General features: G+C 50.0%; 3 protein-coding genes across 4 annotated transcripts; 1 reads left to right on the top strand and 2 right to left on the bottom strand.

Moving 5' to 3' along the window:
- Positions 17957-35148, top strand: HNF1A (HNF1 homeobox A). The gene is given in 10 exon segments (XM_018061120.1): positions 17957-18489; positions 26162-26361; positions 28089-28275; positions 29079-29320; positions 30170-30321; positions 30432-30633; positions 31264-31455; positions 32172-32298; positions 32300-32526; positions 33858-35148. Coding segments are annotated over 10 exon segments (1983 nt in total). The 5' UTR covers positions 17957-18157; the 3' UTR covers positions 33980-35148.
- On the bottom strand, positions 35085-45319 carry C17H12orf43 (chromosome 17 C12orf43 homolog). Of its 2 annotated transcripts, none has more exons than XM_005691577.3 (6): positions 45154-45319; positions 41552-41594; positions 41259-41357; positions 37498-37571; positions 36859-36949; positions 35085-36361 (listed from the first exon to the last, which is right to left on the bottom strand). In XM_005691577.3, exons 1-6 carry the CDS (start codon positions 45275-45277, stop codon positions 36028-36030), a joined length of 765 nt encoding a protein of 254 aa, XP_005691634.2. In that variant the 5' UTR covers positions 45278-45319; the 3' UTR covers positions 35085-36027. The 2 variants fall into 2 exon arrangements, with proteins under 2 accessions (XP_005691634.2, XP_005691635.2); XM_005691578.3 differs by having other exon boundaries at positions 35085-36358; positions 45154-45315.
- On the bottom strand, positions 47026-63575 carry OASL (2'-5'-oligoadenylate synthetase like). The gene is given in 7 exon segments (XM_018061282.1): positions 47026-48031; positions 48624-48771; positions 52463-52711; positions 55713-55881; positions 56746-56979; positions 56982-57036; positions 63225-63575. Coding segments are annotated over 7 exon segments (1527 nt in total). The 5' UTR covers positions 63417-63575; the 3' UTR covers positions 47026-47551.

Below are 70690 nucleotides of genomic sequence, written 5' to 3'. Positions count from 1 at the left end.
GGAGAGCGAAAGAGTTGGCCTAAAGCTCAACATGCAGAAAACGAAGATCGTGACATCTGGTCTCATCACTTCATGGGAAATAGATAGGGAAACAGTGGAAACAGTGTCAGACTTTATTTTTTTGGGCTCTAAAATCACTGCAGATGGTGACTGCAGCCATGAAATTAAAAGACGCTTACTCCTTGGAAGGAAAGTTATGACCAACCCGGATAGCATATTCAAAAGCAGAGACATTACTTTGCTGACTAAGGTCCATTTAGTCAAGACTATAGTTTTTCCATTGGTCATGTATGGATGTGAAAGTTGGACTGTGAAGAAAGCTGAGCGCCGAAGAATTGATGCTTTTGAACTGTGGTGTTGAAGAAGACTCTTGAGAGTCCCTTGGACTGCAAGGAGACCCAACCAGTCCATCCTAAAGATTAGTCCTGGGTGTTCTTTGGAAGGAGTGATGCTAAAGCTGAAACTCCAGTACTTTGGCCACCTCATGCGAAGAGCTGACTCATTGGAAAAGACTCTGATGCTAGGAGGCATTGGGGGCAGGAGAAGGGGACGACAGAGGATGAGATGGCTGGATGGCATCACTGACTCGATGGACATGAGTTTGGGTGGACTCCGGGAGTTGGTGATGGACAGGGAGGCCTGGCGTGCTGTAGTCCATGGGGTCGCAAGGAGTCGGACACGACTGAGTGACTGAACTGAACTGAATTGATGTTGAGTTGCAACTAACGGACATTAGTCCAAGGCAGGTGGGCCAACAGCAACTGGCTTTAGCAAGACCCTAAGCCCTTCCTGGTAATTCAGGTGTCTAAGAGTCAGTCCGGGAAAACTCGTTAGGGTGAGGAATCCTGGCTGGCAGCCTATATTTGGCCCCTCAACTCATTTTTGGACTCCCTCACCTGAGTGGTCTACATTTCCCCAAAGAAACCAAGGGCAACTTTTCTTTTTTGGCTACCCTGGGTCTTGCAGGATTTCAGCTGTGACAGGGGTATGTGGGATTTAGCTCCCAGACCAGGGACCGAACCTGGGCCCCTGCATTGGAAGCCCAGAATCAACCACTACACCACCAGAGAAGTCCCAATTATTAGGATTCCTAAAGGATGTTTTAGTTTTGCTCCCATGGGGTCAGCTCCTCCTGGGGCTTGGAGCCACATTTATTGAATTCACATCCCAGATCTCCACCTCCTGGCTAGGAAACAGTGGGCCGGCTGCTTAACCTCTTTGTCTCAGTTTTCTTACCTGTGAAATAGGGAGAGAAATAGAACGTACCTCACAGGGCTGTTTCGAGGCTTAAAGGAGCAAATAAGGGACTTCCCTGGCTGTCCAGTGGGTAAGACTCTGTGAGTCCAAGGCAGGGGCACAGGTTCTATCTCTGGTGGTGGAACTAGATTCCACATTGTTGTTTTTCAGTCACTGAGTCATGTCAAACTCTTTGCAGCCCCATAGACTGCAGCACACCAGGCTTCCCTGTCCTTCACTATCTCCTGGAGTTTGCTCAAAATTATGTCCGTTGAGTCGATGATGCCATCCAACCATCTCATCCTCTGTCACCCTCTTTTCCTCTTGCCCTCAATCTTGCCCAGCACCAGGGTCTTTTCCAATGAGTCAGCTCCTTGCATCAGGTGGCCAAATATTGGAGCTTCAGCTTCAGCATCAGTCCTTCCAATGAATATTCAGGCTTGATTTCCCCTGAGTCAACCAGGGTTGATTGGCTGGTTTGATTTCCTGGCTGTTTAAGGGACTCTCCAGATCCCACATGCTGCATGGCAAAACAGAAAGGAGAAGATAAATGAACATCGTTTGAATGTAAAATGTGAAGCAGGGCTTGGCTGGTAGTAGGTGCTCAAAAATCAGCTAATTTTAGAAGGATGACAACTGACATTTAACCAAATGCCTGCTTGCTATATAAATACAATTGCTGTTTATCTCACTGAATTCTCATAGCAGTCTCTCAGGTCCACATCGTCCCTACTTTACAAATGAGGAAGTGAATGTAAAGATTATGGGAACGTTCCGATCAACAGATAGTACAAGACAAAGCCTGTAATAGCCCTCATAGTCAACAAAAGAGTACGAAATGCAGTACTTGAGTGCAGTCTCAAAAACAACAGAATGATCTCTGTTTGTTTCCAAGGCAAACCATTCAATATCACAGTAATCCAAGTCTATGCCCAAACCACTAATGCTGAAGAAGCTGAAGTCGAACAGTTCTATGAAGACCTATAAGACCTTCTAGAAATAACACCAAAAAAAAAGATGTCCTTTTCATCATAGGGGACTGGAATGTAAAAGTAGGAAGTCAAGAGATACCTAGAATAACAGGCGAGTTTGGCCTTGGGTACAAAATGAAGCAGGGCAAAGACAGAGTTTTGCCAACAGAATGCACTGGTCATAACAAACACCCTCTTCTAAAAACACAAGAGATGACTCTACACATGGACATCACCAGATGGTCAACACTGAATTCAGACTGATTATATTCTTGGCAGCCAAGGATGGAGAAGCTCTATACAGTCAGCAAAAACAAGACCGGGAGCTGACTGTGGTTCAAATCATGAACTCCTTGCAGAATTCAGACTTAAATTGAAGAAAATAGGGAAAACCACTAGACCATTCACATATGACCTAAATCAAATCCCTTACGATTATATAGTGAAAGTGACAAATAGATTCAAGGGATCAGATCTGATAGACAGAGTGCCTGAAGAACTATGGATGGAGGTTCGTGACATTGTACAGGAGGCAGTGATTAAAACCATCCCAAGTATAAGAAATGCAAAATGGTTGTCTGAGGAGGCCTTACAAATAGCTGAAAAAAGAAGAGAAGCTAAAGGCAAAGGGGAAAAGGAGAGATATCCATCTGAATTCAGAGTTCCAAAAAATAGCAAGGAGAGATAAGAAAGCCTTCCTCAGTGATCAATGCAAAGAAATAGAGGAAAACAAAAGAATGGGAAAGACTAGAGATCTCTTCAAGAAAATTAGAGACACCAAGGGAACATTTCATGCAAAGATGGGCTCAATAAAGGACAGAAATGGTATGGACCGAACAGAAGCAGAAGATATTAAGAAGAGGTGGCAAGAATACACAGAAGAACTAAACAAAAAAGATCTTCATGACCCAGATAACCACAATGGTGTGATCACTCACCTAGAGCCAGACATCCTGGAGTGCGAAGTCAAGTGGGCCTGAGGAAGCATCCCTAGGAACAAAGCTAGTGGAGGTGATGGAATTCCAGCTGAGCTATTTCAAATCCTGGAAGATGATGCTGTGAAAGTGCTGCACTCAATATGCCAGCAAATTTGGAAAATTCAGCAGTGGCCACAGGACTGGAAAAGGTCAGTTTTCATTCCAATCCCCAAAAGGGCAATGCCAAAAGATGTTCAATCTACTGCACAATTGCACTTATCCCACATGCTAGCAAAGTAATGCTCAAAATTCTCCAAGCCAGGCTTCAACAGTATGTGAACCAAGAACTTCCAGATATTCAAGGTGGATTTAGAAAAGGCAGAGGAATCAGAGATCAAATTGCCAACATCAGTTGGATCATAGAAAGCAAGAGAATTACAGAAAAACATCTACTTCTGCTTCATTGCGTATTCTAAAGCCTTTGACTGTGGATCACAACAAACTGTGGAAAATTCTTAGAGATGGGAATACCAGATCAGCTCACCTGCCTCCTGAGAAATCTGTATGCAGGTTAAGAAGCAACAGTTAAAACTGGACATGGAACAACGGACTAGTTCCAAATTGGGAAAGGAGTACATCAAGGCTGTATATTGTCATCCTGCTTATTTAACTTATATGCAGAGTACATCATGAGAAATCCTGGGCTGTATGAAGCACAAGCTGGAATCAAGATTGCCAGGAGAAATATCAATAACCTCAGATATGCAGATGACACCTCCCTAATGGCAGAAAGCAAAGAGAAACTAAAGAGCCCTTGATGAAAGTGAAAGGGGAGTATGAAAAGGCTGGCTTAAAGCTCAACATTCAAAAAACAAAGATCACGGCAGCCAGTCCCATCAGTTCATGGCAAATAGATAGGGAAACAATGAAAACAGTGACAGACTTTCTTTTCTTGGGCTCCAAAATCACTGCAGATGGTGAGTGCAACCATGAAATTAAAAGATGCTTGCTCCTTGGAAGAAAAGCTATGACAAACCTAGGCAGCATATTAAAAGGCAGAGACATTACCAACAAAGGTCCCTATAGTCAAAGCTATGGTTTTTCCATGTATGGATGTGAGAGTTGGATCATAAAGAAAGCTGAGCTGCAGAAGAATTGATGCTTTTGAACTGTGGTGTTGAAGAAGACTTGAGAGTCCCTTGGACTGCAAGGAGATCAAAGCAGTCAATCCTAAAGGAAATCAATATTGAATATTCATTAGAAGGACTGATGCTGAACCTGAAGCTCCAATATTTTGGCCACCGAATGCTAAGAACTGACTCATTGGAAAAGACCCTGATGCTGGGAAAGATTGAAGGTGGGAGGAGAAGGGGACAACAGAGGATGAGGTGGTTGGATGGCATCACTGACTGATGGACATGAGTTTGAGCAAGCTCTGGGAGCTGGTGATGAACAAGGAAGCCTGGTGTGCTTCAGTCCACAAGGTCACAATGAGTTGGACACAACTGAGCAACTGAACTGAACGGAAAGCTTGTAATAGCCTGCCCCCTGGGCAACGCCATCATGTAGCCCTGGGGCTGAAGTGTGACAACCTGGCTGAAGAATTTGTTTCCTTGTTTCGATTCACGCCACTGCAGGTCTCTCTGGGCTCTTTGCTTGTCGGAATCATGGTTAGTTACCTTGCAAACACCTGGAGGGCTATATGAAGAAAATGAAAATGGCTCAGTCCTGTCCCACTCTTTGCAGAATTCTCCAGGCCAGAATATTGGAGTGGGTAGCCATTCCTTTCTCCAGGGGATCTTCCCAACCCAGGGATTGAACCCAGGTTTCCCTCATTGCAGGCGGATTCACCGTCTGAGACATCAGGGAAGCCCAAGAATACAGGAGTGGGTAGCCTATGCCTTCTCCGGCAGATCTTCCGAATCCAGGAACCAAACCGGGGTCTCCTGCATTGCAGGTGATTCTTTACTGGCTGAGCTATCAGGGAGGTCCAGAAGGGCTGTGTGACAGTTTTTTGCACTTGCTTGATCCAGATAACAGTTTTTTGCACTTGCTTGATCCAGAGAAAATCTCCTGAGGTGTTTGTTCAAAGGAGGGATTCCCTGGCAGGCTTGCTAGCAAGTCTGATTCAGGAACAATGCGGGCGGGACCTTGGATTTCTGGGTCTTTTTTTTTTTTTGGCCCCCATGACCCGGAGTTCTAAAGAAAAGAGAGGGTTGGAAATTTCTGCTGTGTGGAATTAGAGCGCCCTCTGCTGTCGGTAAAGAGGATGACCGTAAAACGGACGCAGGCATTGAGGGGTTGTCGAGCCCCTTCCTTCAGCAGGTGTTTTTCCTGCCTTGATTTTTCTTCTACGCTTCAGGGTCACTATGTGCCTAGATCAGAGCTGGGCAGGGGCAAAGGCAGGTAAAAGGAAGGTCAAGGTTCCCCTTGTTCTTGCAGAATTTACAATCTAATTGAACTCATAAGACATCTGCATGAAATCATGAGAAGCTCATTTAGAAGCAGTGGACGGGGCTGCATCTGGCAATTATTTTCTTGAGCATTCGCTGTGTTTGGAGCTTCACGAATGTAGGTATCAGTACTTGGGAGCCCTTGGCATCCAGGAATAGACATACCATGGTTCTTATACCTGTAGCTTATAGCTTGGTGGGGGTCCAGGGACAGACACCTAAGATAGGGGACTGAACTCTGAGCATCACGTGAACCTGAGGTGGGATTTGGAGAGGAGGTACCACCCGAATAAAAGTGCCTTTATTGTTTTTCTATTTTGTATCTATGAAAATAAATATTCATGCTAAACTATTTGAATAATACAGAAAAGGATAAACAAGGAAGTAAAAATCACCTGAAGTTTAACCACCTAGCAATATTTCAAATGTACCTTTGAAGTCCATCTTTCCACCTGACTCACTGTGTTTTAGGGACTTCCCTGTAGCACAAACGGTAAAGAATCTGCCTGTGATGCAGGAGACCATCCCCTGGGTGGGGAAGTTCCTCTGGAGAAGGGAATAGCAATCCATTCCAGTATTCTTGCCTGGAGAATTCCATGAACAGAGAAGCCTGGTGGGCTACAGTCCATGGGTTTGCAGAGTCGGACACGACTAAGCAACTAACACACATGCCCACTGTGGTTTACACTGATGCACATATGTATATCCAGTCACTTTATTATACATGCAGTGTTTTATTCAGGCTTCTTTTCTTGTTTTATTAAGATCTTTATTGATATATAATTCATATATAGCTCATCACTTAAAATGTCAGTTCAGGGACTTCCCTGGCCATCCAGTGGTTAAGACTCCATGCTTCCAATGCAGGGGGCATGGGTTCGATCCCTGGTCGAGGAACTGAGATCCCCCATGTCCTACAGCCAAACAAAGTCAGTTTAATGGTTTTAGCATATAACCAGAGTTCTGCAACCATCATCATAATCTAATTTTTCCCAATTTTTAAAATTGAGATTTAGTTGACTTAGAACATCATATTAGTTCAAGGTGCAATGTGACGGCTTGATATATGTCCGTATATATTGTGAAATGACTACCACAGTAAGTTTAGTTAACATCAATTACCTTGCTGCTGCTGCTGCTAGTTACACATTCTTCTTCCTTTCTTTCAACATTTATTTCTCTTTCTCTCCTCCCACTGCTGTTTTTGGTTTTCTTTATGCATACTTCTGTGTTAAAGATGTTGACAGCTTGGATTATATCCTTTCTCATCTTTCCCAAACACACACATACAACCCCATTTATTGTTTTTTTTTTCTCCTCCCTCCCACCCTCCCTGTCTCTCTCCCCGTTTATTGTTGATTTGCAGAGAAGCATGATTCAGTTTTCTACCCTTTGATGCAAGGAGCACGCACACTTTGGGCTTTGCCCCAGATCTACTATATCAAACCCTTTGAGTGTGGAGTCAGGAATCTGAGCTTCTAATCCCCAACCCCAGGCTTTCTGTGGCTGCTGGTTCTGCTCCCTTGAGTTAGGGAAGGCTGGTTAGTGAAGGTTCATGTTGCTGTGGGCAGCAGCAGGAGTCAGGAGGAGACTCGGGAGGATCCTGAGGACAGGTTCACAGGTGAGGGTCTCCAGGTAAACATGTGTGCAAAAGCCACGGATGGAAGACAGTTACAGGTATGCTGTGGAGAGGACAAATTCTGTGACTGGATAGAGAGTGGGGTTGAGGTATTGATGGCCTTCAATACCAGAATCAGGGCTTAAGAATCAAATAAAGCAGGGAGCAGGGACTCTGATGTGGAGAACTTTTGCAAAAGAAGGAGAAGGGGAGGCAGAGGATGAGATGGTTAGATAGTATCACCAACTCAATGGAGATGAATTTGAGCAAACTCTGGGAGATGGTGAAGGAGAGCCTGGCGTGCTGCAATCCATGGGGTCGCAGAGAGACATGACTGAACGGCTGAACAGGCAGCAAACAGTGGGAGTGGAACGGCCACTCACTCAGCCATGGGGAGTGCTTGTAGTGTGTCAGGCACAGTGCTTTCTGTGGATTGCTCCGTCAGTCGTCCTAACAGCTCTCATTCTCATTTTACAGAAGAAGGCGACTGAGGCACAGAGAAGTTAAGTAAGTTGCCCAAGGTCACACAGCTGGTGAGTGGCAGCTGTTGCTGTTGTTGAGTTGCCCAGTTATATCCGACTGTAAGTAAGTGGCAGAGCCAGGCTCAAACCCAGGCAGTTAGACTTGAGTTTCTGCTTTTAACCCCCGTGTCTTTTTTTTTTTTTTTTAGTATTTAGTTGTTTATTTGGCTGTGCAGAGTCTCAGTTGCAGCACAGAAGACCTTCAGTCTTCATCGCGGCATACAGGATCTTTAGGTGGGACCTGGGAACTCCTAGTTGCGGGATCTAGTTCCCTGACCAAGGATCAAACCTGGGCCCCCTGCACGGGGAGCGTGAACTCTTAGCCACCGGACCACCAGGGAAGCCCCTAGCCACTGTGCCTTATTTCCCTCGGCACCTTTAGTCTCCTCATCTGTAAAAACCAGCACAAAGATGACAAGGCCAATGGGAAGTGAGACTTACCCAGAACAACAAACGATGAGGACACCAACCAAAATAACAGTAACAAGTGTTCAGCGAGCGTGAACTACCGCAAAGGCAGAGTGGCATGGAATAGTGGTCAAGGGCTTGGATTCTGGCATCAGGGGGATCTGGGTTCAAAGTTAGCTCTGCCAAGCACTAGACGGGCAGATTGTATAGCCTCCTAGAGCCTCAGTTTGCTCATCTGTAAAACGAGGCTAAAAGTAGCTACCTCATGAGGCCGCTGAGAGGTTAAATGAAAAAAGCATGAAAATTGCATATAGCAGCGACTGTTCAATAAAGGTTAAAAGGCAGTGGATCTGGGAGGAAGAGTAGTCTGAGAATGAAAACAGATGCGTCCTGAGGTGGGGTTGGTGGGGGCCGTAATTAAATTCCACGAGAGCCCGGAGATTGGATGACGGGGCACCCCTCTTGCACTGCTTCCTAAGTAGAACCCTATGTCTCGCCAGAATGTTGCAAACATCTGCTCACGCAGTAGGTGAGAACGGTGATAAAAGTTCACAACTACAGTTGACTGAACACCCTCTGTCCAAGATCACCTCTTAGGTCCGCAGTTCCCAAACTGTGCCTCCAGGTGCCCCTGGGCGCCACAGACTATTTTAGAAGATTTTTGAAAGGAACACAGCGACATCTATCGGCCAACGTTCAAACTACCAGGTCAAGGTAATTTGCATTTTGAATGTTAGATGTCATAACTCTGTGAAGCTGGGTTTATGGCAGTTATTCTAATTTTTAAAAAAAAGTTTCATGTAAAAATTATTGTAGGACAGGAAATGAAGGGGCTCATGTTCAATCTAATTCTCAGTTTGAGCAGTTGTATGCTGCTACTGCTGCTAAGTCGCTTCAGTCATGTCCGACTCTGTGCAACCCCATAGACGGCAGCCCATGGGGCTCCCCCGTCCCTGGGATTCTCCAGGCAAGAACGCTGGAGTGGGTTGCCATTTCCTTCTCCACTGCATGAAAGTGAAAAGTGAAAGTGAAGTCGCTCAGTCGTGTCTGACTCTCAGCGACCCCATGGACTGCGGCCCACCAGGCTCCTCCATCCATGGGATTTTCCAGGCAAGAGTACTGGAGTGGGGTGCCATTGCCTTAGAGCCCAATAAATCCACTTATTTCATTAGTACATACTTAGGATTATTTAAGAAGAAACAGTACATGAACAGAGAACTTCCAGATGTTCAAGCTGAATTTAGAAAAGGCAGAAGAACCAGAGGTCAAATTTCCAGCATTCATTGGATCATAGAAAAAGCAAGAGAGTTCCAGAAAAATATCTACTCTGCTTTATTGACTATGCCAAAGCGTTTGACTTTTTGGATCATAACAAACTGTGGAAAATTCTTAAAGAGATGGGAATACTAGATCACCTTACTTGCCTCCTGAGAAATCTGTATGCAAGTTAAGAAGCAACAGTTAGAACTGGACATAGAACAACTGACTGTTCCAAATTGGGGACATTCCAAATTGGGAACGGAGTATGTCAAGGCTGTATATTGTCACCCTGCTTATTAAGCTTATATGCAGAGTACATCATGAGAAATGCTGGGCTGGATGAAGCACAAGCTGGAATCGAGATTGCTGGGAGGAATATCAATAACCTCAGATATGAAGATGTCACCCCCCCTTAAGGCAGAAATCAAACAAGAACTAAAGAGCCTCTTGCTGAAAGTGAAAGAGAGTGAAAAAGTTGGCTTAAAGCTTCAGTTCAGTTCAGTTGCTCAGTCGTGTCTGACTCTTGAATGTGTGCGACCCCGTGAATCGCAGCATGCCAGGCCTCCCTGCCAACACCATCTACCGGAGTTCACTCAGACTCACATCCATCCAGTCCGTGATGCCATCCAGCCATCTCATCCTCGGTCATCCCCTTCTCCTCCTGTCCCCAATCCCTCCCAGCATCAGGGTCTTTTCCAATGAGTCAACTCTTTGCATGAGGTGGCCAAAGTTCTGGAGCTTCAGCTTTAGCATCATTCCTTCCAAAGAAATCCCAGGGCTGATCTCCTTCAGAATGGACTGGTTGGATATCCTTGCAGTCCAAGGAATTCTCAAGAGTCTTCTCCAACACCACAGTTCAAAAGCATCGGTGCTCAGCCTTCTTCACAGTCCAACTCTCACATCCATACATGACCACAGGAAAAACCATAGCCTTGACTAGACGGACCTTAGTTGGCAAAGTAATGTCTCTGCTTTTGAATATACTATCTAGGTTGGTCATAACTTTTCTTCCAAGGAGTAAGTGCCTTTTAATTTCATGGCTGCAGTCACCATCTGCAGGGATTTTGGAGCCCCCCAAAATAAAGTCTGACACTGTTTCCACTGTTTCCCTATCTATTTCCCATGAAGTGATGGGACCGGATGCCATGATCTTCGTTTTCTGAATGTTGACCTCTAAGCCAACGTTTTCGCTCTCCTCTTTCACTTTCATCAAGAGGCTTTTTAGTTCCTCTTCACTTTCTGCCATAAGGGTGGTGTCATCTGCATGTCTGAGGTTATTGATATTTCTCCTGGCAATCTTGATTCCAGCTTGTGTTTCTTCCAGTCCAGCGTTTCTCATGATGTACTCTGCATAGAAGTTAAATAAGCAGGGTGACAATATACAGCCTTGATGTACTCCTTTTCCTATTTGGAACCAGTCTGTTCCATGTCCAGTTCTAACTGTTGCTTCCTGACCTGCATACAGATTTCTCAAGAGGCAGGTTAGGTGGTCTGGTATTCCCATCTCTTTCAGAATTTTCCACAGTTTATTGTGATCCACACAGTCAAAGGCTTTGGCATAGTCAATAAAGCAGAAATAGATGTTTTTCTGGAACTCTCTTGCTTTTTCCATGATCCAGCGGATGTTGGCAATTTGATCTCTGGTTCCTCTGCCTTTTCTAAAACCAGCTTGAACATCAGGGAGTTCATGGTTCACGTATTGCTGAAGCCTGGTTTGGAGAATTTTGAGCATTACTTTACTAGCATGTGAGATGAGTGCAATTGTGCGGTAGTTTGAGCATTCTTTGGCATTGCCTTTCTTTGGAATTGGAATGAAAACTGACCTTTTCCAGTCCTGTGGGCACTGCTGAATTTTCCAAATTTGCTGGCATACTGAGTGCAGCACTTTCACAGCATCATCTTTCAGGATTTGAAACAGCTCAAGTGGAATCCCATCACCTCCACTAGCTTTGTTCGTAGTGATGCTTTCTAAGGCCAACTTGACTTCACATTCCAAGATGTCTGGCTCTAGATTAGTGATCACATCATCGTGATTATCTGGGTCATGAAGATCTTTTCTGTACAGTTCTTCTGTATATTCTTGCCACCTCTTCTTAATATCTTCTGCTTCTGTTAGGTCCATACCATTTCTGTCCTTTATTGAGCCCATCTTTGCATGAAATGTTCCCTTGGTATCTCTAATTTTCTTGAAGAGATCTCTAGTCTTTCCCATTCTGTTGTTTACCTCTATTTCTTTGCATTGATCGCTGAAGAAGGATTTCTTATCTCTTCTTGCTGTTCTTGGGAACTCTGCATTCAGATGCTTATATCTTTCCTTTTCTCCTTTGCTTTTTGCCTGTCTTCTTTTCACAGCTATTTGTAAGGCCTCCCCCAGACAAGTCTATGCCCCAACCAGTAACGCTGAAGAAGCTGAAGTTGAATGGTTTTATGAAGACCTACAAGACCTTTCAGAACTAACACCCAAAAAAGATATCCTTTTCATTATAGGGGACTGGAATGCAAAAGAAGGAAGTCAAGAAACACCTGGAGTAACAGGCAAATTTGGCCTTGGAATACGGAATGAAGCAGGGCAAAGACTAACAGAGTTTTGCCAAGAAAATGCACTGGTCATAGCAAACACCCTCTTCCAACAACACAAGAAAGACTCTACACATGGACATCACCAGATAGTCAACACCGAAATCAGACTGATTATATTCTTTGCAGCCAAAGATGGAGAAGCTCTTTACAGTCAAGAAAAACAAGACCAGGAGCTGACTGTGGCTCAGATCATGAACTCCTTATTACCAAATTCAGACTCAAATTGAAGAAAGTAGGGAAAACCGCTAGACCATTCAGGTATGACCTAAGTCAAATCCCTATGATTATATAGTGGAAGTGAGAAATAGATTTAAGAGCCTAGATCTGATAGATAGAGTGCCTGATGAACTATGGAATGAGGTTCGTGACATTGTACAGGAGACAGGGATCAAGACCATCCCCATGGAAAAGAAATGCAAAAAGCAAAATGGCTGTCTGGGGAGGCTTAAAGCTTAACATTCAAAAAAACAAAGATCATGGTATCTGGTCCCATCACTTCATGGCAAATAGATGGGGAAACAGTGGAAACAGTGACAGACTTTCTTTTCTTGGACTCCACTGCAGACGGTGAGTGCGGCCATGAAATTAAAAGATGCTTGCTCCTTGGAAGAAAAGCTATGACCGACCTAGACAGCATATTATAAAGCAAAAACATCACTTTGCCAACAAAGGTCCGTCTAGTCAAGGCTACGGTTTTTTCAGTAATCATGTATGGATGTGCGAGAGTTGGACTAAAGAAAGCTGAGCGCCAAAGAACTGATGCTTTTGAACTGTGGTGTTGGAGAAGACTCTTGAAAGTCCCTTGGACAGCAAGGAGATCAGACCAGTCGATCCTAAAGGAAATCAGTCCTGAATATTCATCAGAAGGACTGATGCTGAAGCTGAAACTCCAATACTTTGGCCACCTGATGCGATGAACTGACTCATTTGAAAAGATCCTCATGCTGGGAAAGATTGAAGGTGGGAGGAGAAAGGGACAATAGAGGAGGAAATGGTTGGATGGCATCACCGACTCGATGGACATGAGTTTGAGCAAACTCTGGGAATCGGTGATGGACAGGGAAGCCTGGTGTGCTGCAGTCCATGGGGGTCACAAAGAGTTGGACACAACTGAGAGCAACTGAACTGAATTGAAGAAGAAACTAAAATACTATTTTTCTTTCAATTTACATGCATTTTCAAGGGCTTCCCTTGTGGCTTAGCTGATAAAGAATCTGCCTGCAATGTGAGAGACCTGGGTTCGATCCCTGGTTTGGGAAGATCCCCTGGAGAAGGGAAAGGCTACCCACCCCAGTATTCTGGCCTGGAGAATTCCATGGACTGTAACGTCCTTAGGGTCGCAAAGAGTCGGACACACCTGAGCAACTTTCACTTCACTCAAGCGGCAACTAAGTTGACCTAAATACGTAATTGTTTTGGCCTCACTTACTAAACATAACTGTTGGGTTTTTTTTTGCAGGGAAGTGGGGAGGCAAGTAGGGGCTGCCATAAAAAAAGATTACTGAGATATCTAGGGTGCCTAGAACCAAGAAAGTTTGGAATACTTGCATTAGGTATAAAAAGTTGGAGATCTATACCTCTGTTTTATACATAAGTCAATAAAGGCAAATTCATTGCCTGAGGCCACCCATTGGGGTTGGGGTGTGTGGGGGGGGGTCCGTGAAATTCAAACTAGGTCTCGTGATTTTCAAGAAGGCAAAATGCCTCTCCCAACCTCTGTGTCCATTCAGATGTGTCCCCTGATTGTGAAGAAGGGCATATTGGGGCCTGGATCCATCCCTTTCTGTTTGCCAAGCATCAATATCTGACACCCTTCTCCTTCAAGAGGGGAGCCCTACTCAGGGGGCCCAGGGCAACAGCCTTTGTGTGCAGTGGGAGCTGAAGTTGGGCGCTGGGGGGATCCTCTTTCCTTAGACACCTTGCAGGATCTCTCCACTCCCGCTTTTAGTCCCCCTCCCAATTAAACCCACCTTCCGTCCCCAAGTCACTGGCTCAGGCACCTGGCTGCCAGGGGCCCCAGAAGTTAAGGAGTTTAAAAGTTGTGCCATGGGACTTCCCTGGTGGTCCAGTGGTTAAGACCGTGCTTCCACTGAAACGAGTGAAGGTTCGATCCCTGGTGGAGGAACTAAGATCCCACAGGCCTCTTGGTGTGGCAAAAAAAAAAGTCATGCTGGGCATCCAGGTCCCACCCAATCTGGCTCCACTTTCTAGACGAGAGTCTCCAAGGCGGAGCTGCAGGTGGCAAGCAGCTTCCTGGAGGGAGTAACAAGGGGGAGAGCCACGAGGGGACAGCACATGGCACCCTCCCTTACCTTCGGCTGGACTTGAGGATTCTGCCCCCAGCCGTGAACTGCCTGACCCCAAAGCTACTTACGCTAGAGATAAAGGGAAGCGCTGGAAGAATGTGGGCATCTTACTTTCCCAAGGGGCAATTGCCAGCACCATCTTGTGCAGCTAGACTGCCAGGCTCTAGGGGGTCTCTGAGCAAGTCGTTCCACCCCTCTGAACCTCTGTTTTCTTCTCCGCAGAATGGGAATAACAGTGTCCACTTCATAGAGTGGTTCTGAGCATTTCATACATTACTAAAGCTTAGGGCAGAGCTGAGTATACGTGGTTGGTGTGCAATAAAATGTACTCATTCCATGAATATTTATGGAAAGTGAAGTCACTCAGTCGTGTCTGACTCTTTGTGACCCCATGGACTGTAGCCTACCAGGGTCCTCCCTCCGTGGGATTCTCCAGGCAAGAGTACTGGAGTGGGTTGCCATTTCCTTCTCCAAGTGGATCTTCCCAACCCGGGGATCAAACCCAGGTCTCCTGCATTCCAGGCAGACGCTTTAACCTCTGAGCCACCAGGGAAGCCCTGGATGAGGCAACGTTCTAAGCACTGGGAGTGAACAAGACAGACAAAAGCCCAGCCCTGGGAGGAGTGAGGCGGACATTCTAGCAAAGGCAGACAGGCCATAAAACACAAACATCATCCCGAAGCAATGGACGTGAGTTTGAGCAAACTCTGGGAGATGGTGAAGGACAGGGAAGCCTGGCATGCTGCGGTCCATGGGGTCTCGAAGAGTGGGACATGACGGAGCGACTCTACAGCAGTGTGAGTAAATGACCGAGCGGCACAGTCCCATAAAGACAGGGTGTGAGCCGCACATGTGCTTTAAATGTTTCCAGTGGCGCCATTATAAAAGTAAAAAGAAATGGGTGAAATTAAGGCTTCTAATTTTTTTTTAATTTTTATTTTTACTTTATTTTACTTTACAATACTGTATTGGTTTTGCCATACATTGACATGAATCTGCCACGGGTGTACATGAGTTCCCAAACATGAACCCCCCCCCACCTACCACTCCATATCATCTCTCTGGATCATCCCCGTGCACCAGCCCCAAGCATCCTGTATCCTGCATCGAACATAGACTGGTGATTTGTTTCTTACATGATAGTATACATGTTTCAATGCCATTCTCCCAAATCACCCCACCCTCTCCCTCTCCCTCAGATTCCAAAAGTCTGCTCTACACATCTGTGTCTCTTTTGCTGTCTCGCATACAGGGTCATCATTACCATCTTTCTAAATGCCATATATATGTGTTAGTATACTGTATTGGTGTTTTTCTTTCTGGCTTACTTCACTCTGTATAATCGGCTCCAGTTTCATCCATCTCATTAGAACTGATTCAAATGCATTCTTTTTAATGGCTGAGTAATACTCCATTATGTATATGTACCACAGCTTTCTTATCCATTCATCTGCTGATGGACATCTAGGTTGTTTCCTTGTCCTGGCTATTATAAACAGTGCTGCTAATTTTTAATGTAAAACGTTTAAAAATGTAGTTTTAAGATTAAAATCTTTCGGGACTTCCCCGGAGGTCCAGTGGTTAAGGCTCCATGCTTCCAATGCAGGGGGCGTGAGTTTGATCCCTGGTTGGGGAACTAGGGTTCCATAGGCCACAGAGTGTGGCCAAATTTTTTTTAAAATACACACACACACAAAAACCTTTCACCTAAAATATTGTTGTTTCGGCCAGAGGCATCAGTCACATTTTAGGTGCTCAGTGGCCACATGGGCCTCACGGTTGCCGAATGTGCCAAGTGAGTGCAAAAATGAAGACTTGACCAGCCCTCTCTTCCCTCTGCTGGCCTGGCCTGGTCTGCAGCGAGAGCCTCCTGGCCAAATGATGCCTTCTCCCTTCCACTATTGGCAAGCATGACCTGGTTCCTCAGACCCCTGAGAGGTGCCCCAGCCCGGGGGCTCCTCAGCACCACCCTGCCCACTCAGGGCAACGGTGTGCACCCCTTGTTCTGGGGGCTTATGGCCGCTCCAGGGAACAGACAGCAGGAAGTTTTGTCCAGGCTCTTACTGGAAAAGGGAAGAGGTTGGGTCAGCGGGGTGTGAGTTTTTATCCAGGGCTGGGGTCAGGAAGTGAGAGAGGACTGGAACCTGCCTCTATTTAAAATTTGATATTTTTGTTCATCAGATTTTGGGCATTAATTAAGAAATATGTTTTATTCATATACTACAAAATTTGTCCATTTAAAGTGCAAAATTCAGTGGTTTTTAGTAAAGTCACAGAGTTGTATAACATCACTCAATCAATATTAGAACATTTCCATCGTCCCCAAAGAAACCTTGTTCCCACCAAATAGACATTCCCTGCCCCCACCCTCATCCCTCCAAATCCACTTTCTGTCCATATGGACTTGCCTGTTCTGGATGTTTCCTACACGTGGGATCGTACAATAGATGGGCTTTTGTGTCTGGCTTCTTTTCACTTAGCATACTGTCTTCCAGATTCACGCCTGTTGTAGTATGAATCAGGACTTCGCTCCTTTTTGCTGTGTGTGCTCAGTAGCTCAGTCGTGTCCGACTCTTGGTGGCCCCGTGGACTGTAGCCCACCAGGCTCCTCTGTCCATGGGATTCTCCAGGCAAGAATACTGGAGTGGGGTGCCATTTCCTTCTCCAGGGGATCTTCCCAACTCAGGGATTGAACCCAAGTCTCCTGTGTCTCCTGCATGGCAGATGGATGCTGAGCTATCCGAGAAGCCCATCCTCCTTTTTATGGTCAAATAATATGCCATTGTATGGACAGACCAGATTTTTTTCTATCCATTCTTTCACTGATGGATATTTATGTTTTTAATTTTTTGGCTATGGTGAATTATCCTGTTGTGAACATTCATATGCAGGTTTTTGTGTGGACATTTCTTTTAAATTCTTTTTAAGGCTTGCATTAATTTAGAATTTTTAATATCCTTATATAAACTATTATTTTATCTACTGAGTTTTTCCATCATCCCCTTAAAATTTGCACCTGAGTCAAGAACTTGACTAGCCTCACCCTGCTTACACCCTGCAGGTCCTGTCCCTGCTAGCTGCGTGACTTTGGGTGAGTTGCTTACCCTTGCAGAGCCTTAATTTCCTCCCCTGTAAAATGGGCATAATCCCTGTGCCCACTCACGGCTGTTAGGGGGCTGCATGGAGGTAATGACGTGAGTTACAGATCCAGTCCTCAGTAGACATGAGTCAACGCGTTTTTCCTCCTGGGAGGCCTGGTGCCCGGGCTGGCTGTGGGGGGTGTCCCCAGATGGATGTGACCTTGCCCTGCCCTTGAGGAGAGTTGGCCCAAAGGCCCGGAAATCCTTGCTGCTTCTGTTCCCAAGGGTAACCTGCTGTTTGGTTCCCTTGCTCCAGCCTGACCCACTACAAGGTCCTGCGGGGGTGGGACCGGATGCTGGTCACCCAGAGGCCTCCCCGGCTGCCAGCACCTTGCAGCCCAGCTGTCTGGGCCCCCCGTCGCCGCCTCCCCCACCTTCCACTCTGCCCGTTCCTGTTGAAGGCCGCGGCTCTACCACTCTGCACTGCCATGAGGCCTGCACTGCGCAGGGTGAAGTCCAAAGTTCAGTCCCTTCGCTAAGCACACGGATAAATATGAACCTTGGAGAATTTCCCCAGCTCCAATGTAAACAGAGCGGGCAGGGGCCCTGATTCACTGGCCACTGGGGCCAGGGTTGGGGGTTGGGGGTGCCCACAGGGCTTGGTTAGTGGGGTTTGGGGGGGCAGCGGGTGCAAGGAGCCTGGCTGGGGCCTGCCTGAGGGCCGGCCAGCACGGAGCCAGCCCACGCGGTCGGGGGAGGCGGCCGGCTCGGTGGCCCCTGGCCGCGTGGCCCGGCGCTAGTGGAGCCATGGTTTCTAAACTGAGCCAGCTGCAGACGGAGCTCCTGGCGGCCCTGCTCGAGTCAGGCCTGAGCAAAGAGGCGCTGATTCAGGCGCTGGGTGAGCCGGGGCCCTACCTGCTGGCTGGAGATGGCCCCTTGGACAAGGGGGAGTCCTGTGGCAGTGGCAGTGGCCGAGGGGAGCTGGCCGAGCTGCCCAATGGGCTGGGGGAGACCAGGGGCTCGGAGGACGAGACGGACGACGATGGGGACGACTTCACGCCGCCCATCCTCAAGGAGCTGGAGAGCCTCAGCCCGGAGGAGGCGGCCCACCAGAAGGCCGTGGTGGAGACCCTGCTGCAGTAAGGACCCCTCCCTTGTCCCCCGCTCCCAAGGAGCCCTGAGAGAGGGACCCACCCTCGGCTTCTGCCCGCCCTTCCCAGTCCAGAGTCCCATGGGCTGTAGCCTGGTTGTTGCGACGGGGACAGGGGCCCGTTAGAGCTTGGAGGTGGTGGGAGGGGGGTTCTGACTTGGAGGCTGGAGTCTCCAGTGCCCGATCCGGCCCTCTGCAGATCCAGCCCTGTGCAGGGTCCCGTCCCCATGAGCCAAGGCTTGCAGCCCAGAGCTTGGGAAGTGAGGCATGCCCCGCAGGGGAACCCCAAGATGGGAACAAAGCAGAGAATCCGCAATTTGAGTACCCGGGGAGAGAACCAGGGAAGGGGCGGTGGTGGGAATTTTTAGCTACCAGGCGCATTTCTAGTCCCCCAATCCTAACTTCCCTGCTAAGCATCGGGGCACACCCCTGGCTGGGGTTTTAGGGGGCCCCCTTGGCCTCCCCAGAACTCGAGCTTTCAGCCAGGAGAACCCTGGTCTTTCTTACCTGCGGGAAATGGAGCCTCAGGAGGGGAGCTACTCCCCTTTCCAGCACAGCCTCAGGCCCCCCATCACCAGCGGGTACCGCTAGAAGCCTCCCCGCTTCGTACCCCCACCCACCGGATGGCTCTCCTTATCTCCTGGAGGACGGGGTGGGTCTGAGCCCTCTGCTCCCCTCTCCTCAGCAGAGCTGAGCTGGTTACTAATTACCCATGGGCTTTATTATTTCTCTTTTGTTTTATAAATTTATAAATGGCAAAAGTCTCTGATAAGGCCTGTGATCATTAACTTGTAGGGCTGGTGGCCTGGGGAGGCCTGACCCAACTCCGACTTCCCCCTAGGTGGGGGTGGGGGAGGTTGGAGGTGAGGGAAGGGGAGCCTGGGGGCTTCAGGGACAGGCCCCCCTCCAAGGCTCTGTAACCTCCCTCCTAACAGCCCGGGGAGGGGTGCCCGGCTAAGGTTTCACAGGCGTCATTTCGGGCAATGTTGAGATGAACTCTAGAGGAAGCTACATACAGAGAAGGATGAGGAAAGGAAACTGGGGCACAGAGAGGGGGAAGAGCTGGACCAAGGACACCCAGCTGGGGCTCCACATCCCTCTCTTGGGACCGGGGTCGGAGCTGGGGGCAACTGGGGGTGACTGGGGGGGGGGGTGGGTTGCTGAGGAAGAGTTCCCAAAGACCATCTCTTTTCTGTCCAAGGTCCGGATCACAGCCTGGGGTGGGGGAGGGCGGGATCCATCCCTCAGGGAGCCCTCAGGGCCTGCCAGGCCTTCTGAGGGCCGGGGAGGGGGCAGGGGAGCAGCCAGGGCCCCCTGACTTGGCAGGAGGTGGAGGGCAAAGGGCCCTGCCGGGCTGCAGGGGAGGGGCATAGAGTCAGGCATCACCAGACCCAGGGAGAGGGCAACCTGGACAGGGTGGGGCTGGGCCAGAACTGCTCAGGGCCCCAGATGGGCCTGGGGGCTTTCAGCACGGAGTAGGGGGCAGGGAAGGGGTACCAAAGGCCTTACCTGGCTAGGTGGGGCCTCTTGACCAGTAGCCCCTCCGGTGGGATGATAGGTGGACAGGAAGGCTTGATCCACAGCACGCGACTGGGAAGCAGGGGTCAAAGTGCTCTCTGGGGACCAGCAGAGACCTGGAGGCGGAGGGAGAGAGGGGAAACAAGAAGGAAGAGATGGGAATGGCGGGGGCGTCTCGGGAGGTGATGGAGAGAGAGACCTGGAGAAGCAGAGTGGAGCGGAGGAGCCAGGAGGGGCCTGGGGCTGACATGCAGCTGGGAGAAGGGGCTGGGGAGACAGCGAGGTGCCCCAAGCTGCGAGGAAGCTGGAGTGCTTGCCTCCCGCCCCGATTGGGTTTTCTTTAATGCTAACAGCATGCTATTTACTTTCCATTTAAATTTGAGATGTTGCTATAAATTATCAACCAGCTCCTTGTTCCTGCGGAGTTTATAACTAACTACCTGGGTTACTTATTGTTCAGGTAACAAAAGGGATCTGAAAATGCCCTGAGGGGGGAAAGTGGGGCCTTGAGCCTCAGGACACAGGCTGCAGAGGGGTGGGGGACCCCCGTGACGGCCCTGGGTGGTGGGGGAAGTTGAGGCTGGAAAGGATGGCGAAGGGGTAGGACTTCCCCAGGAAGCCAGGTGTGACCTAGAGTTACCTTGGACATCCTGCCTTGGTTTCCCTGACCAGGACAATGAGTAAAATTCACACTCCCCGCCCACCCTGGTTCCCTGACCTCTTCCTCAGGTACCTCTGCCCCCACCACTTTCCTCCACTTACACTACACTGACTTCACTGATTCCCACCTCAGGACCTTCTCCCTGGAACCTTCTTTCCAGATCTTCCCATGACCAATTCCTTCCCCTTTTTGCTCCAATATCACCTCGTCGGGGAGGCCCTCCCTGATCACCCCATCTAAAGGTAGGTCCCAGCATAATCACTCTCTCTTCCCCTATTTTCGTTGACTTTCTCCTGAAATGCATCATTACTTATGATCATCTTATTTGTCTGTTTTCTGTCTGGGCCCATGACTACCGAAGCTCTTCCGGAGCTGTGTTCACCACTCAGACCCCTGATCTTTAGCCCAGTAGCTGACATATTTCATGAATGAATGACAACTAGGTTTCTCTGAGCCCTGGGTCCATCTGCTGCTATGACCAAGGGGGAGCCCGTCCCCAGGGCTCCTTCCTGAGTGTCCTCCTAGGCCCTCCTATCCCTGAGCCGCTCAAACTCGAGGGTCTCTGGTCCTCTCCACTGGGCAGTACCAAGGCCTGGAGACGCAGGAAGACAGGGGCTGAGGTGGGGCAACCTGACACCCCGACAGAGGCCAGCCTGCCTGGACTTGATCCCCAGCTCAGCTGGGGGAGGCAGTTTCAGTTTTCTGAGCCCCAGTGTTCTCTGCAAGGCAGAGCCAATCATAACGCTTACCCACAGGGTTAAACAGCATGTAAGTGCAACAAACGACTGCTATTATCAATGGTCCCATTTTACAGATGAGCAAACTATGGCTCAGAGAGGCAAAGTGACCTGCCCGAGGTAGTCTTTCAAAGCAGTAAGGCCAGGACTTGGACCCAAGTCCTCCACACTTGACCCAGCACCCTGAGGTCGCAGGCCTGTCTTTGACACGTTCGCCTCCCTCTTTACCCTCCTCCATCAGTCTCACTGTTAACCACTGACTGACTTCCACGCAGTGCTCTAGGGCTCATGCGTGTGTGCGTGCTCAGTCGCCAAGGTGTGTCCGACTCTGAGATGCTATGGGCTGTAGCCTGCCAGCCTCCTCTGTCCGTGGGGTTTCCCAGGCAAGAATGCTCGAGTGGGTTGCCATTTCCTCCTCCAGAGGATCTTCCCGACCCAGGGATCGAACCTGCATCTCCAGCATTGGCAGGCGGATTCCCTACCACTGAGCCACCTGGGAAGTCCCCTAGGGCTTATGAAGGGCTTACAAATGCATGAAACTCATTTTCTCCTCCTGATAACCTATGAAATATTATTAGCCCCCTATCACGGTTGAGGAAACTGAGGCACATGGAGGTTAAGCAACTTCCCAGAGCCACCTGGAGGGTGAGTGGTAGAGCTGGGGTTCATGCTGAGAACTCGGCTCCCCTCTAGATAAACGGCCCTTCAGGCTGGTCTCCCAGCTCTGTAACCTTAGACCCACCAAAATCCCACGGGCCCGTAAGCAAGAAGCCCAAAGTCTCAAACCTCTGAGGGACTCCAGAACCGGCAGGAGGTGGGAGGAGGGAGATACGGGCAGATCTCCACCATTCCTGAGCCCTCTTCCCTCTGCTGTGGGGCTGGGAGGGGCCAGGACTAAATTGTGGATGGTGATGGTGGAGGTGGTGGTGGTAACAATACCGTTCCACTTACTGAGCACTTACTGTGCGCCTGGCCCTGACCTCAGCATTTCACCCCTACTAGAAACTCATCCAGTTCTCCCAATAGACAACTGGGAGGCAGACGAGGATCTATCATCCTGTTACAGGATGGATGAGAGGCATGTACACCACAGGCGTGAGGTCACAGTGGTGGGATTCGAACCAGGGATTGGCTTAACTCAAACCCATTAGCGTGAAGGCAGGAGATGCCTGGAGACCGGGCCTCTTAATTCTGCCCTGGGGAAAATGTCCTGAAAAGAGCCTGTTCTTGGAGACTCCGTGTGTGTGTGTGTGTGTGTGTGTGTGTGTGTGTGTGTGTGTGAGTGTGTGAGTGTGTGTGTTTTGTGGAGGTGGAGAAAGCAGAAAACAGAGACAGAGATGGAAAGAGAGTGTGTGTGAAACAGAGACAGACAGACAGAGACACGCGGGGTCACATGGACAGGGGGCGATGGCAGATCTTTAGTGTGAGCCTGAAGAGGCGCTGCTGAAGGAAGACTGGGCTCCTCTCTGCAGAAGAGACAGAGGGAAGGAGGACCTCTCTCTCAGGAGGGGGACGACTGCAGTTGTGGGAGGAGGGACGCCACGGGCAGCCCAGCCCCGGAATCAGATAAACATGTTTGCCGTGGAGCACAAGGCTGGACTTTGTCCTGCCCTTCCCTCCCAGGACTGACTGGCATCTGGGGAGCTGGTGGAGAGGGGTGGTGGCAGGGAGGAGAGGCTTCTAAGGGCCCCTGAAAGCAGGGAGACAGGGCTCAGGGAGATGTCAGGGGTACAGGCAAAGTGAAATAGTCCTGAGTCCCAGTGAGGTCCCCTTGGACAAGCACACACCTTTCTGAGCCTCAGTTTTCTCACCTGTGAAATGAGCCAACAAGTAGCACCTACCTTCCAGGGTTAAGATTAAAATGGCCAGCCCTTAGCACAGTGCCTGGCTCACTGTGAATACTCAAAAACATGCATTCTCCCGGCTACCAATCAGCCACTGACTGCTGATTGTTTTAACTGCATCTGTCCCTATCTTCCCTTCCTCCCTGCCTCTATGGGAACTGCTGATAAAAAAGGAGGAAGTCAGAGGGCCAATTAGTATGAAGGTCTCTGTGCCCTTGTGTCTCAGAAGGGGACCGTAAGGGGGGCGGTTGAGACTGGTTCTTGGAGGAAAGAGAAGGCCCAGGGGGGAAGGCAATGCGGGGTGGGCTTTAGAGTGCTGAGGGTGGGGTTAATTTGCTTTTAGATTTTTTTTCTCACAATTCAGTTTTAAACATGATCTATGTAGTATATTATCATGTATGATATTGACATTTGTGATACATGATCCTGTATAATTTACAAAGTGCAGAAGAGTAACAGAGAAAAGCCTCCCGCCCCGTCCCTAACATCCAATCAGTGTCTTCAGTTCATTCTGTATCCTTCCTGAATTTTATGTGAACACAAGCAAATATGTAGAAATCTTCTTTTATCCCACTTAGAAAATTTTTTTTTTAAAATTTGGCTGTACCAAGTCTTCATTGCAGCATGCAAGAGCTTCGTTGCCTTGGCCGGGCTCTTAGCAGAGGCATATAAGATCTAGTTCCCTGACCTGGGCCCCCTGCCTAGGGAGCACAGAGTCTTAACTACTGGACCACTTTACATTTTATTTTTATTTTTTTAATATATAATTTTATTTGTTTATTTTTTGACTGTGCTGGGCCTTTGTGGCTGTGGGGGCTTTTCTCTAGTTGCAGCGAGTGGGGGCTACTTTCTAGCTGCAGCCTGAGAGCTCCTTATAGAAGTGGCTTCTCTTGTTGGGGAGCACGGGCTCTAGGGCATGTGGGCGTCAGTAGTGGGGGCACCTGGGCTTGGGAGTCGTGGCTCCCAGGCTCTAGAGCACAGGCTCAGCAGTTGCGGCGGACGGGCTCGGTTGCCCTGAGGCATGTGGGACCTTCCAGGACCAGGGATCGAACCTGTGTCTGCTGTACTGGCAGGTGGACCCTTTACCACTGGACCATTAGGGAAGGCCCCACACAGCAGATGTACCAGACGAATTGTTCCAGCTGAGCTTGTGCAGAGCTTTCTCAGGGGGTTGGAGGGAGGCAGCGCAATTTGGTTGATCAGCTTCCTTTTGCTGGACGTTCAGGTTGTATCCAATCTTTGGCTGTGACACGTGATGCAGCAACACATCACCTCCCGCACACGCCCATCGTCACTTACACCAGTATCGGAAGCCTCCGATTTCCGAAAGCAAATCGCTGCGACGAGGCGGTGGGAACACAGGCTTGGGATTGCACAGACCTGGGTTCGAACCCCAGTTTTGCCTCTCTCAGCATGGTTGCACCTGCCTCGTGATGTAGCAGAAGCTCAGGAGAGGATGAAGGGAAGAGAGGAGGGCTGAGACAGAGCAGGAGAGGGAAGGACTTATATCGGACAGGCAGCCTGAACCCTTTCTGTTCCCCACGGTGAGCTGAGGACCGGAGGCTGAGCCACAGTGGCCTCAGGTCCCTTGAATCCCTCCGGTGACAGAACTACGTATATTTTTTCTTCCAAGAAGTTCTTGGGATGCCAGCCCATAACCCTGGGACTCTGTTGAAAAACTAGCCATCCGCCTCAGGACTGTGTGGAGACTGGCCGCGCCACCGTCTAGGGTTTAGTGCAGATTTTCAGGAGGCGTTGTGACGCTATGTAACTTTTACCAGATGAGCCGACTTAGAACTAAATCCCTTGAGCTGGGATGGGACTCTGCTGGAGTGACCCCATGACCTTGGGCAAGAGATGCACATGACACGGTGCTTTGAGCCTCAGTGACCCTGGCTGTCAAGTGGGAGAATCATGTTTCTCGCCTTCTTGGCGGATCCAATTTGTTTTTCCCAGTAGGTCACTCTCATCTGTACATCCACCCGCCCACCCACCTATCCACCCACACATTCATCCATCCATGCTTTCAACTGCTCATCCATCCATCTGCCTTACCCTCTATGCATCCATCCATCTACCATCTACCCATGAACCATCATATTGCTTCATCCACCAGCCATCCTCTCACTCACCATCCACCATCAATCCATTGATCATCCCATTACCTATCCATCCACCCATCCATCCATGCTTTTATCCACTTATCCACCCGTCTACCCTACCATCTGTCCATCCATACACCCACCTATCCATCCATTTATCTACCATCTACCCATCAACCATCCCATTTATCTATCCATCCATTCTCTCACCCACCACCCACCATCAATCCATTGGCCATCACATTACCTATCCCTGCATCCATCCATCCATCCGTCCATATATACATACACTCATTCATTCATGCAGTCACCAAGGGCATACTCTATGTCAGGCCTATGTTGGGTGCTGAGAACCAGACAGTCCCTGCCCTCCAGGTGTTTACAGTCTCTCAGTGGATAAGACACAGTCACAAATAACATTTCTAGGTAGAATGAGGAGGGGCCTTTAACAGAGGCATGGAAGTGAGGATCCTCCCCATGGGCCTGCGCAGCTTCCAGGGGAGCCTGTTTAAGTCTACATGTGTGTCCGTGTGTCACTGTGTGTTTCTAAACCTTTATCTGTTCCTGTGTGTGTGCAGGGCTGGTTGGGGCCTGTCTACACGTCTGCCACGTGTGTGTGTGTCTGTGAATCTCTGCCCCCATGTCCTTGTGTCCTGACATGAGTGCCCATACCTCCCCGTCCCCGTGTCAGGCCACAGGCCCCTAGGCTCCGCACCTGCCTCCACCCGCCACCCTGGCCTCCCGGGTGGACAGGGCTCCCAGCAGCCACCGCTGGCTCAGCAGACCGTCCTTTCCCCAGGGAGGACCCCTGGCGCGTGGCCAAGATGGTCAAGTCCTACCTGCAGCAGCACAACATCCCGCAGCGGGAGGTGGTCGACACCACCGGCCTCAACCAGTCCCACCTGTCCCAGCACCTCAACAAGGGCACGCCCATGAAGACGCAGAAGCGAGCCGCCCTGTACACCTGGTACGTCCGCAAGCAGCGAGAGGTGGCCCAGCGTAAGTAATGGCCGACAGCAGCCCGTCTTCCCAGCAGGGCCTGGGACTCCCTGCAGCTCGAGGGCGGGGGCTGGAAGTCTCGCCCCCTCCCCATTCCTCGGATAGGCAGACGGACAAAGTCGAGGAGCGGGTGGTGGGGGGTGGGATTCAACCAGCGTGCGTCACCTGTTCTGCGGGAGGCGCTCTGGTGGAGGGGAAGAGGGTTGATCCTGGGCATCGAGAGATGGATGAACTGGGTCCCTGCCTTCTAAGAGCATCCTGTGTGGAGGGGAAGCCGGAGGACAAATCCGCATGATTCGGTGAGACAAGAATTAAAATGTGATAACATCAACAAGAGCCAGCGTTTCTGGAGCATGCACCATGTGCCAGGCCCAGCACAGGGCACCACAGGGAACGCTTCCAAGTGTTGAGCTTGCAGAGAAGCAGCTCCTCTTCCTCAGGGAGGCAGGGGCATCAGGAGGGATCACATGAGGAGTATGACCTCTCGACTAAGTCTTGAAGTGTCAGTTGAATTTCGACCCCTGAAGAGGCAGGGAAGGGTGTTTCAGTCAGAAGGAACAGCAGCAGCCAAGGCTCAAAGGCGAGGTGTATGCTCAGGGAACCCTCCACTGCAAACCTGGGGAGAGCTAGGAGCGTTCTTATTCAGGGCATGGTGGGTTTTACCACCTGAGCTTCATACCCTATAGAGTCCCAAGTACACTTCCACACTTTAGAGCCTAAGTGTAAAAAAGATGGGTTTTGATGTTTCTTTTATAATGACCCAGGTTTGTTTTTAGGCAATACTCATACTTAGTTTTAATAAAACAGAAGAAAGATTTTACAATAAAAAATAGGTGTCTTCTCCTAAAGCAGCCATGGGCATACCTAGTCTCATACAGATCCTTCCAGATCTGTATAATATGCATATAGCGCTGCTCTTTAGTCACTTAGTCGTGTCCGACTTTTGCCACCCATGGACTGTAGCCCTCCAGGCTCCTCTGTCCATGGGGTTTCCCCAGCAAGATTATGGTGAACACTGAGGCACCAGGGATGACCCCCGTGCATACATGAGCCATATACTATATATATACATATATATATATATATATATATATAATATACATATATATATATATATATATATATATATATACACATATATATATTTCCTCTGCTGTTTGAAGGGCAGCTAGCTGTTCTGTTATTTGGAGGTGCCATTAATTGGCCTCCTACCAAAGAATCAGCTGAGAAAGTGGCTGTGTCTCTTCTCTCCTGGCTAATACTTGTACTTTAGGCTTGATTTTCAAGGCTAGAATGTTGAAAATAACTCTTGAATCTACTCAGGAGATACAAGTTCAGGTTTCTGCTCTACTGTGTGGCCCTGGAAAAATATTTAACCTCCCTGACCCTCAGTTACATCTTCTGTAAAATGGGATAGCATACGTGTCCAATGTGAATGAAAGGTGATGCTTACCTGGAGCCTTATATTGAGGACTGTGAGATTATATCGTGGCCCAATAGAAAAGTGTGCAGGGGTTGATTAGTGATGTCTGCCTTGGACGCACGTGAGGCAAGGGGTGACGTGTGTGATGTGTGTTTGTCATCACAGGGTTAGGCGGTTTCTGGGTTCGAGCAGCAAGCTCCTCTGGCTCAGCACCCTAGGAATGAGGAAGAAGCAGAGGCATCTTCAGGCTGATGCGGGAAGGTGGGCTGGCCAGTGTCCTGCTCACAGCTCTCTGTGCCCACAGAGTTCACCCATGCAGGCCAGGGTGGGCTGATTGAAGAGCCTGCAGGAGATGAGCTACCGACCAAGAAGGGGCGCAGAAACCGTTTCAAATGGGGCCCAGCCTCCCAGCAGATCCTGTTCCAGGCCTATGAGAGGCAGAAGAACCCCAGCAAGGAGGAGCGGGAGGCACTCGTGGAGGAGTGCAACAGGTAGGATGGCTGGCGGTCGGCAGGGCTGGCTGGGTCTGGGCTGGGGAGAGGCTGGGGAAGGTAAGGAGGGCTCCTGATCCTGAGGGAGGCCCCCTGGTTTTGAGAGCTCCTGCTGTTAGCCCAGGAGTTCTCGGCTCCTGTTCAGGGCCTGAAACCTGGCTCTATTTCTGGCACCCACCCCCCACCCAGGGATCCCCAGCCTCCAAATCTAATGCCTGATGACATGATGTGGAGCTGATGTAATAATAATAGAAACAACTGTTAGTCACTCAGTAGTGTCCGATGTTTTGTGACCCCATGGACTGTAGTCTGCCAGGCTCCCCTGTCCATGGAATTCTCCAGGCAAGAACATTGGAATGGATAGCCATTCCCTTCTATAGGGGATATTCCTGACCCAGGGATCGAACCTGGGTCTCCTGCATTGCAGGCAGAGGAAAGCCCCAACAGAAGCAGAGTGCACAATAAATGTAATGCATTTGAATCACCCTAAAACCATTCCCCGCTCCCCAGCCCATGGAAAAACTGTCTTCCGTGAAACCGGTCCCTGGTGCCAAAACGGTTAGGAGCTGCTGCCCCGCCTACCCAAGCGCCCCTGAGTGGGGCTGCGCGTCTCACCCGCCCTCCGCTTACTGTGCTCCCTCTGTATGAAGAGACTCAAGAGAGCCTAAGCCATTTGCTCAAGATCGCAGAGCAGACTGAGCTCGGAAGCCAGGTCTGTCAGCTTCAGCTGACTCTCAGGTAGAGAGCCCTGCTTCTCAGAACCTCCCCCAGCCCCAGGAGGCTCACAGTGCCCATCTCTCCAGGGCAGAGTGCATCCAGAGGGGCGTGTCACCGTCGCAGGCCCAGGGACTGGGCTCTAACCTCGTCACAGAGGTGCGTGTCTACAACTGGTTTGCCAATCGCCGCAAGGAAGAAGCCTTTCGGCACAAGCTGGCCATGGACACGTACAGCGGGCCGCCACCGGGGCCAGGTCCCAGCCCTGTGCTGCCTGCCCACAGCTCCCCTGGTCTGCCCCCGCCTGCCCTTTCCCCCAGTAAGGTCCACGGTGAGTGCCATGTGGGCAGGGGGACCGGGCAGTGGGAATATGGGGGTAAGTGGGAGAGGTGGGGAGCACCGCCCAAGGACTGAAGCCACACAAACCACTTAGCACCTCATTATGGCTCCAGCTCTATGCATACTGCCCTATCCGCCCCACCCCTCTCCTCTCCTCTGACCACTCAGCTCCACCCACTGCCCTCTCTTCTGTCCACTGCATTTACTCCAACCCCACTGGATTTGGGTTACAGCAATTCATTCCCGATCAAGCCAACTCAATTGCTTTCAGCTCAACTCAGTCCAGTTCAACTCACTATAATCTGAGTTTCATTTACATTTCATACAGTTTGGCCCAATCCCACTCCCAATTGATCCGTTTAACTAAATGTATTTCAAGGAAATTCAGTTAATCTCGTATCGTTCAGTTCAATTTCAATCCAATTCGATTTGATCCAGTTCAACTCAATCAATCTCAGTTCATTTCGGGTTTGCTTCAGCTTGATCAGTTTCATTCAACTAATTCCAATTCATTCTGTTCAAGTTTGCTGTGGTTTAATTTCATTAGCCTCAGTTCAGTTTGGCTCTGTTGTCTTTCACTGAGCACCGACTGTGTGTCCGGTGTAGCCCTGGGCAGTGGGGGCCACAGAGCTAATAAAACACAAAGCTTGTGTTCAAGGGGTTGAACAAGCAGCCAGCACAGGGCCTGGCAGGAAGTGAATACTCCAGCAAAATCTGCTGGCTGCATAGAGAAAGAGATGGTGTGAGTGGCCTGAACAAGCCAATACAATTAGGGGTGTTGGGGGCCGTAGGCGCAGGCAGGGAAGTGGGGCGCTGAGGCTGGACACTGCTCCCACTCTAGGCGTGCGCTATGGACAGCCTGCCACCAGTGAGGGGGCGGAAGTGCCCTCAAGCAGCGGTGGTCCCTTGGTGACGGTGTCTGCATCCCTGCATCAAGTGTCTCCCACCGGCCTGGAGCCCAGTCACAGTCTGCTGAACACAGAGGCCAAGCTGGTGAGTGTCCCCCCACCTCCCCTATCTCCCCTCGGCTGGGAGATTCTGGGGCAGTACCCAGGGAGGCAGGGTGGGGCCCCGCCCTGACTCAGTCTGGCTTCTCCTCCAAGGTCTCAGCCACTGGGGGCCCCCTGCCCCCGGTCAGCACCCTGACAGCACTGCACAGCTTGGAGCAGACCTCTCCAGGCCTCAGCCAGCAGCCCCAGAACCTCATCATGGCCTCACTTCCCGGGGTCATGGCCATTGGGCCTGGAGAGCCTGCCTCCCTGGGCCCCACGTTCACCAACACGGGAGCCTCCACCTTGGTCATTGGTAAGCTGGTGGGGCTGGAAGGGGGCCATCTGGGTGAGGGGCTCATGGAGGCTCCTGCTGAATCCAGGAATGGGGAGAGCCACTGGGACTCATTCATTCATAGATTTATTGAGTGCCTGCACCATGCTCCACCAGTGACACACAAGTGAACCAAAGAGCCCCAGAACTCAGCCACCCACGTGGGGGAGACAGATAAACAATACATAAGTTACACACTACCTGAGACGGTGAAACAGCTACGGGAAAACAGCAGCGCAAGGGGGACTGACGTTTCCTAGGTTTTAGGTTTTTTTTTAAAGCTCAGAGACTTTATTCACAGAACTATTGTGCAGAAGCTCAATATATGACAGAGAGGGAGTTGCTGGGCAAGGGTTACAGAGTTAAGCCCCAGGGCCTTTGCACAGCTGTGGAACCCCAGGGCACCAAGGAACCCTCTTTGACACACTCCCTGCCCTTATAGTGAGCTAGCGGCTCAGAGAGGGGGAGTCACTTGCCAGGGCCTTAACGCAGTGCAAGGCTGTTTCCGGATTACCTCATCCCCTCCTCCAAGCCACAGGCTCTAGGAGGGAGGGATGGTGCCCCTGGTGGTCTCCGAGGCCTGGCCGACCCCTGCCCCTCCCACCACTCCAGGCCTGGCCTCCACGCAGGCACAGAGCGTGCCGGTCATCAACAGCATGGGCAGCAGCCTGACCACCCTGCAGCCCGTCCAGTTCTCGCAGCCGCTGCACCCGTCCTATCAGCAGCCACTCATGCCCTCTGTGCAAAGCCACGTGGCCCAGAGCCCCTTCATGGCCACCATGGCCCAGCTGCAGAGCCCCCACGGTGAGCACCCCTTGGCCCCCTGCTGGGGGGCGGGGGGGGCGGGAACCCAGGGGAAGGGGCGGCATGGCAGATGCTGTGGTCTGTGTGTGTGTCTGATACTCACAAGTGTGAGTGCCTCTGGGATGGGGACTCTGGGGGTGCTCAGATGCATGTCCATGGGCTGAATACATTTCAGGGTGTGAATCCATATGGTCATGTGTACACACCCACATGTGCCCTTGGGGCCATGTGTACCTCTCAGCTTTTAGAAAGGTGATATGGTGCATACACCATGAAGACATACAACACTCTCAGGAAGGCTTGGTCCAACACCCCCTCATCAAACACCACTGTTTCTGCAGCCAAAGGGAGAATTCCATGAAGGGCAACCCACTCCAGTACTCTTGCCAGGAAAATCCCATGAACGGAGGAGCCTGGTAGCTGCAGTCCACGGGGTCGCTAAGAGGCGACCCCCAGGGGGGGGGGGGGGGGGGGGGGGGGGGCGCCAGGGCTCCCTCCCCCACAAGAGAGGCAGAGCAGGCCCCTGCAGTTGGTGACAGCGCCCATCTCTCCTATCTGGAGCTCCCAGGTTTTAGAAATCAGCCCCGAGTCCCCGACCATTGCCCCACTCGGGGGCTCACCAGGCCCAAGCCCCTGCGTTGAGGCCCCTCGGGGGAGGAGCCCAGCCGGACCCAGGTGCCATGTCTGTACCCTCCTTTTTCCTCCCTCCTGGCCAGCCCTCTACAGTCACAAGCCTGAGGTGGCCCAGTACACCCACACGGGGCTGCTTCCGCAGACCATGCTCATCACCGACACCACCAACTTGAGCGCCCTGGCCAGCCTCACGCCCACCAAGCAGGTAAGGCCCAGCCGGCCCCGCCGCTCCATGGGCCCTGGCCCAGCCCCCGGCCCAGGCCGACGGGGCTCAGGAGCTGCTCTTCTGCCAGGTCTTCAGCTCAGACGCTGAGGCCTCCAGCGAGTCTGGGCTCCACACGCCGGCTTCGCAGGCCGCCGCCATCCACATCCCCGGCCAGGACCCTGCTGGCATCCAGCAGCTGCAGCCCAGCCATCGGCTCAGCGCCAGCCCCACCGGTGAGCCCCCTTCCCCGCGCCACCCCTTCTCGCCGTCCCCACAGCTGAGGAGGGAGGTGGGCGCGGCGGGTGGGGGGTAGGGGTGGACATGCGAGGGGGCACCGGTGCTCCCCTGAAGTGAGGCAAGAGGGGTGTGAAACCACAGGAAGCGGGCCTGTCTCCCCGGAATGTCCACTAACTCGGTGGAGGACGAAGATAGCCTGAAGTAGGGGGGAGTCAGGCGCGGGAAGGGCTTGCTGGGGGCGCCAGAAATGACTCTGTGGTTGTGCTGCTCTGGCTCAGCGCCTGGTGTGTTTTGAATCTGTTGCCAACAGTTAAAAAACTAAGAGCTTTCACACCTTTCTGGCTTCTCCTGGGTAGTCAGGACTCATGTTCCCCCGTAGCGACCACAGAGCCCGCCACATCCCACCCGAACCCTGCATTTCCGTTCCCCAAGAACCCGAGTCTGCAGCCCGCAACGCCACGGTGACGAGCAGGCACTGTGGAGTCAGGCTGCTGGGCTCTGAGACCTGGGGCGGCTACTTGCTAAGTGTGAGTCTTGGGGTCCTCCATCCAGCCCTGGAGGCTGCAGGGACGGTCCCTGGTGGCTCCGCGGTCCAGGCTCTGTGCTCGACCCATGAGATGGGCAGCAGCATCCCTGTTTTCCAGATGAGAAAGCACCTGGGGAGGAGAGGGACTTGGAGGTGGTGGGGCCAGGACCCAGACCCAGGTCCAAACTCCACATCCATTCACTAACCATGTGAATCAGTCAGGGTTCTCCTGAGACGCAGAACCAATAGGGATACACACACGTATTTAAGAAACTGGTTCATACAACCGTGCGGTCTGCAAGTCTGAAAGCTGCAGGGCAGGAGGCCCTGCTGCAGTCTCCTTCTCTGGGAAGCCTCACCTTTTGCGCTAAAGGCTCCAACTGATTGGATGAGGCCCACCCACACTGTCAAGGGAAATCTCCTCTACTTAACACCAACTGATGTAGGTGTTAACCACATCTGCAAAATACACGGCGACATCTGGACTGGGCTTTGGATCACGACTGGGTACTAAAAGGCAAAGCTGACGCACGAAACTAACAACGCCGGTTCACCAGGGCTCCTCTGACGTGCTCGCTAAACTGTGCTGGGGCTGTGGGGGCCACACCCTGGCGGCCCTGGAGCCGGACTGGGTTAATAAGGCCTGAGAGCTGAGGTGTGACTTTGGGGTTCTAACCTGCTGAGACTCAGGAGGTGGTGGGGTGCTACTTTCCCATCCCAAACACCCTCAGGGACGGTGGTGGTGGGGCGTGGGGTAGGGACCAGTGTGGCAGGCACCAGCCGCCTCCTCTGCCTCTGCAGTGTCCTCCAGCAGCCTGGTGTTGTACCAGAGCTCAGACTCCACCAATGGCCACCTGCTACCGTCCAACCACGGTGTCATCGAGACCTTCATCTCCACGCAGATGGCCTCTTCTTCCCAGTAACCACGGCCTCCCAGGGGCCCTGGAGCCTCCACAGTCTGCTGGATGGGTGACCAGGACATCTGAGCCTGCAAACCTTTACTGCTCACCGGGCAGCTGCTCATCCCTGGAAAACTGTGCCTCAGTCCCCATCCCCATCCTGGCAGCTTCAGAAACGGGGGCTTCTGAGGCGCCCCAACCTGAGGAGGGTTGCTTCAGTGCACAAGTGGGGACCGTGGAGAGCTGGAGAGCAGAGCCTGTTCCTGGTGGGTCACGGGGAGGGACTGTCCCTGCTGCCCAGGGTAAATCTTGTTGCTTGGAACACAACCACCCCGAGGCTTGGAGCCCTCGCACCCCGCAGGGAACTGTCAGCCACACTTCTCAGGACAGCAGCCCGTGTAGCTGGCGAAGGTCATAGGTCAATGTGGCCCCAATTCTGTCACCTATGCCCCAATCAGGCCATTCCACCCAGCCCCCCTGCTATTAACCGCATGCCCCTTTGGACCTACCTGTCCCCCACTCACCTAAGCCTCACCTGAGTGGCTCCTCTGGGCTGGGGCCTGGGGAAACGCAGGCCTCTCCAGCTCTCTTCCTCTGAAGCCAAACCTCTCCCCAGCCCATGACCTCCGGTTTTCAACATTTGTCCCCACTGAGCACCACACCTTCTGAGGCCAGCCTGGCATCCTGCATCTACTGGAAAGCCTCCCTCCCCTGCAGGCTGAGGCGTCGTCCCTGCCCCTAGTGAGAGGCTGGTGCCAAGTCAAGGCTGTGGGGCAGCACACCCTTCCCACCTTCGGGAGTGAGGCTGCTGAGCTCAGAAAGCAGCAAGGCCAGGAAAGCAGTGCTGAGGGGCCCAGAGGGAGAAGAGAGGCAAGATCAGTGGAGGGGTTGCACCTGGGAGCCAGGGCCAGCTGGCTGAGGGGAGGGTTCCCAGCCTCCCACCTTCCACCCCCCCCCCCCCCGCCAGGAGGCTGAGGTCCTGAGCGATAAGGCAGCCGTCTCAGCCCAGGGCCCACGTGACCTCATCTCCGGGGGGGGTGGGGGGGGGCTGCTGCAGATAACCCAGCCCTCGTAGACCACCGCCACCCTGGAGTGACAGGGCAAGGGGAGAACTAGCATCAGTGCAGCCTGCAGCCAGCTGAGAGCGAGCCTGTCCATTTATTTAACTTTTAGTAAACACGGACTGTGTCGAATATCTTGCTTGTCGTGTAGGTGGGGTGGGCAGGTGGAAGGGGGCTCGGGGCCTGAGGAGGGGCGGGGCCGGCACACACACTCTCACATTCCACCTCTGTCTTCCTGGCTCCACCGAACCTCCGAGGCCAGGCCTCCGAGCCGGAATGCCTCCTTCACCGAGAACTTCTGCTACTTCTTGCAGGACATGTGGGTCCAGGAGTCCTAGGCCACGAGTGCTGTGACACTTCCTGCAGTCTTGAAGTTGGGGTGTGGGAACACTTCCTGGGGTGTAGGCAGGAGGACCCCACCTGCGTGATGCTCATCAAGTTCAGCACTGACTCAGGGGCAGCACCCAGATCCCTGTTACATTTCCGTTTCCTCGACAATTTATTTTCCATAATCTGGCTGGCTCAGAGACACAATCACACACGGCATATTCATATTGTGGAGATAGAAAATTCTGGAAAGCCGGGTGTGGGGGCAGAGTAGATCTCTCTCTTTTCTAGACAGTGTTTTATGAAGTCTGTGTGGAGGGAGACACACAAGGGGCTCCAGGGCCTCGGAGGCCCACCCCACCTTGTCTCCTTCAGGTCGTCTGCTGCACCAGGCTGCGGCGGCGGAGCTTGACTACTTGGCTTTCAGCCTTGAGTAACCGGGAGTCTCCTTCTTCCTGGGGTCACAGAATGTTCTGGTACCATAGGTCGGCTATGGCCCAGGGGGAGCACAGGAGGGCAGACCCCCCTCACCCTATGACCGCTTCTCAGTCCCAACGCCTGGGCTGGGCCCAGTCACGGGCAGAGCCTGGACTCGTCAGCCAAATTCTTGCATTGGAGAGGGACTCAGGGCTCAGACAGGCTAGTCCCTATGGGAAGCCTGAGCTCCCTGCCTGCACACTGGGCTCAGTTCGAGGGCATGGCAGCAGCACTCTTTGTTGGCGGGGACGGGGAGGCCTCACTGGCCTTCTTTGCCTTTTTCTTCCGCTTCTTTTTGGTCCCAGGGGGCGCCTGGTCCCTGTTGAGCTGGGCAGACTCCTTTTCCTGCCTTCCGACTGCAGCCTTGCTGGTGGCGATAGAGGCCACGTCGGCGCTGTCCTCATTCTTGGCTTTCTTTTTCAACTTCCTTTTCTTCTTTTTCTCCACGGGGACAGGGCCGTGGATGGCAGACTCCTGGAGGATGTCGGAGGCGGACACAGCCGCCTCTCGGCAGCGCTGTAACTCATCGCCATCATCGCTGCTGCCAGGGAGGGTGGGGGGAGTGTTAGTGGGACTCGGGATGGGGCCCCAAAGCTGCCGCACACTGCCCCAGGCCAGGCCACCAGACGGAGGCCAGGGAGAGATGGCGGTATGCGGAGAACTCAGGCTTGGCCAGGGGCAGACCTGGGTTCCCACATAGGCTTCTCTCCTTCCAGGCTGTGTGACCTCGTTTCCTGACTTAACCTCTCCGACCCTCAGGGTCTTCACCTATCAAGTGGGGATCTTAACAGAGCCTAGGCCTCACAGGGATGTCCCAGGAGTGTGGTGTCGGGCATGAGATGGGTGCTCCGAGAGCAGTCAACATCCAGCCCCCAATGGAAGCTCTCCCCCTCCCACTGAGTTACTATGTCTCTAGCTACCTGGCAGGACTCCTCCTGGGTCTAGGCCTGACTGGGATCTGCGTGGCGATCTGTGGGTGGAGGTGGCGGCAGATCTGGTCAAAATGAGGAAACCTGAGAAGAGGACATGTCATCTCACCTTGAGCTGGAAGGCAACCGTTTCTGGCGGGGCTGGGGAGCAGTTTCCTTCTCGGGGCCTCCGGGGATGGACGTGAAGAAAAGGCGGAAGCCTGCAACCCATGGGGATGGAGTCAGCACAGCCAGGGGCCCGCAGGTGCCAAGGCTGCCCCACCTCTGTCCTCACGGAGCCCCTGGTCCAGAGGGCATTGCTCCTGTCTAATAAGAGAGCGGTGCCTCGCAGGATGAGAGGCAGCATGCTTCCTTCTGCTGCAGAGATGGGACCGGGTGCTTGAGGGGTTGCCAGCCACTGAGTCAAGCCAGCAAGTCTCCCGAGGCTTCTGGGACGCAGCAGATGAGCTGCCTGCCTACGGCAGCTTGCAGAGTGGTGAGTGAGTTGGGCAGGGGACAGAGACTCGTGTGTGAGAGGCTGTGAAGTGCAGCAGGCGCTCCTGCTCAGAGTCACCTGGGGCCAGTGGCTGCATTCCTGGCCCCAGCTCCCCTCATGGGTCCCCCTGTGAACAGGGTCACCATAACATCTGCCTCGGACAGGGCCTGCAGGCATGAAGGAAGATAGTATGCCAAAAGGGCATTTTGTAGCTCCAGACTCACAGGAGGGGCTTAATAAAGGAAAGCTGTTATCAACAGTCAAGCTGCTCACCATCATCCTCCAGGGCGCCTCGCTGCACCTCGGCCTTTCTTGGCTCCTTCACGATTTCTGAAATGGTAATGGAGCTATGGGAAGAGACAATGGATTTAGGATGAGATTTTGGGTAACAACAACAAAAATTCTTTTTAATTAAAACTTCTTTTTGTTGTTGCTAAGTGGAGGGGACAGAGTAACGCAATGTTACGCACGGAGGCAGAGGGGCCCCAGGCTGATGGGAACATGCCTGGTCACGACCATAACGTGGTGAAGAGCCCCTGTCAGCTCAAACGACGGTGACTTACTGGTTCAAACCCTACTTTATCCCACAAAGTGCTGAAGAAGTTTTGAAGATACTCACAGTACAACAGAATGCAACTTCAAATAAGGCAAAGAGAAAACGAGAGCAAGAGGGACAGAAAGAGCCAGAAGTGTGGCCAGGAAGCCTGACAGACTTGCTAGACAGAGGGCACACATTTGGTTCTCAACTTCCTGGCAGCAAGCCCGAAAAGGGAAACATGACTGGTTGAGGAAAGAACATTTCAGAGGTTTAGCTCCTAGAACAGGCAGACCTGCTTTTCGTTTTTTTTTTTTTTTTTTTTAAAAAGCTTGAGTTAATACATATTGACACTCAGTGCCAAGAAATAATATGGGGAGACCCCATGTATTCCCCACCTGGTTTCTCCCTCGGACAACACTGTGTGTAACTAACATCCATGATCACAACTGAGAAACTGACTTTGTTACAATCTACTGACCTTTCTCAGGCTTCAGACCTGGGTTTTAAGTTCTGATTTTTGTCACTTATTAACAAGGGACTTCATCTCTCTGAACCTGTGTTACCCCTCTGAACACTGGGAGTGATGAGACTCCCGGCTTCCTAGAGCTGTTACAAGGTTCAAATGAGAAAGTGGACTCCAATCCCTGAGCATGGAGCCCGGCTGTGAACCAGTAAATGCCAGTCATAACAATGATGAAGATGACTACTGCTGTAAGATAAGCAATCAGTGGAGTTCCCTGGTGGCTCAGTGGTTAAGACCAAGCCTGCCAATGTGGGTTCAATCCCTGGTCCAGGAAGATCCCACATGCCATGGGGCAACTAAACCCGTGAGCCACAACTACTGAGCCTGTGCAGGCCTGCGAGCTGCAACTACTGAGCCCACGTGCCACAACCACTGAAGCCCATGAGCCTAGAGCCCGTGATCCCAACAAGTGAAGCCACCACAATGAGAGCCCGTCGCACCTCAATGAAGAGGAGCCCCCGCTCGCCACAACTGGAGAGAGCCTGAGCAAAGCAAGGAAGACCTGCCACAGCCGGAAAAAAAAGATAAGCAATGAGCTCCACAGCAATGTGCTTTCTCTAGCACAGACGAAGAGGGGAGAACTGCCAAGACCAGGAAGCAGGTCTCGGGGAGTGCTGGTGAGGCAGTCACCTCGCAACTGCAGACCAATGCTCTAAGCGACGCCCTTGCAGCAAACAGAATGACTCGCTGGGCGCTTCTCCTAACTGCCCTGTGTAGGTGCTGGAGGCCTCGTCCTGCATGGGACACGGTCTGGGCAGAGGGAACAGAGATGATGCCAACAGGGTCCTGAGCCTGTCCTGGGTGTCTAACCTCCTGGGTATCTAACCCGGTGGTTCACTGTCAGTCGGCAGGGCCATTAGGCGATGTCTGGAGATACAGCTGGTTGTCACGGCTGGTGGAGCAATGTTACTAGGATCTCGTGGGTAGAGTCGAAGTACGCTGCTAACCCTCCTACAGCGCTCGGTACAGCCCTGCACAACCATGAACAATCTGGGCCAAAATGTCCATGGTGCCAAGATAAGAAACCTTGATCTAACACAAGGGACTAACTGGGGTATCATTTCTTTGTGCGTGCTATGTTGACTCAGTCGTGTCTGACTCTGTGCGACCCTATGGACTACAGTCCATCAGGCTCCTCTGTCCGTGGGATTCCCCAGGCAAGAATACTGGAGTTGGTCGCCATTTCCTTCTCCAGGGGATCTTCCCAATCCGGGGATTGAACCCACGTCTCTTATGTCTTCTGCACTGGCAGGCGGGGTCTTTACTGCTAGCACCACCTGGGAAGCCCTTAAAACACAAGACACGGGCTTAGGATAGCTGTGCACACTGTGTGCGTGCCAAGTCACTTCTTTGGAGAGAAATAAGTACAGAACACTGCAGGAACTATCCTGAGGGTGGGTGACCAACGCCCTGGTGGATTTCCACCTGCGGAAATGCTCGTCATGGATTACTGCAATGCCAGGTGGCCCTGGTTACCCTGAAGCCGAACGGTCACTGAGAAAAATCACTCCCTCGGATTGAGATGCCCACCTGACCTTCCTAAACATGGTAAGCACATTCCCACACTAGGGACTGGCACTAAGGCCGTGGGGGTGCAGGCTGCTGAGGGCTGGCCCAAAGTTCTGTCTGGGATTAGCAGCAGCTGTGCACTTTGGGAGGGCTCATCTGTCCTTTTTGATGGTTACTTCAAACTGAAGGACCACAGCCCAAACATCCTGAGTCTCCCTTTCGAAATCTGCTAGGGCTTTGTCAAGTGAGGATAGATCTAGCCCAGCCTGCCCCAGACCGAGTCCCACGCCACGCCACTGGTCATCCTTGGAACAGAGGCCCTGTGGCCAAACATGCTTGGAAGATGCTGGGCTAAACAAAGTTACACAGCACTCTTTACTATAGGACTTTTCAGAGCCTTGAAGACACTACTAAGAATCTAAATCTCCCAGGGCAGGGCTTCCCTGCTGGCTCAGTGGTAAAGAATCCGCCTGCCAATGTAGGAGACATGAATTCGATCCCTGATCCAGGAAGATTCCACGTGCCGCAGAGCAACTAAGCCCACTAAGCCCACTAAGCAAACTACTGAGCCTGTGCTCTAGAGCCTGGGAGCCCCAACTACTGAGCCCACGTGCTCTAGAGCCCTTGCTCTATAACAAGAGAAGCCACTGCAATGAGAAGCCTGTGTACTCAGAGAAAAGCCCACACAGCAACAAAGACCCAGGATGGCCAAAAGTAAATAAATAAAATTACAAAGATAAATTAATTAACCTCCCAAGGCACAGCGGGTATGCAGAGTACAGCATTTCTCCACCTCCTCTTTGCAGCTGGAGCCCTGGTGCCCAGAGCCACAGTCTGGACTCAAGTTCCTGGGCACCTACTTTAGGAATGCTGATCTGGATCTCTCTCTTTTTTTAAGTACTTCTTTGGCTGCGCTAGATCTTACTTGCGACACACGTGATCTTTTCTTCAGTTGTGGCATGTGGGAGCTAGTTCCCTGACCAGGGATTGAACCTGGGCCTCCTGCACTGGGATTGCGGAGTCTTAGCCACTGTACCACCAGGGAAGTCCTGCTGACCTGGATCTTCACAGATTATATTCTCGCAGCACCTGCCATACAGTAAGCACTCAGCAAACAGGAATTCTGCTGGTCCCTTGTCCTCTTGTGGGGGGAATAAGCTCTTGCACCCCGGGGTCCCCTCTTCCTCTTAGGGCAGCAGGAGAGCACAGTGGTTAAGAGCAGGGCCCTGGAGCTGAGCCCACTCTGCTCCCTCCTCCGTGACTGCAGGCACATGCTTCTTCTTACAGACGGGAGCCTTTTCCCACAGCTGGGGAACAAGCACAACGACAGGCCCTGCACGGTAGGGTGATGCCTTGTGCTTACCACAGTGCCAACTTACATCTGCTGAGCTCCCAGGCCTCGGGGGCCATTAGTCCTGGAATGAATGAATGAGGGCAGGAAAAGAGAATGTAGGTGTTTGCTACCTGTCCAGCAGGGCTCCCAGTTTCTTGGCTACATGGGCTCGGAATTCGGGGGTGGTCTGAAGCTCGTTGCCATCTTGTTCGTGCTCATCTACCTTGTGCCTGCAACACATACGAAAGGACCTCACCTCCTGCCAGCTCAGAGGCTGCCCCCAAGAGGGTGGGGAAGACATGTGTCTTGCTCACCCTGACATACCAGGGTGTAGCAGGGAGTACATGGGGTGCGGGGGGCGCAGGTGGCAGGGGCCAACATCAATGAATGAACAGATGAAACCTCAATCCAAAGTGCACAGTACCTGAGGCTTGGCTGGTTGGCTGGCAACTTAGCATTTGTAGCACCTGTGGAAATAATGAACACTGAGGTATTTACAGAGGAAATAACTATACCATCTGTTGTGTGCTGGGCACTATTTTATGTGATTTACACCTATAATTTGTTGAATCTTTCCAAAAACCCGATGGGACTAACAGGGGTGGGGGTGGAGGTGGAGCAGTCACCATCCCCCATTTACAGAGGAAACTGAAGCAAGGAGATGTAAAATAGCTTGTTGTTGTTCAGCTGCTAAGTCATGACTGACTGACTGCGATCCCATGGACTGTAGCCTGCCAGGCTCCTCTGTCCATGGGCTTTCCCAAGCAAGAATGTTGCCATTTCCTTCTCCAGGGGATCTTTCTGACCCAGGGATCAAACCCATGCCTCCTGCATTGGCAGGTGGATTCCTTACTGCTGAGCCACTGGGGAAGCCCTGTTAAACAGCTTAGCCAAACAGCTAACAAGTGACAAGAACTGGGATGAGGATCCAGGCTGTCTGGCTCCAGAGCCCCCTCTTCATCACCATGCTGAATAAGCATGTCTAAGTGTACTCTGATTCCAGCATTTATTGAGTGCCCACTGTGTGCTTAGCTGTGTGCTAAGTGCTCTGGAAGAGAGAAACAAAGGGGGCTCAGTTATGCTGATCACTGGACAGGGAGTCTTGCTGGGGTCTCAGCCTCCTCACTCCTTAGAGGCACCTTTCCGGCAAGTTCATTCATTTAAGAATTATTTTGCTGAGCAAGGTATAGGCCCTGGGGATACCATGGTGAACAGACACTAGACTTTGTGAAGTTCACATCATGCAACCTCTCACTCAATAAATTTGTGGAGCAAGTATGAGCCACAATTGACTCTAGGTACTGGGGTTAGAGGGGTGAAAGGAAAAAAGGCAGGATAAGCAAAGAAGCAATTGTAGAAGAAAGGAAAGCATTACATATGAAGGGAATCACATAAAGTAAGATGATCGTGGAGAGAGGGCATGTAACCCAGTCCTCCTGAAGAGATGGTGTCTCAGCTGTATTAAAGGATAAATTGGAGCCAGACAGGAAGGGGAAATGAGTCCATGACGAGAGACCAACCACATAACTGCTGCTCTTTACTGGGCCTTTAATGTGTGCCAAGCACTGCAGATACATCATCTCTGCTCCTTACAAGGGTGGGTACTATCCTCACCCCCACATTACAGATGAGGATATTTAAATACAGTGAGACTTAAGTACCCTGCCCAAATTCTTCCTGCTAGTGAGTAGTGGCAGGACTTTATTTTTGGGGGCTCCAAAATCACTGCAGATGGTGACTGCAGCCATGAAATTAAAAGACGCTTGCTCCTTGGAAGAAAAGCTATGACCAACTTAGACAGCATATTAAAAAGCAGAGACATTACTTTGCCAACAAAGGTCCGTCTAGTCAAAGCTATGGTTTTTCCAGTAGTCATGTATGGATGTGAGAGTTGGACTATAAAGAAGGCTGAGTGCTGAAGAACTGATGCTTTTGAAGTGTGGTGTTGGAGAAGACTCTTGAAAGTCCCTTGGACTGCATGGAATTCCAACCAGTTCATCCTAAAGGAAATCAGTTCTGAATATTCATTGGAAGGACTGACACTGAAGCTGAAACTCCAATACTTTGGCCACCTGATGGGACGAAGCAACTCATTGGAAAAGACCCTGATGCTGGGAAAGATTGAAGGCAGGAGGAGAAGGGGACGACAGAGGATGAGACGGTTGGATGGAATCACCAACTTGATGGACATGAGTTTGAGTAGGTTCTGGGAGTTGGTGATGGACAGGGAAGCCTGGCGTGCTGCAGTCCATGGGGTTGCAAAGAGCTGGACACGACTGAGTGACTGAACTGAACTGAACTGAGTGAGTGATAGAGATGGACAGGCATTTCTGCACACAGAAAATTTAAAAATGGCAGTTATGGTGACCACAGATGAGAGGACATAGTATGGTCTGGAGCCTACCTGTGGAACGTGTGGCAGGAAAGCAAGCTGGGAATTGATTACCAAAGGGTTTGTAAGTCCTTTTATTTACTTATTATTTTAACTTTTATAGAAATTATTTATTTACTCAGCTCTGCTGGGTCTTAGGTTCGGCACTCTGGATCCTTAGCTGCAGCCTATGAACTTCTTAGTTGCAACATGCAGTCTAGTGCCCTGACCAGAGATCCAACAAAGGCCCCCTGCATTGGGAGCATGGAATCTTAGCCACTGGATCACCAGGGAAGTCCCAAGGGCTTGTGAGTCCTTTTAAACAAAAGCAGGAGTTAGCCTTGCTTTGCTATGGCCTGCTCTGGCAGCCTGGATCCTTCTCAGAATAATCTTTTAGATGCAAAAAATACAACACATAGGATTACAAAGAAAACCAGTGATAGCGAAATTCAGTTATCATTAAGAGTAAAAAGCAAAATTTGGGACACTTTAATACATATGCTTCTTCATTAATGTATTAAATTAGATCTACTGATGGGCCTAAAAATTACTGTAATTTTTAAAAAATTAATTAATTAATTTATTTCTGGCTGTGCTGGGTTTCCGTTGCTGCCTGAGGGCTTTACCTAGTTACAGCAACTGGGGGCTACTCTCTGGTTTCTGCGCTCCGGTTTCTCATTGCAGAAACCGGCTTCTCTTGTTCCAGAGCACCGACTCCAGAGCTTACCAGCTCTGTGGTTTCAGTGCTCAGGACTTAGTTGCCCTGTGGCATGGGGAATCTCCCTGGACCAGGGATGAAACCAGTGTGCCCTGCGTGGGCAGGTGAGTTCTTAACCTCTGGACCAGGAGGAAGTCCAAAATTACTTTAATTTTAAAGCAGGGATGAGTGGAAACGACTTTGTTTCCAACATATTCACAATAGTGAATAAAATATTTTTGATATATCTGAAAGACTAACGGGATTTGAAAGTCTTGAGACTTTTGTTAAGACAAAGTTTAACAGATATTGCCAAAATTACTGCGGTTGTTCACACGCATGATGGAAAGAGAGGCTAAATTTCGGAGACTAGTGAAAGTGAGATGAAGTATTTTCCCCATTCAGATTCACAGGCCCTCCGCAGTCTATCCACCATTGGGTGCCCTTATGTTACGGGGTCTGGGATTTATTCCCAGGGCACTAGGGAGCCAGTGAAGGATGGGGAAGATAGTGAAGGATGGGGAAGGCTGGCGGGCTGCAATCCATGGGGTTGCAGAGGCCATGGTCAAGGAGGTGTGGGACACAGCTCGCTGGCAGCCCCAGGGAGTGAGAAAGTGCTGGAGCGGAGGAAAGGCTGGATGCAAGAATCCAGCTCTCGCAGTAATCTCCGAGGAGTGGCGGGGCGCCCGGGGTGCAACAGTTAGGACGGACCCAAGGAGGCAGAGTCAAGAGATACTCTGGTGCCTTGGTTTCCCGAACTGGGGTCATGGAACACCCCGCCCCGCTGCCCTTGTCCTTATTTTGACTCTGAATCCTACTCTGAACCCCACCCAGGCCGTGGAGCCTCCTCAGGGAAAGAAGTCGAATGCCGGTGACACCCTCTTCACCGTCCATCCTCTCAGGCCTCAGGAGAAGATCATACGCTCTTCGGCCAGACCCCCCGAATATAGCCCCCTACCGACTCTTGGCTTCTCTGGACCCCTCGGGCGCTGCTCCAAGCCCCAAGCCGGCATCGCTGCCTCGCGGCACCGTTCCAGCTCCTCTTCATCGCTGCTGCTGTTGCTGCTCTCCAGATCACTCATGGTGCCGCTGGGTGCCGCCACCTTGAAGCACCGCAAAGGATTGTGGGGAGCGCCTCCTGGAGCTGTCGTCCTTCTCGGATCCAAAAGGGAGCTGAAAAACGCAGGGCATTGTGGGGATTGTAGTTCTTAGACTCAGGCCACCATTGGTCCTAAATTGTCCTGAAGGGTTTCCTGAAACGTGAGAGCTGGAAGGGCCTAAGAGATCAACAGATCTATCCTTGATGAGAAAAATAAGACCTATAGACAGGAAGGAATTGCCTAAGGTCACACAAGGGGTTAATGACAGTCAGGATCGGTTCCCACGTTTTGATCCAATGCACTTTGATTATTATCCACTTATTCTACAAATTCAGGAGTCTGTTTGGGCATCAGAAGTACCTTAGGGACCTTTGTGTCTGTGGCGGGGTAGGGTGGGGGGCAAGGGGCTTCCCAGGTGGTGCTAGTGGTAAAGAACCTGGCTTCCAGTGCAGGAGATGAAAGAGTCACAGGTTCAATCCCTGGGTCAGGAAGATCCCTTGGAGAAGGGCCTGGCAACCCATTCCAGTATTGTTGACTGGAGAATTCCATGGACAGAAGAGCCTGGCAGGCTACAGTCCATAAAATGGCACACGACTGAAGCGGCTTAGCAAGCACACACGAACGTCTGTGGTAAAAGTCACGTAGTATTTTGTTGTTTAGTTGCTAAGTTGTGTCTGACTCTTGCGACCCCACAGACTGTAAACTGCCTGGTCCTCTGTCCACGGAAGTCCCCAGGTAAGAATACTGGAGTGAGCTGCCATTTTCTTCTCCAGGGGATCTCTCCGACTCAGGGATCAAACTTGCGCCTCCTGCATTGCAGGTTGATTCTTTACTGCTGAGACACCAAGGAAGACCACATCATATAAAACATACTATTTTAACCATATTTAACTGTACGCTTCACACTGTTGTGTAGGGGACTTTTTAAAATGCAGATTGTTGAGTCTCACTGAAAACTAGGCAAATCAGAGTCTCTGAGAGGTGGGACTCAAATCCGTATTCCTTTCAATATCCTGGGGCTTTGCTACCACTCTCAGTATAATCCATGAACAAGCAGCATCAGCAAACTCCAGAGCCTGTTAGAAATTCAGCCTTGGTTTCAGCCTAGACCTGAATCAGAACCTGCATTTGAACAGGATCTCCAGGTGATACGGACTTCCCTGGTGGCTCAGCAGTAAAGAACCCGCCTGCCAATGCAGGAGACACGGGTTTGATCCCTGGGTCAGGAAGACCCCCAGGAGAAGGAAACGGGAACCCATTCCAGTATTCTTGCCTGGGAAATCCCATGGACAGAGAAGCCTGGTGGGCTACAGTCCATCGGGTTGCAAATAGTTGTACTTGACTTAGCGACTCAACAACAACAGCAACAACAGTAGGCTATTACAGAGTGCTGAGTCGAGCTCCTCATGCTATACAGCGGGTTCTTATTAGTTATCTGTTTTATATGTAGTGTGTATATGTCAGTCTCAATCTCCCAGTTTATCCCTCCCCTTTCCCCCTTCGCCCCTGGTAACCGTAAGTATGTTTTCTACATCCATGACTGTACGTCTATTTTGTAAATAAGTTGAGGGGATTTTTAAAACTACATCATCCTCCATCTCCCTTTATCTCTAGCTCACTTTCCTGCACAGTGCTTACTTTCCAGAGTTGAGAGACTCATATGCTTAGGCTATAACTCCCAGGACAGCCTTAGCACCTGTGGAAATAAATGAAGACCACCCGAAAGAGAACAAAGGAAGATTATTTATTCCCAAATCGCTATAGCCAGGGGGTTAGCCACCATCCCTTGCCTGTGGCAAAGACACCAAGGCCAGGAAGGCGGTGAGACAGCTTTATAGTGGCATAAAGAGAAGCCTTCAGGTATACCCCAGTTGAGGTTGTTTGCATGGGAAGCTGGAGGTGGGCTAATTAGAAGCAGAGCATCCTATATGATCGGTCAGGGAGCTTGTTTGGCTTTCTTTCATCAGTCCTAAATTGAAAGGGAGGAAATAGGGAAGCTAGTAGTTGTTGGCTAAATCCTGATGGTTTCCAGTTAGTTGATACAATGGTTTGGCTTCCAGGCTGGTGGCTGCAGAGCTTGTGGGTCAGAATTCTAGTGTCAAATATGCTCTGGCTATTGTTGGTTTGCATATCTAGTCTCACATCCCTCGTCATCCGTCTACTGGCAAGGTTAGGTGAAATCGATGGGACCTAGATTAAACAGCAAAAACGCACAGAGAGATGTTTCAGAGGAAACTAACTGGGTGGAAATAGAACCTATTCAGCTGTCTTCTTGGAGATGATGAGGGTGGTGCTGTCTCGGACACCACAGAAACTCAAACTCCACTCATCCTGCAGGACTTGGCTTTGGAACTCTAGCTGTTGCTTCTTTCTGAGTAGCCCCTCCCTCACTTCAATCTGACACTTCAGGTCAAGGACTAAGCTGCTGGAGTAAATGGCATAGGCGTGGCTCCCACCACTGGGATTCTTCAGGAAGACCTGCATCTCAGGAGAGACAATCTGCAGCAGAGAGATATGAGCGTCAGAGAAGACACTGTAATCTGCCAAGGAGGAGATGTTCCCGAGGACCTGTCTCTCCCCACCAGGCTCCTGGAAGGACAGACGCTGTGGGGCCGAGGACTCCAGCTTACACTAGATCTTCTCTTTAAGCTTCTGTATGGACTCATAAGGGTTCACCTGGATGATGAAATCCACACAACCCCGCTGCTCCACTGTCACCTTGATGTCTCATGCAAACTGGAAGGGAGAGGACAGAGAGGGGTTAAATCCACCTTCCGCTGTCTGAGGACAAACGTGCCCTTCAGGGATTTCCCTGGTGATCCAGTGGTTAAGACTTCACCTTCCAGTACAGGGAGTGTGGGTTTGATCCCTGGTTGGGGAACTAAGATCCCACATGCCTCGTGATAGAAAAAACTGAAAACATAAAACAGAAACAACAGTTGTAACGAATTCAGTAAAGACTGAAAAAGTAGTGCACATTAAAAAAAAAAATCTTAAAAAAAATTCTATTGTTTGGAAGGATGTTAAAAAAAAAAAAAATGCCTCTCACCTGTCCTTGTACAACAGCAGCAGCTGCAAACATTTTGTTTGGTTGCTAAGTCATGTTCAACTCTGTGACCCCATGGACTGAAGCCCACCAGGCTCCTCTGTCCATGGGATTTCCCAGGCAAGAATACTGGAGTGGGGTGCCATTTCCTTCTCCAGGGGATCTTCCTGACCCAGGGATCAAACCCCTGTCTCATGCACTGGCAGGTGGATTCTTTTCCACTAAGCCACCAGTATCTCATTCTGAACTTCTAGCCTCTGGCAGCTAGAGAGGAGACATTACCTTCAGTTTCCAGCTGGGGATGCATGTCTCATTGTTGTCGTAGCAACAGGACTCTTTCAGGCAATGGCGGGCCTTCTGAGCCACTATAGCCCACCTGTAGCCTATTGCCACATTGTAGGTGGGGTCAGCCGGATCCAAGACGATGGGCCTGCAACACAGAGAGAGGGAGCCCAGGTTCTTTCTTGTTTGGAAACCTGAAAGCCAGAAAGAAATCTTCTTGGCAATTATCTGAGCATCTGCTGTGTTCAGAGCCTGGGGTCGTCAGTCCAAGAGGGTCCACAAATATTGCCAGAAAGTAACAGAATGACGAGGGCTTCCCAGGTGGCTCAGTGATAAGGAATCGGCCTGCCAATGCAGGAGACTCAGGAGACCTGGATTCGATCTCTGGGTCAGGAAGATCCCCTGGAGGAGGAAATGGCAACCCACTCCAATATTCTTACCTGGGAAATCATCTGGACAGAGGAGCCTAGGGGGCTACAGTCTGTGGGGTCACAAAGAGTCAGACTCGCCTGAGTGACTGAGAAGCAGCAGCAGCAACAGAATGAAGAGGATTCTGTTTCCAAGAATTCCTCAGGACTTCCTTTGTGGTCCAGTGGCTAAGACTGCACTCTCAGCGCAGGGGGTCTGGGTTCGATCCTCAGTCAGGAAACTAGATCTTGCATGCTGCAGGTAAAGATTCTGCAGGTAGCAACTACGATCGAAGATCCTGACTAAATGCCACAACTAAGTCCCAGTGTGGTCAAAATAAATAAATAAATACTTAAAGTAAATTTCTCTTGGGGAGAGTATTTTAGGTATTTGTAAGGAATCTTTGAGGTGTACAGAGGTTGAGGCCCCCAAAGCCATGATGGAACAAGAATACCGGTCCCTCAGGCAGACCACACCAGCATGTGGGCCTCTTAAGTTCAGAGCTTTCACTTTGCTGAACAGGCTACATAAATGAGTTCAAACCTAGAGCTTCTGAATTGCTTTGGATAAAAACAATACTGCTGGTACCATTTACTGATGTTTCCTGAGGCACGGGGTCAATCTCTAAGTAATCTATTTTAATCCCTGCAACAATTCTCTAAGGTAGGACAATGATGGTGGTGGTGATGATGATAATTTCTCCCCACTTTACAGATGAGAAAACTGAGGCACAGACCTCCCTAGGTTCTCCCAACCTGAAGATGGGATTCTGATCCATCTCCTCTGCCTCAGCAGAGGGGAGATTGAGCTTCCTCCAAGTGTCTCTCCTCTAGGTAGCTGTTGAATAGAAATTTTAAAGACTATTGACTTGAAGGGGTCTAATAGCTGACTGAGGATGCATGGGGTGACCATAGGTCTTGGATGTCAAGCCCATGATGAAGCCCTGGCCCTCGTGTGGTTTTCCGTTTTTGTTTTATTTGGCTGAGCTGGGTCTTAGTTGTGGCGTGCCAGTTTTCACTGTGGCACGTAGGATCTTGGCTGCGGTACACGGGATCTTTTTAGTTGTGACTTGTGGGATCTAGTTCCCTGACCAGGGATCAAACCCGGGCCCCTGCATTGAGAGCATGGAGCATTAACTACTGGATCACGAGGGAAGTCCCAAGACCTGGACCTTGTACCCAGGAGCTTTTGACTTAGGCAGGAGCTGAGACTTTATCTAAGTGACAGAATGTGTTAGCAGGCTAGTGACATGAACTGGACACTTTAGGCTCCGTGCTTTCAACCCCCAGCATCCCTGTCTCCCTGAAATGGTCCTGCCTGACGGAGTCAGGGAGCAGTGCCACTCTGTCCCGTGGATTCGACTCACCTGATCCAAGTGACCCACCAGGTGAGCTGGCAGGTAGAGCCTCTGCCTGCTACTGCTGCTGCTTCTAAGTCGTTTCAGTCGTGTCCAACTCTGTGTGACCCCACAGACAGCAGCCCACCAGGCTCCCCCGTCCCTGGGATTCTCCAGGCAAGAACACTGGAGTGGGTTGCCATTTCCTTCTTCAATGCATGAAAGTGAAAAGTGAAAGTGAAGTCGCTCAGTCGTGTCCAACTCCAAGCGACCCCATGGACTGCAGCTACCAGGCTCCTCCGTTCATGGGATTTGCCAGGCAAGCCTTCTCCAGAGCCTCTGCCTAGTAATCAAATTAGTTCCCTCTGGAGTTTGGACCAGAAATGATGGATGTTCCTCATCACCTTGGAGTAAGAGGGGAGTAGGGCAGGTATGGAGAGAGAAACAGAGGCAGTGAGAGGGGAGGAAGCACACGGGCCATGAGAGGGAATGACAGAGAAGAGGAGTCTATACTAGTTTGCCTCAGGTCCCGACGGTTTTCCCAGGTCAATATTCTGGGCATCCATACAATAAATTGTCTTTTCATAAGGAGACCTGGTTACTCTTTCTTGTTTAAAAAAAAAAAAAGACCTGACACTCACATGAGGGAACAATAAATATTCTTATGATATTGCTTACAGTGACCCAAAGCTTCTAGTATAAAGAGTTGTCTCAGGCTGGGCTCTCCTGGAAGCAAAACCTAAGATGAGGATTTGAGTGCAAGTCATTTATTTGGAAGGAGGTGCCAGGAAGCACCAAAGAGCAAGTGGGAAAGTGAGACAGGGACGGGAAGGCTACCAATAAAGGATATGCATCAAGGTGATTATCTCTGTGAGCAGCTGGGGGTTGGACTCTGAGAACTAGTGTAGAACACCCAACCCAGAAAGAGTCCCTCCATCTGAGATGGGAGGGAGCTGAGATATTTACACACCAATCTCCACCAGTCACTAAGGGAAGCTGAAAACCCACAGGCAAAGGGACACAGGTGCTGACCTTCCTGGAGGTTGAGCCAACCTTCCCTGAAATGGTAAAGGCCCAGGGGATGCAAATGGGTACAAGCAACATGTGTTACAATACTGGACATTTGGCTGGCATCTATCATAGGCTAGAGATACAGTGGCCCTTTACGTATATTTTCTCTGACTATCCTGAGAGTCCTTCATGGCTGGTGCCAATTACTCCTGTTTTGGGCTTCCATGGTGGCTCATTGATAAAGAATCTGCCTGCCAGTGGAGGAAATGGGTTCAATCCCTGGATTGGGAAGATCCGCTGGGAAAGAAGTGGCAAGACACTCCAGTATTCTTGCTTTGGAAATCCAATGGACAGAGGAACCTGGCAAGCTATAGTGCGTGGGGTCTCGAAAGAGCTGGACAACAACAATAACTCCTGTTTTACAGATGAGGAATGGAGGCTCACAGAGATGAGAAAACGGCAGAGCTGGGATTTAACTTGGGTCTCCATGGTTTTTTTTAGTTTCTCATGCTGGGAAAAAGCACTGAAATGGTCTTCTGAAGGTAAGAGGATTAACATAGAGTGGAGTGATAGCTCAAGGAATAAGGAACAGGCTTATAGCCCCTAAGGCCCTGGCGATATGAAAGGCAATCAGCTGGAGATGTCAACTGTGTTGGGGTGAGATATCCGCTTTTCTTCTTAATAAAGTCCACCCAGGCTTCCCTGGTGGTCCAGTGGTTAAGAATCCGCCTTGCAATGCAGGGGACACAGGGTCGATCCCTGGTCCAGGAAAATTCTACATGCAATGAAGCCCATAGTGGCCACAGCTACTGAAGCCCGTGCACCCTGGAGCCAGTGCTCCGTAACTAAGAGAAGCCACTGCAGGGAGAAGCCTTTGAACCACAGCTAGAGGGCAGCCCCCCGCTCGCCGCAAGTAGGGGAGCGCATCTGCAGCACAGCCAAACCGTAAAACAGATGGATCTTTAAATATATATGTTACGTATAGTGATTTTATATACAAATAAAGCCCGCCCAGGAAATTCGATACCACCTTTCCCTTAATTCTCTTTCTCTGAGATGTGGCTGGCACGCGACCATCCAGTACCTCTTTTCTTTGAGCTGGTTTCTGACAAAGTCCTCAGTGGTCGGGCTCTGCAACGTGTAGTACTTGGTCCAGTAGACGCAGAGGTGCTGATACTTCGTGAGCGGCAGCAGCACAGAGGCCAGGCCTTTGTCCACCCTGAAACGCTCCTTCTCCTCAGTACCCGTTTCCCTGGCATAGATGGCCAGTAGCTCTAGGGCATACACTGGGGGCAGCTCCACCCTAGGGCACTTGGCTTTCACATACTGTTGAAAGACATGGGAAGAGAGAGAGAGTGACCCCCAGATTCCTTCGAAGGATGATATTGGACCCGAAACTGGGAAAATCCAAGTTCTTGTCCCAGCTTTGCTACCTACCTGCAGTGTATTCTTGGCCAAGTCACTTTTTCTCTCTGGCCTTACCTGGGTCTCCCCATCTTAAAATTAAGCAACTGGGTGAGTCCAGTGGGTTTCAAACTGTACTTGACATAACTTCCGGAATGGAGTGATGAAGAAGTAGCTCAAGGAGTGAGCAGGGACTTCCCTGGTGGTCCAATAGCTAAGATGCCCTGCTCCCAGGTTCCATCCCTGGTCAGGAAACCTAGAGCCCACATGCCATAGCTAGAGATCCCGCCGCAGTGAAGGCAGAAGATCCCACAGGCTGCAACTAAGAGCTGGTGCAAACAGATAAATACTTAAAAGAGAAAAAAGGGAGTCAGCAGATTGGGCTCTGTCACCAGCACCCCAACTGAAATAACTCTTATTTTAATCTATTTGGGCTTCCGGGAGATTTCTTTTAAAGAAAAATCTTCTTAGCTAAAGAGAAAAAAATGTGTTTGTGTGTGTGTTGGGGGACTATGTTATCGTTGCTGTTTAGTTGCTAAGTCGGGTCTGACTCTTTTCGACCCTGTGGACTGTAGCCCGCCAGGCTCCTCTAGGACTCGGTAATAGCTGAGAATCTGTAGTGAACGTTGGGGTTGCTTCTCTAACAGGCATGTCTTTCTTCCCCATTGTTTTAGTGGCCATGCTGCTTGGATGAGATTGGCCCAATCCTCATCTCCAGGGTTGGCCCTGACTGGACAGGATCACGAGGATAAACCTTTTCCCCCTTGCCAAGTGGTTGGTTCAAGAGATGCCTTGTGATCTAAGCTGGCTCAACTTGAGTCAAATCTAGTTCTTTTGTTCTGTGGTTGAGAGAAGAGAAGTCTAAGTGAACGTGAGGGCAGAAACAGATGCGGCCATTTTGCCACCATGAGGGAAACCAGATTGGGGACCAAGTTGACATAGAATATTGAGAGCAGCTGTTCCAGGTGGCGCTAGTGGTAAAGCACCTGCCTGCCAATGCAGGAGACATAAGAGATGCCGGTTCCATTCCTCAGTCGGGAAGATCCCCTGGAGGAGGGCATGGCAACACACTCCAGTATTCTTGCTTGGAGAATCCCATGGACAGAGGAGCCTGGTGGGCTACAGTCCATGGGGATGCAAAGACTCAGATACGACTGAAGCAATGTAGCACACATGCACATATAAGAGAATTACAGAGAAACAGAGCTGGAGCCTTCACCAAACAGTGCCTGAAGCTCTCTCCACTGTTGTAGGTTTTCGCACATGAGCTGATAATTCCCTTTATTGGTTAAGCTAGTTAGAGTTGGTTTTAGTGTTACTCTCAATTAAAAAACAAAAAGAAAAAAATTAGAATCAATTACCCAGGTTAATGTTCTTATTTTTGATGGCTATATGAGGTGGGGAAAAAAAGCTTTCTTTCTTTATTTCCTACTCTCAGTATTGGAGAAGGAAACGGCAACCCACTGCAGTATTCTTGCCTGGAAAATCCCATGGATGGAGGAGCCTCGTAGGCAACAGTCATGGAGTCGCAGAGTCAGACATGACTGAGCAACTTCACTCACTCACTCCCCCTCAGTATATGGCTATACATAGTGCAGACTTAAATGATATAGCATTCCAACTGACATATCAAAATTTAAAAAAAAAATGACTTTGTGCATGAGCATATACAAACTTGGACATCTCTGAGATCAGTGATATTCTTACAGTTAAGATTTGGTGAAATCAAATAAAACCCAGAGAATCTAACTTACACCTTCCTTGGCCCCAGTGGATGAACTGGTAAGAATCAAAAAATACTTTTGAATCATGATGGTAAATGACAACTCCTGGGTTGTTACAAATTCTCCAGATAAAAATGAACTGACAACCTTTTTAGCATTACAGGACTCTAGTTCAGTTTAACGTATAATACGAACGCTTTGTGTCCTTGAGTGTTGATCAACACGTCTTGTAACACTTGGCTAAATAAAAATTCTCAAATAAAAGAAAACATCAAATGAATAATACTGAGTCAAGAAACTTTCAAAAAAAAAAAAAAAACCATATACAGCCAACATCTTGTCTTAGAGGCAGAGTCTTTTAAAGGTTATTTGTTTTTAGGCTGTGTGGGGACCATGGTTCCCTGACCAGGGATGGAACCCAGTACCCCTGCAGTGGAAACGGAGTCTTAAGCACTGGACCGCTGGAGAAGTCCCTTAGAGGCAGAGACTTGTACAGAGAAAGGGCTATAGAAGTAAAGCTGGCATGCTTTTCTGTGGACATTGCCAATCAACGTGCATGTTATATTCAGGAAGAAAACACTTTGAAAACTTGGTCAAACAAACAAAAGAAACAGGTCATTCGAGTTCTAGCTCTTCAAATCCACAAAACTTTGGATCATTTCCTGTTTAAGTGACTGATGGGCCAAAAAAACCAATTTCTTTCTTGACTTCGGTGTTGCTAATATCTGAAGAGACACCACAACCTTTGTTGAGGTGATAACTATGTAAGAAAACGCTATTTTTCCATCATAAACATACTAAAACAAACTTTCATAGTATCTTGATTTTTATCTTTAACTACTATTTTTTTTCTTTTTTGGTTAAACCAGTCTAAACTCTGACTCTCACCAATTTTTTTAAAATAAGAAATCTTTTTTCTTTTCTTTCTTTCTCATTTTTTGTTTGCTTCTGAATCTTCCTTTCATAAGCGGAGGTGACTCTGCTCATCTGGCTATTTGGAAATACCCCTGGTACCATGAAGACATCCTATGTGAAATCTAAAAAGTAGCTTGTCATAAAACGGGTAATTAACTCCTCTCCCTCCCCTACGACCATTACCCCTCCTCACAGTATCCCCCTGATGACAAGTCTGGTTCCTGCCTTTTCTTCCCCTCCTTCCCCCATCTTCTGCTCTTGCCCCCATCAGGCAGCCTCCTTACCTCCAGCTACCAGCGTTTTACCAGCCGCAGGGGGCTCTTCAGCTTGGTTGGCTTGTATTTCACGAAGTTTCTCTGCAGCTCGCTGAAGGATGGGGAGAAGTGTCCAAGAGTATGGCAGGCCTTAATCAGTCTCACATAGACCTCTGGGGAGGGCTGAAAGTTGGGAACAGAAGGCCCTGAGGAGGCAAAGGGGAGACAATGAGGGCTTAGAAAGCCCCGGTTGCTAACGAGTCCTCAAGGGTTTTGTTGTTTAGTCATTAAGTCATGCCTGACTCCTCATGACGCCATAGACTATAGTCCGCCAGGCTCCTCTGTCCATGGAATTTCCCAGGCAAGAATACTAGAGTGGATTGCCATTTCCTCCTCCAGGGGATCCTCTCGACCCCAGGGCTCGAATTCATGTCTCCTCTATTGGCAGGTGGATTCTTTACCGCTGAGCCAGTGGGGAAGCTCTCAGGGGAGAGACTGCTAATTCATTTGAGTATCTCTCCAGGGAAGCCTGGAACCACATAGCTTGAGATACTAAAGCCTTGCCTTCTTGACTGTCCTTCTGGAGAATGAAAAGTGAGTTTTGCAGAAACAGATTCACAGATATAGAGAACAGACCTGTGTTGCCAAAGGGGGAGACGGATGGGTGGGGTAGGGATAGATTGGAAATTCGGGTTTAGCTGACGCAAACTATTATATATAGCGTGGGGAAACAACCACCCCCAGGGTAAGTGTTCCAGAGTCACCCCGGGGGTTGCTCTAATGCTTTCCCTTCCTTGACTCTCCCTTGCTTGACTCTCCCTTCCTCTCCAATCATACGTTTATTTGCGTGATTCCTTGATAAATCTGTTTGCCCCATTGAACCACAAGGATAGCCAGAGCTGAGTCAGTCCCAGGCATTTCAGTCGCTGAAATGCCCAGCACCCAGCACGGGATATGGGTTGAATGGGTGCATGCAGGCGTCTGCACGTGGCCACAAAGGAGAGGTGAAGGAGCTGTGGGTCCTCCCCCTGGGGAGGGCAGGTGTGCGAGTCAGGTGGGCTTTCCCTTACTCAGGACCCTGTAGGCCGGCACGATGGTGACAGTGACTTGCTCTTCCATCTCCCAGGTCTGAATGGTGAAGGTGACAGCAGAGGTGACTCCGTGGACCAGCCTCAGGTTCTGGGGCTGGAGGTGAAGCAAATCCGGGCAATCCGTGAGCTTTTCACAGAGCATGCTCAGAACATGCTTGTGGTGGTTGTGGTTGCTGGCTTCCCCCTGGAAGCTGCTAAAACCACTCAGGACATCACCAGCTCCACCTCCGCATGGTTCCTGAGCACCGTGCCATTCCCGAAGGAGCCCACCTGCGGAACACAGAGTCCCATCACCCCAAGCCCACTGCTGGGACCAGGGAATCCCTACGGCTCTCCCACAGATGGTCCCGTTCATCGTTACCTGCCTCACCGCTGGGTGGGAAGTACCCACATCACCTCTTCACAGGGGAGGAAAGTGGAGAGGTCAAGACGGCAAGCCGCTCAGCCAGGGTCACACAGTGGATGTGTCAAACCCAGGCAGCCGGACTCCACAACCATGTTTCTTATTTACTCCACTGTCTTTCTTCTGAGACTCAGCCTTATCTGCAGAGTGATCCCCACTCCAAGGAAACCATCGTCCTCTACAGGGGGGCAGTTAGAGGATTCTAGGGGGTGGGAGGGGCAGGTCTGAATAATTTTGTGCTCTGCGTGTGTATGCAAAGTCACTTCAGTCGTGTCTGACCCTTTGGGACCCTGTGGACTGTATAATCCACCCGGCTTCTCTGTCCATGAGATTCTCCAGGCAAGAATACTGGAGTGGGTTGCCATGCCCTCCTCCAGGGGATCTTCCCGATCCAGGGATTGAACCTGTGTCTCTTACCATCTCCTGCAGTGGCATAATTTTATGTCATTAAAAAAGGCTGTGGAGACCTAGGGGTTTCCCAGTTGGCGCTAGTAGTAAAGAATCTGCCTGCCAACGCAGGAGACATGAGTTCCATCCCTAAGTTGGGAAGATCCCCTGGAGAAGGGAATGGCAAACCGCTCTAGTATTCTTGCCTGGAGAATCCCATAGATAGAGGAGCCTGGCGGGCTATGGTCCATAGTGTCACAAAGACTCAGACACGACAGGTGACAGCACACACACTCATGCCCTTGGTGATCTAGCTGGGTGGGATGAAAGGAATGGGAGGGAGGTTCAGGATGGAGGGGCTATATGTATACATATGGCTGACTCACTTTTTTGTACAGCAGAAACTAACATATCATTGTAAAGCACGTATACCTCAGCAAAAAAAATTTTTTCTCAATAAAAAGGGGGCACAGGATTTCTTGGTGGATAAGAGCCATGGGCTGGGGAATGGGGCAGCCTAATCTTGACCTCCCCTCTCGCCCCTGTTCCTCATCAGTCATCTCAGAGTAATGATAGCCCATGAGTCACTGGGTTATTGGGAGGATTTGGTAAGACTATTTGTGTCAAGGGCTTGCCGGGGTGCTGATTACAAGGAAGTCAGCCATATAGCTCTCTTCCTTCTCTTTCTCGAGTTGACTTAGATCACCTCTTCTGCTTGAGCTTCAGCTTCCCCATCTGAATTGAAGGAGACTGAGCTGGATGATTTTGAAGGGGTCTTTTTGATGTTCTGAGATCCTGGACTTGCTCTCCAGTCCTGCTGCCTCTGGTATACAAAGGCCCCCAACTCTTTGGCTTTCTCTCTTTCTCACTCGGGATCGAGAGGTGGAATTGCCACAGATGTATCAGACCTCAGGTGGGTTACCTCTGCTGGTGGGTGGAATCATTGAAAATTGACTATGACCCAGCTGCCACCAGCTGAGCCCTCACTGTGACCGGCACCACTGAAAGCCTTTTATACAAACAGTCTTTTAATCCTCAGTCTCACTAATTGAGGCGGCGTGTGTCAGTCTCTCAGTCGTGTCCGAGTATTTGCGACCCTGTGGACTGTTGCCTGCCAGGTTCCTCTGTCCATGAGCCTTTTCAGGCAAGAATACTGGAGTGGGTTGCCATTTTCCATCCCCAGGATATCGTCCCAACCCAGGGATCAAACCCAAGTCTCCTGTGTCTTCTGCATTACAAGTGGAGTCTTTACCTGCTGAGCCATCAGGGAAGGGCCCAGTTGAGGTGGAGGGACTAGGATAATTATCCCCATTGTACAGATGAAAAAAAGGAGGCAGTTGGGGGTTAACGGATTTGCCATGGACTCACAGCCAGGAGTCATGGTCACAGTCAGACAGAGGGTCAGAACACAGGGTGTGGTTCATCTGCCTCTTTATTGCCAGTGACCCACGTCTATGTGCCAGGCCCTGCGTCTGCGGAAGAGAAGTCTGCCATCTTTATTTTCCTCTTCCTTTGTCTTTGGCCTCACCATGTGGCATGCAGGATTTTAGTTCCCCATCCAGGAATCCAGGAATCAGACCCACACCCCTTGCATTGGAAGCGTGGGAGTCTTAACCACTGGACCTCCAGGGAAGTCCTCCTCTTCCTTTTCCATTTTTCTTTTTCCACCTGCATTCAGAATCAGCATTTCTGTCCCATGTGAGAGCACTAGGGATGGCACTCTGTGTGCCGATGAAAGCCACAACCCCTTGAAGGCTGTGCCCTTCCTACCTTTCCTAGTGGGAAAATACAGGCAGAGAGGGGAGAACATTCTAGAACAGGCTGTATGATTTGCTCCAGTCCAAACCTATTCCAACCCAAGGATAAGCATTCACTCATATGGGCCAGCACAGCTCACCAGATTTTCATGGGAGGGAAGAGGGTTTAAAGCCCAAATAGAGTGCTAATTTCTCAATGGCCATTGCTCTTTGGGTGTCTCTATTATTTATTAGTTTCAAGATTGGAGAAGGTTGCAGGCAGGATTTGAGGGCTGGGTTAATACCACTTCCTGCTGTCAAAACTCATGTTTGAGACATCTTTCTGTCCCACTCACTTGGCCCCTGCCATCTGCATTATTCTCAGGGTTGGTGGGGTGGGGTGGGCTTGGTCTGGGAGGAGTCATACTGGTGCTCCAGGCCCAGAAGAAAGCTCGAGCAAAAGTTGATAACAATGCTTTTGTTTTTGAACATTGACTAATCATTTAGCCTGCACCGCTCTATTTGGTTGATGAGGGACAGATGATGATGATGGTGTGGGTGCGTGCTCAGTTGCATCTGACTCTTTGTGACCCCATAGACTATAGCCCAGCAGGTTCCTCTGTCCATGGAGATTCTCCAGGCAAGAATACTGGAGTGGGGGCCTTCCCTGATGGCTCAGTGGTAAAAGCATCCATCTGCTAATGCAGGAGACGCAGGTTCAATTCCTGGTCCAGGAAGATCCCACATACCACAGAGCAACTAACCCCACATGCCACAACTACTGAGCCTGCGCTCTAGAGCCCGGGAGCTGCAACTACCGAGCCCTCGTGCCACAAGTACTGAAGCTGGTGTGCCCTGGAGTCCGCGCTCTGCAACAAGAGATGACATCACGATGAGAAAACCGTGTATTGCAATGGAGAGTAGCCCCTGGTATCCACAACCAGAGGAAAGCCCATGCAGCAACAGAGACCCAGAGCATGGCCAAAAATAAATAAATAAAATTATATATATAAAAAAGAATACTGGAGTGGGTTGCCATTTCCTCTTCCAGGGGATCTTCCTGACCCAGAGATGGAACCCGAGTCTCCTGTATTGGCAGGCAGATTCTTTACCACTGAGCCACTAGGGAACCCTTGCCTCCCACCCCCACTGTGATGCCGGTGATGTCATCCCAATTACACATGAGAAGACTGAGGGTTTGAGAGACAAGACTGTGACTCTAAGGTCACCCAGCTAGTGAGGGAAGAAGCCAAGAGTCAAGCCCACGCCTCGTGTCAAAATGTATGGTTTCTCACTTCTAAATCACATGGCTTCAGGCTCTGGGTGCTGGGGATGAGAGTTAAAAAGTAACATGGGCCTGCGGCTTCTAAACCCTTCCCTGCAGTGACTGCTCCTAAAGGCAGAATTAGAGCACTGAGCTTCGAGTCAGGAGTCCCAGTGTTAGTCTTGCCTGGACCACCAGCTTGCTGTGTGAACGTGGAAAGTTTCTCACCCTCTCTGTGCCTCAGTTTCCTTAGTGTTTACAGGAAGGATTGGCTGAGACTGTCTGCCTCCAGGACCTTTCATGTTGGGAAGCTGAAACTGGTGGATTGAATTAAGAACATGTAGGGTTTCCCTAGTAGTCCAGTGGTTAAGAATCTGCCTTGCAATGTAGGGGACACTGGTTCGATCCCTAGTGCGGGAAGATTCCCTACGCAGTGGGGCAGCTGAGCCCCTGTGCCACAATTGCTGAAGTCCGTGTGCCTAAAGCCTGTGCTTTGCAACCGGACAGGCCACTGTGGTTGAGAGGTCCACGCAGCACAACTAGAGAAAGCCCTGGTGCAATAACAAAATCCCCAGTGCAGCCAAAAATCAAATAAATAAATAAATTTAAGAATATGTAGGTTTTTACTTGATGAATGAGGGGGCACAAGCCACCCATACGGGCAGGTAGCTGCCCCAGCAAGCTCCCCTGTAGGGTGATGAAACTCACGGGGCCATTTGGAGGAAAGACACAGTTTCAGTATACCCATACAGAGGAAGTGGAGTCATAAGATTTATTACTTATACAAACAGATAACTAACGAGGACCTACTGTACAGCTCAGGGAACTCTACTCAACGCTCTGTGGTGACCGAAATGGGAAGGAAATGTCAAACAGAGTGGATAAATGTATAGGTATAACTGCGTCCCTTTGCTGTACAGCGGAAACTAACATTCTAAAGCAACTGTACTCCAATAAAAATTCATTAAAAATTAATTTTAAAAAAGGCTTATTACTTACAGATCCCAGAAGCAAGGGGACTCAGTGAACTGGGGAGAGAGCAGGCCTTCTCCCCAGGTCACAATTCAGCAGGAAGCAGAACAGGGTAGAAAGCACCCAGTTCTTACAAGGTGATTGGGGCAGAGGTTACTAACGTTTCGCAGGCTTAACTTTCAAGTGGTTATTTTATTTTATTTTTTAATTTAAAAAATCCATCTTGACTCTACATTTTAAAAAAAAGAACTTAAGAAAACATTTTGTTATTTATTTTGGCTGCATCGTGTGGCTTGTGGAATTTCTCTGACCAGGAATCGAATCTGTGTCCCCTGCAGTAGAAGTTCAGAGTCTTAACCACTGGACTGCCGGTGAAGCCTAATCTGGTTATTTTAAAAGTTTCCACCAGGAGAAGCAAAGCATAAACTTGCAGGGTGCCCAAAATTTATCTAAAGGTCCAGACTCTGGACTTTTGGTGTTAGCAGGATCATCATACTGTAAGGCACCTAGGCAGCAACTCAGAAAAAGAAAATTTTTTTTTTGTTTTTCCTCATCACACCTCAAAAGTCATTTTTTCTCATCACACCTTTCTAGTTTTGACCCTTTTGGAGTATTATCCTAGTTAGGACCAGAGGTGACGAGAGGCAGCTGCTGAAAGGGTTTTGGGGAAATAAGGCTCAGTGGGGGCAGCCCAGAGTGGAGTAAGAAATCCCAGCTTCACCACCAGCTGTGTGACCTTCAGTAAGTCCTCACCTCCCTGATCTTTCATTTAAAAACAACAACAACAACAAAAAACGTTCCATTATCAAAAACTGTAAACATAAAAATAGAAAGAGAAAACAAAGAACATTTCTACTTCCGCCCCATCAGATTCAACAAGTCTAAACTTCTTGCCATGTTTGCTTCAACTAAGCCACTTTAAAGTAAATTACAGGGACTTCCCTGACTGTCCAGTAGTTAAGACATCACCTTCCAAGGCAGGGCATGCAGGTTCAATCCCTGACCTGGAACTAAGCCTCGAGACCAAAAAACCAAAACCTAAAACAGAAGCAATATTGTAGCAAATTCACGACTTGAAAAACGGTCCGCATCCAAAAATCTTAAAAAATAATAATAATAAAATAAATTACAGAAACTGAGGACCATTGTCCATAAATACTTCAGCATTTATGTCCAACCAAAGAGAACATTTGCCCCCACAACCACAAAACTATTACACTTCAAAAAAAAATTCCCATATATATACATATAAAATCCAACATTCTGGCCATATTGAAATTTTCCCAGTTGTTTCCAAATTATATTCTCCGGATGGTCCATTCACACCAAGATTTAACCAGAGACCTTGCGTAGCATTTAGCCATTATAGATCTTAAGTCACTGAGTTTGCATTGTGCTCATCTCTAAACTGGGAAGACTAGTGCACACCTCAGAGGGTGTACAAATTAGAAACAGTACCTGAGAAGGGCTTAGGCAAGTGCATCCAAAATGTACGCTGCTATTATCAGCTTCCTTACTCAACTTGCCCTGCTCCAGGCAGCAGTGTGTTGGGCAGCAGCTGTGTCTTGAGGTGTCAGTAGCATAGACTAGGGATAATGAGGCAAGAGGTCCCTAGCATCCTCAGAGACATGGACCCATGGGTTGGGTTTTGCCCAGCCCTGGCTGGGAAATGGAGGGGACCAGTCTCCTTCAGCACCTGGATCACCTTCAACACCTTCTGGTCCAGCCCATGGTCCCCCTGGAAGTGCTGCTCCTTCAGGAACTTCTCCACGGACCGCACAGCCTTCACCACGTCTTCTTTCCACTCCTTGATGTTAGGCTGGCACTGAGCCACAAAGGAGTTCAGCCTAGAAGCTGGGGTATCAAACAGCTCCAGGGATACTGCCATCTGTCTTGAGAGTACCACTGGCGGCTAGGTATACAGCTATGCACCTACCTAGCTCCTGGCACACGCCCCCTTCTTTAAGGACACTCCTCTCCAGTACCCTGTGGAATAAAGGACCAGAGTGGAGAGGAAACCAAGGGTGTCCGGCTGACCTGGGGCTCCTCTTTATTGAGGCTGTGTACTGTGGCTGGCGCGCCTCAGACACTGAGTGATGACTGGAAGGTCAGGTGCCATCTTAATGGGTGTGGCTTTCAGTCACCCTTCCTGTGGCAGGTTTCGTGTCTCAACTGTTAGCTTTCTTTTTATAAGTTGCAAACTGACATTGGCTTGAGGATGGCCCTGGAAGAGGCAACTCCCTCAGTTGGATGGTATCCACCAATCCCATCGCCCTACGTTGTCATCCAAAACAGGCTGACAAAGAGCAGGGACCTGCTCTAGGTTGAGCAGAAGCATGGGAATTCTAGGGTCCCCAGTACAAATGCTGGAATTCCAGTCTGCCCTTTGTCAGACTCTTAACCTCTCTGCTGCTGCTGCTGCTGCTGCTAAGTCGCTTTAGTCACGTCCGACTCTGTGCGACCCCATAGACGGCAGCCCACCAGGCTCCCCCATCCCTGGGATTCTGCAGGCAAGAACACTGGAGTGGGTTGCCATTTCCTTCTCCAATGCATCAAAGTGAAAAGTGCAAGTGAAGTCGCTCAGTCGTGTCCGACTCTTCGCGATCCCATGGACTGCAGCCTACCAGGCTCCTCCATCCATGGGATTTTCCAGGCCAGAGAACTGGAGTGGGGTGTCACTCTGACCTTCACATAAATAATCCTTAAAATGGGTTTAGGAATAATACCTATCCCATAGGGTGTGTGGATTAAGCCTGAGAACATTTAGAAGGGAAAGTATTAAGCAAATGTACATATTGGACTTCCCTGGCGGTCCAGTGGTCGAGACTCTGGGCTTCCAATGCAGAGGGCATGGGTTTGATCCCTGGCTGGGCAACTAGGATTCCACATGCTTCACGGCCAAAAGCAAAAAATATATGCAAGTATTATTATTAGTTTACTATACATCTAGTGCGGCTTCCCAGGTGGCTCAGTGGTAAAGAACCCGCCTGCAAATGCAGGTGACATGGGTTCAATCCCTGGGTTGGGAAGATCCCCTGCAGGAGGAAATGGCAACCCACTCCAGTGTGCATGCCTGGGAAATTCCATGGATGGAAGAGCCTTGGTGGGCTACATTCCATGGGGATCACACGAGTCGGACACGACTTAGCGACTAAACCATCTTCCATTCCACATGTGTGGATAGTGAGGGGTGATGGTATTTGGGAGGTCAGTCTCAAGTAAGGTGGTTAGGGAAGTTCTGAAAAGCAAATATTTGAGCACAACATGAAGGAGGCAAAGAGTGAGCTGTATGTACGTCGGAGGAAATAATGGGAGAAGGGGCAGCAAGTACAAAGGCCCCGTGGTAGCAGTGTGCCTGGTGGGTGTGAACAAAAGCAGTGTGATGGAAATGGGATGACCACAGGGGGAAAGTGGGAGGGGATGAGGTTTGAGCAGTACAGAGTTGGGGGCAAATTGTGTAGGATCTTGAAGACTACTAAGACTCTGGCTTTGAAATGGGCTTCCCTGGTAGCTCAGATGGTAAAGAATCTGCCTGGAATGCAGGAGAGCCAGGTTTGATACCTGGGTCAGAAAGATCCCCTGGAGAAGGGAATGGCTACCCACTCCCGTATTCTTGTCTGAGAAATCCCATGGACAGAGGAGCCTGGCAGGCCACAGTTCATAGGGTGGAAAAGAGTCAGACATGACTGAGCAACTAGCTTTCACACTGAATGAAATGGGGAACCATGGGGGAGTTCCAAGCAGAAGAGGGACATGGTCGGACTTTTTTACAGAATCACATTGGCTCCCAGCGGGAGGATTAGATTAAAAGTAGAGGGTGAGAGAGGCGGTGAGAGCAGAGCAAGAATTCATTAAGAAGTTACTGCAACAGTCCAAACGAGAGATGTGGTGGCTTGGATCAGAATATTAGCAGCGAAAGGGAGGGAGAAGTGGTATTATTTATTTTTCTTATGGAAAATTTCAAACATGAACCAAAGTAGAATATAATGAATGTCTATGCGTCACCTCCCACTTCAACAATTATCAAAGCGAAAGTGAAGTTGCTCAGTTGTGTTGGACTCTTTTCGACCCAGTGGGCTCTAACCCGCCAGGCTCCTCTGTCCATGGGATTTTCCAGGCAAGAACACTGGAGTGGGTTGCCATTTCCTTCTCCAGGGGAACTTCCCGACCCAGGGATCGAACTTGGGCCTTCAACACTGAGGGCAGACTTTACCATCTGAGCCACCAGGGAACCCCTTCAACAATTATCAACCTATAGACAATTTTTTATGTTTATTCAGGTCTTCTGCCCATTTGTGTGTGTGTGTGTGTGTGTGTGTGCGTGTGTGTGTGTGTGCGTGTGTGTGCGTGTGTGTGGCTATGTGGCTTGCAGGATCTTAATTTCCCAATCAGGAGTAGAGCCTCTGCAGTGGAAGCACAGAGTCCTGATTGCTGGGCCTCCAGAGAAGTCCCGATCTAGAGACAGTCTTTCTTGAATGATGTCCCCATCTCCCCTCTTGTGTTATTTGGAAGTGAATCCCAGACATCACAGGGGCTTCCCTGCAGGCTCAGTCAGTAAAGAATCTGCCTGCAATGCCGGAGATGCAGGTTCAACCCCTGGACTGGGAAAATTCCCTGGAGAAGGAAATGGCAATCCACTCCAGTATCCTTGCCAGGAAAATCCCATGGACAGAGGGGCCTGGAGGGCTACAGACCATAACCTTGCAAAGAGTCGGACACAACTGAGTGACTAAGCATAGGCACGCAGCGAAGACATATTTAGAGGCATGAGTCTGGATGACTTCAGCAAGGGAGTGAGACGAGAAGATCCCCTGCAAGACGAGAAAAGGACTAAAGATTGAGCCCTGGAACACTTAATAATATTAATAGATTGGAGAAATGCAAGTATCCAGCAAATAAGAATGAGGCGTATCGAGGGAGGTGGAAGAAAAATCAGGAGTGTATCTTGATAGCCAAGTAGAGACGCTGTTCTGGGAAACAGAAAGTGATCCACTGGGTCAAATGTCAGGCAAACCTGTGCTGACTTTGTCCCGAGGACAGTGGCAAATCAGACGAGAGACCAGAGGAAAGGTTGCCACTCTGGGCAGATTGGCCTGGCTGCTTCTGCAGGGAGGGTGGACTGCAGGGGGCGAAGGTAGATACAGGCAGACATGTCAGGATGCTGAGCTGTGGCCCAGATGTCAGGGACGGTGTGCTGGACTCAGCTGGAAGCACTGGAGGTGGGAGAAGGGATGGGATTTTAGGTCTACGTTGAAGGAAGGGAGGTCAGGATTTGGTGACTACAGGTAGGAGGTGAGGGAGAAGACAGGATGGCTATCATCCTTCTGGCTTGGGTATCTGGGTAATGGGTGAAGGAATAGAGACAGGGCAGGAACAGAGACCCAGAGGTAGAGAACAGACCTGTGGGCATGGCTGGGGGCAGTGGTAAAAGAGGGGAATGAATTGGGAGATTGGGCCTGACATACAGACACGACCATGTGTAAAACAGATAGCTAGTAGGAACCTGCTGACTAACACAGGGAGCTCCGCTCTGCGCTCTGCGATGACCTAGATGGGAGGGATGGGCGCAGGTGGCGGGAGGGTGGGAGGGAGACTCAACAGTGAGGGATATGAATGTCTATAGCTGATTCACGTTGTTGTACAGCAGAAACCAACACAATATTGTAAAGCAACTCTACCCCAGATGAAAGACAAACAAAAACAAAGAGAGGAAGGTACAAGGAGGGATGGAAAGCGGGGAGGTCTAGAAGGGCAGCTGTCTAAGCCAGAGAGCTTCAAAAAGATGTCCATATTGCTTAATGTTTCCGGTGAGTTCAGGAATCTAGGCTTGAGATGCACCCAAGAGGCTGCTGGTGATCATGATGGTTCAACTGTAGGGAGAGCTGGGAGCACAGGCCAGGTTGGGGGGGTGTTGAGTAGTAGGTTGGGTGAGGGGCATGAACACCAGATAACCCTTTCAAGAACTTTGTTGTGAAAGGATGGAGACAGGGTGTGAACTGGACGAAGTGGTGAGGTAAAGTCTGTTTAGTGTCTTAAATACCGTTTGTGGACAGATAAAATGAAAACCCTCAATCATGACAGATTTCAGTGTAAACGTTCCAACTGGCTAACCCCAAATAGAGAGAATCACATTTTTAATTACATAAATTCTTAACATATCCAGATTTCCCAAGTTTGGTGGTGCTTGGTCCTTAAATAGTCCTATATTACAATGGTTTAAATGACAAGAGCAGTTTTGCAAATGGTAGTCAACAATAAACTGGGATTCTAAACATTGTCCAATGTTTATAATGACAGATAATGATGTTCAAGGCAAAATAGAAAAGCTATTCAAGCAGTGAACATTCAGACTTGACATCTTAGTTAAAAAAATTTTTTTTGAAATATAATTGATTTACAATGCTGTATTGGCTTCAGGTATACAACAAAGTGACTCAATAGTTTTACGGATTATACTCCATTTAAAGGGCTTCCCTGGTGACTCAGTGGGTAAAGAATCCACTTTCAATGCTTTAGATGCAGGAGATGTGGGATCAATCCCTGGGTTGCGAAGATCCCCTGGAGGAGGGCCTGACAATCCACTCCAGAATTCTTGCCTGGAGAATTCGATGGACAGAGGAGCCTGGTAGACTACAGTCCATAGGATCACAAAGAGTCGGACATGACCAATCGACTTCGCTTTCACTTTCTGTGCTGTAGAATAGATATCAGTTCAGTTCAGTTCAGTTGCTCAGTCATGTCTGACCCTTTTTGACCCCATGGAAGGATGCCAAGCTTTCCTGTTCATCATCAACTCCCAGAGCTTGCTCAAACTCATGGCCATTAAGTCGGTGATGCCGTCCAACCATCTCATCCTCTGTCGTTCCCTTCTCCTCCTGCCTTCAATCTTTCTCAGCATCAGGGGCTTTTCCAATAAGTCAGTTCTTCACATCAGGTGGCCAAAGTATTGGAGTTTCAGCTTCAGCATCAGTCCTTCCGATGAATATTCAGGGTTGATTTCCTTTAGGATGGACTGGTTGGATCTCCTTGCAGTCCAAAAAACTCTCAAGAGTCTTCCCCAACACCACAGTTCAAAGCATCAGTTCTTCGGTGCTCAGCTTTCTTTATAGTTCAACTTTCACATCCATACATGACTACCGGAAAAACTATAGCTTTGACTAGATGGACCTTTGTTGGCAGAGTAATGTCTCTGCTTTGCAATATGCTGCCTGGGTTGGTCATAACTTTCCTTCCAAGGAGCAAGTGTCTTTTAATTTCGTGGCTGCAGTCACCATCTGCAGTGACTTTGGAGCCAAATATAAAATAGATATGTCCTTGTGCATGCGTGTTGTTGCCTCAGCCTTGCCACTCTTTGCGACCCCATAGACTATACAGCCCGCCAGGCTTCTCTGTCCATGGGACTCTCCAGGCATGAATACTGGCGTGGGTAGCCATTTCCTTCTCCGGGGGATCTTCCCAACCCAGGGAGCGAAACTGCGGGGCGGGGGTGGCGAAGGAGAATGAACTGACACCAACAGGTTCCCTGGCTTACTCCTCCCCAAGGGGGATGGGCGCGTCTTCCTCATATGGAGCGAGCGTAGGGGTGCATCCAGGGGTTGGGCCAGAGGGGTGGCTTGGGTGTTTTGCCCACCCCTCTGGCGGTGGTGTGTGCAGGGACAGTGGCGTGGAATGGGCAGTACCCTGGTTTTGCTCCAGGCTCCTCAAAAGAGGCAGTTGGGTCTTTTTGACATTTGGGTCCAGCATTTGCCCCAACTGCACCCGCACGCAGTTATTTTCAGCCCTCTGCAGTTTCGCTGTATTTCGTTGCCTGAGGAGAAGTGTGTCCAGGTGCGAGCACTGGAGAAAAGTGTCCCAGGTCCCAGTCTGTCTCAGACTGTGTGTTGATTTTATGGTTTGTCAAAAGGCCACCCAGTTGAGTACGTTTCTATGGGGGTGGGGGAAGAGATAGTGGTTAGAAATGGTGTGGGCTAGGTCTTAGGAAGAAGGAAGATGCATAAAGAAGGGTTTTCTTTTCACTTGTATACCTCTAAATGCAAACCCTGAGACAATGATTTGCATAAGACTTGTTTTAGGAAATGATCCCAAGGGACGGGTGTGGGGGACTGGGAAGGAGGGAAAACCAATCCAAGAAATATCAAAAACTCGATCACTATCGCGGGCCGCTGCGGTTTTGTTAGGGTAAGCACACTGACTGAAACCGCCCACCCTGGCCAGCCACCATAGTGACGAATTGGATGAGTTGTTTGACAGGAGGTCCTGGTAAGGAACACAGAGCTAATAAGCCACCACCAAGCAGGAGAGCTCAGGAAAGGTCAAAAAGGGACACCACGTGTCCAACCACCTCCCAGAATCCTAATCGTTGGCATCCATCTTGGCTGAACAAGGCAAGTACCACCAGGAAGGACTCTGAGTCAGAATGATTGGCTAAAAACAACCTGGAAACTAATCCCATCAACAAAACCTGAGACTGTGAGCCACATGGCAGAGCAGTTCTCCTGGCTTCCCTTACCCTGCTGTTCTCAGTCCGGGCGTCCCTTCCCAATAAAGTCTCTTGCTTTGTCAGCATGTGTATCTCCTTGGGCAATTCATTTCCGAGTGTTAGACAAGAGCCCACTTTGGGGCCTTGGAAGTGGTTCCACTTCCTGCAACAGTTTGATCCCGCTTGAGAGAGCAATGTAGAACATGCATCAAAATTATCTACCTGAGAGGTGGAAGAGGGGGGTACATACTCACTAGTTCCTGTCTTTCCAGGGGGCAAGGCTTGCCCCATGCAGTGTTAAGTCCCTAGAACTTCCATTTGTGCTCAGAGTTACTTGGAAGTCTTAAGACACAGTCTGGTGAGTCTCACCACCAGAGGACCTGACTCAGGTAAGTCTGGGATAGTTGCTGAGAATTTGTAGTTCACAGAGATTCCCAGGTGATGCCGATTCTGCTGGTCTGGGGTCCATATCTACTTTTGAGAATCGATGATTTAGAGTTTTGAGTACTGAAAGATGATAACATGGGGGAAAAGGGTAGTTGACTCAAAGTCATGGAGTTGTGAGCCAGCATTAAATGTCCTGGAATTACAAGTGTTTGGCCACATCTGATGTGTTTTGAGAGTGATGAAGAATGACTGCAGGACCAGCAAGGGGTAAATGATCAAGGATCCTGAACGCCAAG

The sequence above is a fragment of the Capra hircus genome, chromosome 17, assembly GCF_001704415.2.
Source record: "Capra hircus breed San Clemente chromosome 17, ASM170441v1, whole genome shotgun sequence".
Taxonomy (NCBI): Eukaryota; Metazoa; Chordata; class Mammalia; order Artiodactyla; family Bovidae; genus Capra; species Capra hircus.
This window is presented reverse-complemented; position numbering and strand designations above follow the sequence as displayed.

Coding starts and splice junctions, on each gene's coding strand:
- C17H12orf43 (XM_005691577.3), bottom strand. CDS start 45,277: ATGAGTGATCTGGAGAGCAGCAACAGCAGCAGCGATGAAGAGGAGCTG. Junction 41,358..41,551: donor GCCAACCAGCCAAGCCTCAG/GTACTGTGCACT, acceptor TATGTGTTGCAG/GCACAAGGTAGATGAGCACG. Junction 37,572..41,258: donor CTGGGAGCCCTGCTGGACAG/GTAGCAAACACC, acceptor CTCTTCCCATAG/CTCCATTACCATTTCAGAAA.